Genomic DNA, 72089 nt, shown 5'->3' on the forward strand with positions numbered 1-72089 from the left:
TTAACAATCAATAAATGGGAACTCATGAAACTGAAAAGCTTCTGTAAAGGACACTGTCATCAGAACAAAATACAGACTACAGATTGGCAAAGGATCTTACCACCTTATATCTGACAGAGGGATAATATCCAGACTCTATAAAAATGAAGAAAAAAAAACAGCAACAAATCAAGTAATCCAATTTAAAAATGGGGTGCAGAGCTAAGAAGAGAATTCTCAATAGAAGAATATCAAATGGCAGAGAAACAATTAAAGAAATGCTCAACATCCTTTGTCATCAAAGGGATATGCAAATCAAAAAGACTATGAGATTTCTTTCACCTTAGCCATCAGAATGGCTAAGATCAAAAACTCGAGTGACACTGCATGCTGGAAAGGATGTGGTAAAGGGGAACCCTTCTCCATTGGTGGGAATGTAAACTTGTTCAGCCACTTTGAAAATCAATCTGGTGATTTCTCAGAAAATTAAGAATAGTGCTACATCAAAATGCAACTATATCACTCTTAAGAATAAATCTGAACGATGCTCAACAATACAAGAACATTTGCTCAACTATGTTCATAGCAGCTTTATTTGTAATAGCCAGAATCTGGAAACAACTTAGATGACCTTCAACTGAGGAATGAATACAGAAATTGTAGTACATTTACACAATGGAATACTACTCAGCAATTATAAATGAGGAAATCATGAAAATGTATGGAACTAGAAAAGATCATATTGAGACAGGTAAGACAGAAGGAGAAAAACACACATAGTATATACTCACTTATAAGTGGATATTACCCATATAATATAGGATAAACATACTAAAATCAATAGTCCTAAAGACGCTAAACAACAAGGAGGAACTCAGAAAGGATACTTAATTCTCATTCAGAAAGGCAAACAAGATAGACATCAGAAGTGGGAGAAGACAGTGAATACAACAGGAGCCTATCACATAGTGCCTTTGAAAGATTCTACCCTCCTTGGTATGGAAGCAGATTCTGAGATTCGTAGCCATAGTTTGGACAGATGGCAGGGAAATTTATGGAAGAAAGGGGAGATAGAAAGACCTGAAGGCCCAACTAGGAGAGTAACAGGACCAAAAATCTGATTAATTTTTGATTAATTTGTATTTGAAAAGGTCATCTAGAGTAAGTCTCTACTATAATGAGATGTGAGAGATGAATGCTATTTTTTTCCTTTACAGACTCTTCTCCTTTGTTTTCATTATACAGATATTGCCGGTAACAAATTGTTACAAAGTCTGATTTATGTTTCTTATTATTGAGTGGCTTTGCTCAAGCCAGAGATCTTGGATAATTTTAAGTGTAATTTTGTGGTTTACTTTAACATTCATCACAATATGATGAAAATATAAAATAGCCACCCTTATAGCTATCTCCTTACACAGTTAACATCTAATTAATTATGCAATTACTTTGATGTCTTATATTATTAATGATCCTTTGATATTTAGTATAACAATGTTACATCACAATAAGAAACTAGAGAATTAAGATGTACACCATGTTTGGGTTGACACAGAGCAGCCCTGAAATATGCTCAGGCTCTGGGTTCTCAGGAACTGTCTTTTAGAAAAGTCCAGATTTTTGGTTCTCTTGTTCTCCTGCCCTTGCTCACATTTATCCCATGTTAGCTCAACCTCTAAGTGGGATTCCTTAGTAAGGGGAGCAGGGGCTGTCTCTGACATGAACTCAGTGTCTGGCTCTTTGATCACCTCCCCCTGGGGGTGTGGAGCTGTACCAGGCCACAGAAGAAGACAATGAAGCCAGTCATGATGAGAGCTGATAGGCTAGGACCAGTTAGAAGGGAAGGAGGACCTCCCCTATCAGTGGACTGGCTAGGGGTATAGGATGGGATTGAGAAGAGACAAGGGAGGGGGCTACAGCTGGCATACAAAGTGAATAAATTGTAATAATCAAATATAAATAAATAAAACTAATAATAAAAAAGGAAAACTCCAGGTTATGTCTTCCAGTTCGAGTGTTCAAGAGTAGGTGCTTTTCCTCTGCTAAGAAAGTTATAGGTTTTCTCACAGGTATTCAATCTTTATAATTACATGTTTATATAAATACCTGACAGGGCTCTTACTGCATCACTGATAAAAGAGTGTAAATGTTTCTATTACAATGGAACCCACTTGGATCCTGAACTCGCATGGGCTACATCTGTGCAGAGGTCTTAGGTTATCTCCATGAATGGTTCTTAGTTGGAGTATCAGTCCATGAGCATGGGAGATCTTTCCATCTTCTGCTCTTTAATTACCTCCCCCTGAGGGGGAAGCAGCATTACCAGGCCACAGAAGAAGACAATGCAGCCACTCTTGATGAGACCTAATTGACTAGGATCAGATGGAAGGAAAAGAACTCCTCCCCTATCAGTGGACTTGGGGAGAGGCAAGCATGCAGAGGTTGGAGGAAGGGAGGGATTGGGACTGGAGGAGGAGGGTACCACAGGGGGGATGCAAACTGAATAAAGTGTAATTAATAAAGAATTTTTTTAAAAAGAGTGTAAATGTGATACAGTATCATATTGGTCAATCCTGTACTTATATCTTGCCATACATATGGATGAAAATATCGAGAATGGGTGGCCTGAGAAGTTTTAATTATCATATCTTCATTACTAATTTTATAAAAATGGCCTTGCTGGCTAGGCTCAGTACCAAATAACCAACAACACATTTTTTTTCAGAATGATCAGAGAAGACAAATTTCTCCACTAGCAAATTGTTGAAGCAGAAGGTCAAGAGGCAACAATGTGAGAAGAAAATCAACTGAAAAACATTTTATTGGATAACTGTTTGAAACCCTTCCTTCTTGAAATTGAAACCACTCAGCAAAAAGGAAGTACAGGTCAATAAAACAGCATTTTTATTTTTTATTTTTTGGTACTTGAGATGACAGCACAGTCACATACTAATCAGAGCACAATGTATACTGGAAAGAAAGCTGAGCAACACACAATTATCAATACTTACTGTGTCCATCATTCTTTAAATGAGTAATTTGAGACCAAATGTAATAGGAAGACACTCTGAAAAGTGTGGTTGTCCTCTACATCTTCATGAAAATTGTAATAGATAATTCAAACCTTACTATACTACAGAACACCAGAAAGCACTTTTCATTGTTTTCTGTCTTTCCTGAATGCAATTAAGTTTCAGAATGCAAGGTTTAAAAACAGGGCAATGTCTTGCCATCAATCATCACCAATGCTTGCATAACTAGATACATTTTGGGAAAATATGTCATTGTTCCACTACATAGTATTTGTTTTCTTCATACATATACCTGATATTTAGCTATAACATATACGTGTAATATGTTATATTTAGCTTTAAATGTGTTTACATATGAGTATCCATGTAACAATGATTTTATATATCTTGAAAATTAGAAATTTAAAAGTGTAGTGTTTGCTTTTAATATTTATTAGTGGACTTCTAAAAAAACTGAGATATCCTTGTGAAAAAAAGTTTCACCACCTTAGTAATTTCATATTTTCCATTACTAAGTAGTATATAATATGTATCGTGTAAATATTAATAATATTCAATAGTTGACAAAAACATATTTAGATTTATTAGCCATAAAATAAAATAAAAATGAAAAGTTACACTGAAAATCTAACTATATGTCATATACTAGACTAGTTGCTTGTGTATCTTATTTCATTTAGTCTGTGCAAGAATAGGTTAGTTATAGTTTACCTTGTTAAAAATTAGTTATATCAAAGAAAAAATAACATAATTGATTTATTTAGAATTCAATATTCAGTTATTTTTTATATATCTTCTGTTCGGTTCCATTGATCCACCATTCTGTTTCCATGCAGTTTTTATAGCTGTTGCTCTACAGTACAGCTTAAGATCAGGGTTGGAAGGAACTCAATGACTGGCTCTTTGGCCTCCCCACCCCCCAAGGGAGGAGCAGTCCTGTTAGGCCACAGAGGAGGGCTTTGCAGCCAGTCCTGAAGATACCTGATAAAATAGGATCAGATGAATGGGGAGGAGGTCCCCCCATCAGTGAACTTGGAAAGGGGCACGGTGGAGATGTGGAAGGGAGGGAGGGGTTGGGAGGGAATGAGGGATCAGGACACGGCTGGGATACAGAGTTAATAAAATGTAACTGATAAGAAAAAAAAAAAAAAAAGATCAGGGTTGGAGATACCTCCAGAAGATCTTTTATTGTAGAGGATTGTTTTCGCAATTCTGGGTTTCTTGTTACTCTATACGAAGTTGAGAATTTTTCTTTCTAGGTCTATAAAGAATTGTGTTGGTAATTTGATGGGAATTGCATTGTATCTGTAGATTGCTTTTGGTAAGATGGCCATTTTTACTCTGTTAATCCTGCCAAGCCATGACCATGGGAGATCTTTCCATCTTCTGATATATTTTTCTATTTCTTTCTTCAGAGACTTGAAATTTTTTTTTTTCCTACAAGTCTTTGAGTTGCTTGGTTAGGATTACACCAAGGTACTTTATGTCATTTGTAGCTATTGTGAAGTGTGTTGTTTCTCTAATTTTTTGGAGTTAATCAGCAAACCAAGTAATCTAATTGAAAAATGGGGAACAGAGCTAAACAGAGAACTCTCTATAGAGGAATATCGAATGGCAGCAAAAACATAAAGAAATGCTCCTCATAATTAGCCATTAGGGAAAGGCAAATCAAAACGACCCTGAGATATCACCTTACACCCATCAGAATGGGCAAGATGAAAAACTCAAGTGACAGCACATGCTGGAGAGGTTGTGGGGAATGGGGATCCCTCCTCCACTGCTGATGGGAATGCAAACTCATACAAACACTTTGGAAATCAATCTGGCACTTTCTCAGACAATTAGGAAGAGCCCTTCCTCAAGATCCAGCCATACCACTCCTAGGCATATATCCAAAAGAGGCTCAAGTACACAATAAGGATATTTGTTCAATCATGTTTGTAGCAGCTTTATTTGTAATAACCAGAAGCTGGAAACAGCCCAGATGCCCCTCAACTGAAGAATGGATGCAGAAATTGGGGTACATCTACACAATGAAGTACTACTCTGCAATGAAAAATAAGGAAATCATGAAATTTGAAGGTAAATGGTGGGACCTGGAAAGGATCATCCTGAGTGAGCTGTCCTAGAAGCAGAAAGACACACATGGTGTATAGTCACTCATATAGACATATAACATAGGATAAACCTACTAAAATCTGTACATCTAAAGAAACTAATCAAGAGAGAGGACCCTGACTAAAACACTCAATTCCCATCCCGAAAGTCAAAGAGGATGGACATCAGAAGAAGAAAACAGGAAACAAACTAGGAACCCGCCATGAAGGACCTCTGAAAGCCTCTGCCCTACAGACTATCAAAGCAGACACTGAAATTTATGTCCAACTGTTGGGCAGAGTTCATGAAATCTTATGTAAGAAGTGGGAAATAGTAAAAGCTGGAGAGGACAGTAACCCCACAAGGAGAACAACAGAACCAGAAAATTTGAACACAGTGGTCTTCCCAGAGACTCATACTCCAAACAAGTACCAGGCATGGAGATAACCTAGAACCCCTGCACAGATGTAGACCATGGCAGTTCAGTGTCCAAGTGGGTTACATGGTAATGGGAAGAGGGACTGCCTCCGACATAATCTTATTAGCCTGCTCTTTGATCACCTCCCCCTGAGGGGGGAGCAGCCTTACCAGGCCACAGAAGATGACAATGCAGCCATTCCTGATGTGATCTGGTAGACTAGGATCAGAAGGAAGGAGAGGAGGACCACCTCTATCAGTGGACTTCGGGAGCGGCATGCCTGAAGAAAGGGGAGGGAGGGTAGGACTGGGAGGGGAGGATAGAGGGGTTTATGGGGGGATACAAAGTGAATAAAGCATAATTAATAAAATAAAATTAATTTAAAAAAAATTAAGTTTACATTCCCTCCAGCAATGGTAGAGGGTTCCCCTTTCTCCACAACCTCTCCAGCATGTGTTGTCTCTTGAGTTTTTGATCTTACCCATTCAGATGGGTGTAAAGTGAAATCTTAAGGTCCTTTTGATTTGCATCTCCCTTATTGCTAATGAGGTTGAACATTTCTTTAAGTGTTTCTCTGCCATTCGATATTCCTCTACAGAGAATTCTCTGTTTAGCTGTGTACCCCAATTTTTAATTGGATTACTTGATTTTTTGCTGTTTAACTTCTTTAGTTATTTATATATACTGGATATTAGCCCTCTGTCAGATATATGGTTGGTGAAGATCCTTTCCCAATCTGTAGGCTGTCATTTTGTTCTGAGGACATTGTCCTTTGCTTTACAGAAGCTTTTCAGTTTCCTGAGGTCCCATTTATTGATTGTGCTCTTAGAGCCTGTGCTGTTGGTGTTCTGTTCAGGAAATTGTCTTCTGTGCCAATGAGTTCAAGGCTCTTCCCCATATTTTCTCCTAAGCGGTTTAGTGTGTCTGGTTTTATGTTGAGGTCTTTGATCCACTTGGACTTTAGTTTTGTGCAGCTGGATAAGTATGGATCTATTTTCCTTTTTTCTACATGTAAACATCCAGTTAGACCAGCATCATATGTTGAAGATGCTGTCTTTTTTCCATTGAATGGATTTGGCATCTTTGTCAAAATCAGGTGTCCATAATTGTGTGGATTTATGTCAGGGTCTTTTATTCGTTTCCATTGATCCACCAGTCTGTTTCTATGCCAGTACCATGCAGTTTTTATAGCTGTTTCTCTATAGTACAGCTTGAGGTCAGGAATGGAGATACCTCCTGAAGATCTTTTACTGTAGAGAATTGTTATTCCATATGAAGTTGAGAATTTTTGTAAAGAATTGTGCTTGTAATTTGATGAAAGTTGCATTGAATCTGTAGATTGCTTTTGGTATGGTGGCCATTTTTACTTTATTAATCCTGCTAAGCCATGAGCATGGGAGATCTTTCCATTTTCTGATATCTTCTTCTAATTCTTTCTTCAGAGACTTGTAATTTTTTTCATACAAGTCTTTGACTTGCTTGGTTAGGTTCACCCCAAGGTACTTTATGTCCTTTGTGGCTATTGTGAAGGGTGTTGTTTCCCTAATTTCTTTCTCAGCCTTTTTGTCTTTTGTATACAGAAGGGCTACTGATTTTTTTTTTGAGTTAATTTTGTATCCAGCCAGTTTCCTGAAGGTGTTAATCAGCTGTAGGAGTTCCTGGGTAGAATTTTTGGGGTCACTCAGGTATACTATCATATCATCTGCAAACAGTGATACTTTTACTTCTTCCTTTCCAATTTGTATCCCAAAAGACTCTCACGCACACAATAAGGACATTTGCTCAACTATGTTTGTAGCAGCCTTATTTGTAATAGACAGAAGCTGAAAACAGTCCATTTGCCCCTCAGTGGAGGAATGGATGCACAAATTGTGGTTTGTCTACTCAATGGAATATTACTCAGCAATAAAAAAACAAGGAAATCATGAAATTTGCAGGTAAATGGTGGGACCTGGAAAAGATCATCCTGAGTGAACTATCCCAGAAGCAGAAAGACACACATGGTATATATTCACTCATATAGATATATAATATAGGATAAACCTACGAATATCTGTACACCTAAAGAAACTAATCAAGAGGGAAGACTCTTGCTAAAATGCTCAATTCCTATCCAGAAACGCAAAGAAGATAGACATCAGAAGAAGGAGAAAAGAGGGAACAAGTCAGGAGCCTGACACAGAGGACCTCTGAAAAGCTCTGTCCTTCAGACTATCAATGCAGACGCTGAGACTTAAGGGCAACTTTTGGGCAGAGTGGAGGGAATCTTATGAAAGAAGTGGGAAACAGTAAGATCTGGAGAGGACAGGAACTCCACAAGGAGAGCAACAGAACTAAAAAATATGAGCACAGGTGTCTTTCCTGAGATTGATTCTCCAACCAAGGACTATGCCTGGAGATAACCTAAGACCCCTGCACTGATGTAGCCCATGGCAGTTCAGGATCCAAGTGGGTTCCATTGTAATAGGAACAGAGACTGTCTCTGACATGAACTGATTGGCCTGCTCTTTAATTACCTCCCCTGAGGGGGAAACAACCTTACCAGACCACAGAAGAAGACAATGCAGCCACTCCTGATGAGACCTAATTGACTAGGATCAAAAGGAAGGAAAAGAACTCCTCCCCTTTCAGTAGGGTGGGTGGGATTAGGAGGGAATAAGGAAGCAGGATACAGCTGGGATACAGAGTTAATAAAATGTAACTAATAATAAAATTAAAAAATACTGAATTAAAAAAAAAAGTACATGACCTGACTTTGGAGAGTCTGTCCATGGATCAACATCAAATGGCTGGCTCGGAGATGGTGCAGAGGAATGTGATTGGTCATCCAAAGCCATATAACCTGCTATCTCTTCCTAAATAAATGAGTCTGCAGCCTCTTAACGACAGTTTTCTTTTACCCCTTGTGCTCCCTGTGACTGATGTCCCTGTGGTGACTTCTAACAGCTCATCCCTGGGCTGGACCTTAGGGAGCTGGTGCTACATAACTTTCCAGAATCTTTAGGCTTTAAATATTTCTGTTAAATAATTAGAGAAATATATCTACTGCATGACTTAACTAGTTCACAATGGAAAATACATTCAACAAAATTTATATTCTACTGTAGACATAAATAATCATCCATCACTCTTGCTGCTCTAATCTAGTCAGGATTGTCGTACAATCACATAATGGTACTTTTACATAATTTCTTAAAAGTGCTTAAGAAAAACAAAAATATAAAATTTGCAGATAAGGGAATAGAAATGGAAAAAGGCATTTTGAGTAATGTAACACAAACCCTGTGAAAGACAAATGTGATTCTTATTACTGAGTCAAGGGGGTGTATTTAATGATAAGTGAAATAAAATGAAGTACTATAAAAGAAACAAATATAAACATTAAGTGGAGTTCGGGCAGACATTCATAACAAAGGAGGATACACAGAGGGGAATAACTAATATTATAAACAATTTGATAGATAGAAAAGAGAGAAAGCAGAGGAGAGCGTAAGTTGAGGTATCCTGTAAAGAATAATCCCAATAGTAACTACAGGCTAACAAATAAAACACCTAGCCTTTTTTGAGTTATTGATTACTGAGGTGTTATAACTCCCCCAAATTGCAGTCTATTGACAATGATTTTGATTATCCCCAGAACTTGACAGTAACACTCCATTTACTGAAAACACCATGTACTGGGAGGTGCTTTGAATACTGTATTAAAGTAATCATCAAATTTGTCTACCTAAAAATCCTGTCAGCTGCAATAAAAACCCACCTGTTCAGAACAGCATGAATGCCATGAGAAGAGTCAATCAGCTTCTAATTGGATTTAAAGCCTACTCCATGAGTCAAGACCCCTACATGTCACCATTATCAAGATAAAGAGCCAGTGGCCAGAGAGCCCAAGAGTAGTAGGATATTAATCTGCTAAATGGGCATAATATTCACTCACTCTTAATGAATTATCTATGTAATAACTTTCTCAGCCATTATCAGAGAAGATTATGTTTGTTGTTAATGGCAATGAATACAGAGGCCCAGGGCTAGGCAAGGTGCAGAAAATGAGAGACTGTATAATACTCAGACATGATGGAAAGTCTACATACCCTAAAAGACTGATGGATAATCGAGGAAGTGGAAACAGATTCTATGAACCTGAAGCATCAGGTAACTATGAGAAAATTTTGTTTTACAAGTCAAAGGAAGCAGTTGTACATATAAACTCTTAACAATTTTGATAACATGCATAAGACCTGTGCAAGTTGCTGAGAGATATCTGATAGGGATAGATGGATTAGATTGGATAGATAGGTAAGGATAGATAGATAGATGGATAGATAGATAGATAGATAGATAGATAGATGATAGAAAGAGATAGTTGAAATAAATGGTTGATAGATGGTAGAATTGCTTATTGTGATTACCCTTTATAGTTAATCTGATTAGCTAGTGATTACATTCTGAAACATATATCTTGCTATATTTATTTATTTTATCATGATGGCTGAACAACAATACACCCAAAATCCTGATGTAGTGCTTGCCTATTAACCCAGTGCTTAGTAAAAGCCTGGAAGAGAAGGGTTGTAAGGTTAGCAAGACATACACAGTGAGACCCTCTTTCAAAACAAACAAACAAACAACAACAACAACAACAAGAATAGGGACTGAATGTAGGTAATGGCCACAAATTATGAAAGAGGGTATAAAGCTAATTTTTTAAAGTTTTAATTCTAATATGAATTTTGTTGCTGTTAAGGAGGTAGATATGCAGAAAATATTTTTAATGTGAAGTTACACATCCAAGAATCTGGAGGTAACACACATTGTAAAATATTTTTTTTTCAAAAAAGTATAATATGAATATGAACATTAATGAACCTGATCTGTTTGGGTGTGGTGTTTTAGTTGAAGATTTATTTCTTTGTTTGTTTGGTTGTTTAGTTGTCCACTTGACATAAATTGGAGTCATCAGAGAAGAGGAAGCCTTCATTGAGAAAATAACCCCATAACATTAGGATGTGGAATAAAGCCTATGGAGCATTTTCTTAATTAGTGATGAATGTGGGAGGGTCCTGGCTGGTATCGTGGCCTGGCCTGGGTTCTATAAAAGAGCAGGCAAGTGGGGCTTGGTGGCACATGTTGTAATTCCAGCACTCAAGGAGGCAGAAACAGGCATACTCTCCGAGTTCAAAGCTGGCCTGATCTGCAAATCGAGTCCAAGACAGCCAGGGGTACAAGTAGAAACCTTGTCTCCAAAAAAAAAAAAAAAAAAAAACAAAACACACAAGCAAACAAACAAAAAACAAACAAACAAACAAAAGACGAAGGCTGAGGAAACTATTAGGAACAAGCAAACAAGCAGCATCTATTTCTGGCCTCTGTATCAGTTCCTGCTTTCTGGTTTTTGTTGTTTGACGTCCTGTTCTGACTTCGTTCTGTAATTGACTATAGATGTGGAAAATAATCTCTTGTCTCCACAACTTGCTTTTGATTATGGTGGTTAATTTAAAAAAAAATTAAAATCATAACTAAGACAGTGGGAAACTAGGAAGTGATGATTTAGTTGTGTATGGGGGTCAGGAGACTAGAAAAGGTGAGTTAGGAGATCGATTAATCTAAGAATCTTTGAAGTATAATTATGAAAACCTACTAATTTGGAACGTAATTAAAGCATAAATAGAAAATCTCAATAAAAAACAGACAAAACATATAATGAAAACAAAACCAACAAACAAAAATGAGAGTTTGAACAGCATTTTCCTGCACCTGTTAATAAGTTACTCCCAGAAGTTATGGCTATTAAATGAAAACTTTCAGAGTCAGGAATAGGTTACTTTCCTATAAGTTACTATTCAGGAAGCACCAGTGTTTTCAGTGTTTCTGGTTGCCCAACAGAGGTAGATAGTAAGACCTTATGTCAGCAGACATTACACTCTTTGTTTACAGAACATAAAGAACTAGACCTTGAACAGATTGGGAAAGCCTCTTCCTTCAGGCTAGCTTTCATATTTCTGAAAATACTACCCAGTCTGTTGGAAAAGGCCCCAGTGTGCTAAGCCATGCTGGACTCTGCTCCTGCAATAGTAACTTTGCCAGATACAATGTGTGTGCTTGTACAATGGTGGCAAGATTAGAGGAGTAACCAGTCTCAGTCTGGCTTAGCTTTCAGGACTGCTTCATAAAATAAAATTCAAGCCAGATACTGTAAACATTGTTAAAATCTATGGTTGAGAGAAGTTATAGCCTCTAGGAAAGAACATTTTGATGTTGTTTTGCTAAATGGCCATATTACCAAATGCCTTTCGAAACATTTTCATTGATTTTCTGTTATTTATTCCACTAACAATCTTGATCAAAGACACTTCTTATTGCACAGGGTAATAGTTAATTCTGAGATTCATTACTTTTTGAAATGCAGTAAATACCTGCTTGTGAGTGCGCAGAGTTATATTTAGAATTTACACTAACACCATATCCAGGATCAGGCAATATCTTCTGAGACATTCCTTGAGAAAGAATGTGAGAGCAGGACGTGTAGCAGTGATATGAAAGTTACACACATGAACACACAGCAGCTGAGCTGAGTAGTATCAGACCTTCAAATAAATTTTAAGAGAATTAAAATTTCAAACACAGATTTGAAAGGGCTCTCTGATATCCTATCACTTTCTTAGAAGTTAATGGCAACTGATGGTTATTGAAAAAGGAATCAGTGATGAGAGAAAATACCAGAGGGACATGGGTTTTCTACTCACCATTACTAAAGAGCAAAACCAGCCTGACCAATATTTGAAATTAAAGGTAAAAAAAGTCTTGTAGGTCAGGCATAAGCAAATATTTCCAGGTTTTAGTATGCCTACAAACTGAAGGAGTAAGTCACTAACTCAGATTTACAACAGGACTGAGAAGTTTAATAAAATTTAGGCACATTGTGCATTGTTCATAGAAAAACACAGGAAGAAAAGACAAAGGAGTTGGTTCAGTATTTGTTACTCTGGCTACATCTGGTTTCAGTTTGCTGGATTCATCAGCATAACATATATTTGTGGGGGAAGAACTAAAACTAAAACAATAAACAGTTTAGAGGCAAAAATCTAAAGAAAGACTGAGTTTGATATAGGACTAAATGATTGCATTCATTTGTGGAAACCTGAGCCAAAAATATTATAATAAATAAGAATGCATGCTTACACCATATATAAAGATATTTGTGGGGGCGGAGCCAAGATGGCAACTAGCACACACAGTTTCTGAGCAGTGGAATGCCTAGGCTTCTGAGTTGGTGAAAGGAGGGACCTCTAACCCAGGAGAATGGCGGTGAGGCTTTCTAAACAATGGGAGCATCACAGGAGGTAAAAACTTTGGTCTCCGGTCACCTGGGGACTTGTTTGGGGAAGGAGAGAAACGATCCTTTGATCTCGCAACACTCCCCTTCCCCAGACCTCCTTCCTCCTTGGCACAGCAGCACAGTGGACTCCTCTTTCTCAGTGCAGACCTAACTGCCTGGGGACTACAGCCACTGAGGCAGAGCTCCAAGCCCATTAGGGGCAGGCAAAAGCCAGCAGTACGTGTCCCTGGGTCCCAGATTCTTTTCAGCACCTCATGGAACCTTCTCCAAAATAGACCATATAGTGGGTCACAAAGCAAGCCTCAACAGATACAAAAGGATTGAAATAATCCCTTGTATACTATCTGATCACTATGGACTAAAGCTAGACCTCAACAACAACAGAAAAAACAAAAAGCTGACATGCACATGGAAAAATGAACAACTTAATACTCAATGACAGCTGGGTTAAGGAAGAAATAAAGAAATTAAAGACTTCCTAGAATTCAATGAAAATGAAGGCACAACATACCCAAATTTATGGGACACATTGAAAGCAGTGCTCAGAGGAAAACTTATAGCACTAAGTGCTTGCAAGAAGAAATTTGTAACATCACATACAAGCACCTTAATGGCCCAAATGAACAACCTAGAAAAAAAAAAAAGAAAGAAACAGATACACCCAAGAGGAGCAGACAGCTGGAAATAATCAAACTAAGGGCTGAAATCAATCAATTAGAAACAAATAAAACTATCCAAAGAATCAATGAAACAAAAAGCTGGTTCTTTGAGAAAATCAACAAGATAGACAAACCCCTGACCAAACTAACTAAAAAGCAAAGAGAAACTATCCAAATCAGCAAAATCAGAAATGAAAATAGGGACATAACCACAGACACTAAGGAAATCCAAACAATTATTAGGTCATACTACAAAAGCCTATATGCCACAAAATTTGAAAATCTAAATGAAATGGATAATTTTCTTGACAGATTCCATGTACCAAAACTAAGTCAATATCAGGTAGAAAGACTGAATAGCCCTATATCTCCTAAGGAAATTGAAGCAGTCATTAACAGTCTCCCCTCCAAAAAAAGCCCTGGTCCAGATGGCTTCAGCGCAGAATTCTACCAGACCTTCAAAGAAGTGCTAACTCTATTCCACAAAATAGAAACAGAAGGAACACTACCAAACTCATTCTATGAAGCCACAGTCACCTTGATACCTAAACCACACAAAGATCCAACAAAAAAAGAGAACTTCAGGCCTATCTCTCTTATGAACATTGACGCAAAAATACTCAATAAAATACTTACAAACCAAATCCAAGAACATATCAAAGATATCATCCACCATGACCAAGTAGGCTTCATCCCAGGCATGCAAAGCTGGTTCAACGAACAGAAATCCATCAATGTAATCCACCATATAAAGAAACTGAAGGAGAAAAACCACATGATCATCTCCTTAGATCCGGAAAAAGCATTTGACAAAGTCCAACACCCATTCATGTTTAAAGTCTTGGAGAGATCAGGGATACAAGGCAAATACCTAAAGATAGTCAAGGCAATACACAGCAAGCCTATAGCTAACATCGAACTCAATGGAGAGAAACTTAAATCAATCCCACTGAAATCAGGGACAAGACAAGGCTGCCCACTCTCTCCATACCTCTTCAACATAGTACTTGAAGTCCTAGCCAGAGCAATAAGACAACTAAAGGAGATCAAGGGGATACAAATCGGAAAGGAAGAGGTCAAAGTGTCACTATTTGCAGATGATATGATAGTATACATGAGCGACCCCAAAAATTCAACCAGAGAACTCTTTCAGCTGATAAACACCTTCAGCAAAGTGGCAGGATACAAAATCAACTCAAAAAAATCAGAAGCCCTCCTGTATACCAAAGACAAAAAGGCTGAGAAAGAAATTAGGGAAACAACACTCTTCACAATAGCCACTAATAACATAAAGTACCTTGGGGTGATTCTAACCAAGCAAGTGAAAGACCTGTTTGAGAAAAACTTCAAGTCTCTGAAGAAAGAAATCGAAGAAGATATAAGAAGATGGAAAGATCTCCCATGCTCATGGATTGGTAGGATTAACATAGTGAAAATGGCCATCCTGCCAAAAGCAATCTACAGATTCAATGCAATTCCCATCAAAATACCAACTCAATTCTTTACAGGTCTTGAAAAAAATATTCTCAGCTTCATATGGAGAAATAAAAAACCCAGAATCTCCAAGATGATCCTGTACAACAACAGATCATCTAGAGGTATCTCCATCCCTGATGTCAAGCTATACTACAGGGCAACAGTAATAAAAACTGCATGGTATTGGCATAGAAACAGAAAGGAGGATCAATGGAACTGCATAGAAGACCCAGAAATAAGCCCACACACCTATGAATACTGGATATTTGATAAAGAAGCCAAATCCATTCAATGGAAAAAAGACAGCATCTTCAACAAATGGTGCTGAACCAACTGGATGTCTACATGCAGAAAAATGAAAATAGATCCATATTTATCACCCTGCACAAAACCAAAATCAAAGTGGATCAAGGACCTCAACATAAAACCAGATACTCTAAATCAATTGGAAAAAAAAGTGGGGAACAGCCTAGAACTCATTGGCACAGGAGACAACTTCCTGAACAGAACACCAACAGTACAGGCTCTAAGAGCAACAATTAATAAATGGGACCTCATGAAACTGAAAAGCTTTTGTAAAGCAAAGGACACCGTCATCAAAACAAAATGACTGCTACAGATTGGGAAAGAATCTTTACTAACCCTTTATCCGACAGAGGACTAATATCCAGTATATACAAAGAACTAAAGAAGCTGAAAAGCAGCAAACCAAGTAATCCAATTAAAAAATGGGAACAGAGCTAAACAGAGAATTCTCATCAGAGGAATATTGAATGGCAGAGAAACACCTAAAGAAATGCTCATCCTCATTAGCCATCAGGGAAATGCAAATCAAAACAACCCTGAGATATCACCTTACACCCATCAGAATGGCCAAGATGAAAAACTCAAGCGACAACACATGCTGGAGAGGTTGTGAAGAAAGGGGAACCCTCCTCCACTGCTGGTGGGAATGTAAACTGGTACAACCACTCTGGAAAGCTATCTGGCGCTTTCTAAGACAATTAGGAATAGTGCTTCCTCAAGACCCAGCTATACCACTGCTAGGTATATACCGAAACTTTGCTCAAGTACACAAAAGGGATACTTGCTCAACCATGTTTATAGCAGCTTTATTTGTAATAGCCAGAACCTGGAAACAACCCAGATGTCCATCAACAGAAGAATGGGTACAGAAATTGTGGTATTTCTACACAATGGAATATTACTCAGCAATCAAAAAGGAGGAAATCATGAAATTTGCAGGCAAATGGTGGGATCTAGAAAAGATCATTCTGAGTGAAATATCCCAGAAGGAGAAAGACAAACACGGTATATACTCACTTATATAGACCTATAAGATATGATAAACATAAGGAAATCTATACACCTAAAAAAGATACTCAAGAGAGCAGACATGGGGTAAGATAATCAATCCTTGTTTAGAAAGACAGATGGGATGTGCATTGAACGTATGACAGGAGTCTACTGAGTGCATCTGAAAGACTCTAACTAGCAGTGTTTTCAAAGGAAAGACTCATGACCAAATCTTTGGCAGAGTACAGGAAATCATAAGAAAGATTGGAAGTTAGTCTGATACAGTAAGGATAAGAGCTCCACAAGGACCAAATATATCTAGGCACAGGGTCTTTTCTGAGACTGACATTCAACCAAGGACCATGTATGGTTATAACCTAGAACCTCTGCTCAGATGTAGCCTGTGGTAGCTCAGTAACCAATTGGTTTCCCAAAGTGAGGGGAACAAGGACTATTTCTAATAGGAACTCAATGACTGGCTCTTTGGTCTCCCCACCCACCAAGGGAAGAGCAGTCCTGTTAGGCCACAGAGGAGGGCTTTGCAGCCAGTCCTGAAGATACCTGATAAAACAGGATCAGTTGAATGGGGAGGAGGTCCCCCCCTATCAGTGGACTTGGAAAGGGGCATGGTGGAGATGAGGGAGGGAGGGATGGGCTGGGAGGGAATGAGGGATCAGGACACGGCTGGGATACAGAGTTAATAAAATGTAACTGATAAGAAAAAATAAAATAAAATAAAAGATATTTGTAACAATTTAAAATATTTCATAATGTATTTTTAATTATAGATTAATTTTTGCTGTTAAATTTTATTGATGTTTTCTTAATATTGTATTAAATAATTATCTTTAAAACTCTCTAAATGTATAAGGCCTTAACCTATCTGGCCTTCACACATAGAAGAACAAAGGATGAAATAATTTAAAAAATAATTTAAAAGCATATTCTAAAATTGATATTTTTCCATTCCTGGTATATTACATAAAAGATAAAAAAGGAAAAGGAACGGAAAGAGGGAGGGGGAAGAAAGAAAACAATCAAGGAAATGGATGTGAGGGTAAAGTAGGATGAAACAAAATAGAGGATGTAGAGGAATTTTAATGGAGCTACATGGTTGCCCTGTCAAGGGATCACATCTAAAGACCTAGGTTTATGTAATCTGGCTGGAATGCAGACACACCTTTAGTATACACCTTTAATCTTAATCAATGACATCTAATTGAGGGGCAGACAAAGCAATGGATCAGAGAAGGATTTGACAGAATGAGTTAAAAGTGCGATGCAACCAACTCTAATGAGAGCATATTAGCAAGAATGGCTACTTAAAAACAGTGAGGACACACACGCACAGAGAAAAAGGGGGAGAGAGAGAATGAGAGATGAGTAGTGGAGTTCAGTTGAGCTTGTAGTTCCATTCAGTTCTGTTCATGCAGTCAGTGCTGTCAGTGCAATCAGTTCATTTCAGTCTGCGGATTTTAGAGGCGGTTTGCAGAGAAAGCTGAGAGAAGCCAGTTTGAATTAGTCACCTAAGAGGGGAGATTTGAGCCAGAACAGCTGAATTGAACCAGCCAACCAGAGTTCAGAAAGAACCAGAAAGGGTGAGCTTGTTTAGCAGTAAGTCTCAGAGACTGAAAACATTCTAGGCCTTGTTAGGAGACAGAGGCTGAAAACCAAAACCTTCAAGATGTGGGTTTATAGATTAGATTACTCTGAGGCTAGAAGCTTCCAGTCGTAGGCCGGGTGATAAATAGAACAGAGATAGAAATTATCTGAGCTCAGGCCAAGCTATGTATTCATAAAGCTTGGATATAACTCATCTCATCTCCTATTCTAAGGAAATAAAAACTATATTTTCAAGAGAGATGGAAAGTAAGTTTGGAAACCTATAAACTCTCCTGAGCACTGTGGAAGATGAGGCTTTTTGGGGGGGTAAGGTTTTGTTTAACATATGACTTTAGGTATTTAAATTATTGGAAGGAATCCCCTAGTCATAAGCTTAGCAAAGATGGTCTACAAATATTTGGAAAAGTTATTTGGATGACTACAGTGCTTATGTCTAGGTACAATAGAGAAGCCATGACATCCTAGATAATTCTATTATGAAACCCTATATGCAAACACAGACTGGAATGCCTGAAAAAAACCTAGATTGGGTTTTTAATCATTGGAGGAAAGAATCCTTCTTTTCTGAAGTCTACAGAATATAACATTTAAAAATGAAGGAGGATATTCCTGACAACCATAGGAAGATAGAGCAGATAATGGTTGGCCCCTTTAATTCATCATTGCTTTTAATTCATCATTTATTTTCACTGTTGACATTTCAAGGCGTTTAGAAATCCTCCTTACTAACAGTTTTAGAAACCTTTTCAAATATTTTGACCTCATTAATAAATACCATTCATACTTACTCATTTCCATCCAGAATCTAAAGAAAGACCAGAAACTAATGGTTCACCAAACAGTCACAGAAAATAGCTAAACCTGAAATAAATTATGATGAATTCACCTTCTTTCTATTCTTTTCACCTCTCTTTAAGACCTTATGTTTGTCAGTACCTTGCTGTTCTTCTGATTTTATAGGTGTAAGGCCTTTGTTTGTTTTTTTGTTTTTTCTTTTTTAAACCCTGGAGTACTCAGCATGATTCTGAGGCCTCAAGCTCTTATCATGGCAAGCAAAACTGTCAGTTCTGAAACACTGCTGGGAAAGAGACAGGGGTGAGAGGAATGCAAACCCAGCAGTTCACAGGGAGAAGAGTAGAACTAAGCAGAAACTCATTAGTGAGGGATTAAATGTATAAAAATAATGCTTTCAGACCTTAACATTTATTTATACTCAGAAATATAGGATTAAAAGTAATCATGTTAGCACAGTTTGAAAAGTTTTCAGGGGTGTTCTGCATGAGCTCAGCAAGAAAGCATTTTATTTTGCTCAATTTTCCTTATTCATTTCAGAATTAGGTAAGGAAATAAAAATTTCTAGCACACCTAAGCACATGTGTAGATATGGAAATATAATAAAATATAAAATTTTCAATGTCGAGTAAAAACTTTTTAAATTGAATATTGAGTTAATTTAGATAAGTAATAATTTTGTTCATACAGGATATACTTTACAAAAAGAAGATAATTACCAACTATTTTTAAACTTTTATCCCACCTGTATTTTTCATATCACATTAAGTAAAAGAAAATTATATACTACATAAAATATATGTGCTTAGTCCTGATGTGACTTAATGTGCTGTGGTGGGTTTGTGGAGGGTTCTCCCCTTTTCTGAAGAGTAGGGGAAGGGGAATAGAGAAAGAAGGAGGATGGTTGGGACAGAGAGGAGAGGAGAGGAGAGCAGAGAGGATGTTGCGATTGGAATGTAAAGTGAATAAAAATATTAATTAAAAACTTGCCAAATGTTCTACAGTAATCAAAAGAAGATTAAATTTAAGATTAAATATAAAGATGCATAATACATTTTCTGTTAAAATAGACAGCTACAGGTCCTAAACACACAATGTCAAATTTAGTTATTTCAGTTGAAGCATATCCTATGATCCAGGTAAAATCTCAATTAAAAATAATTTTTAAACTAAACAAACATGATGCAATTTGTAAGCAAATGGATGAAACGGAGCGAGAAAAGATAACCCTGAGTGAGGTAATTCAGACCTAGGAAAACACACACGGTATGTACTCACTTATATATAATTGGATATTAGGCATAAAGGACAGGACAGCCATCCTATAATCGATAGACCCCCAAAAGCTACATATCAAGGAGGCTCCAGTGGAAAATTCTTGAATCTTCCTCAGAAGGGGAAATAAATTAGACATCAGATAGTGGGAGAAGGAGAAAACTGGGTGAGAGAGGATGTGTGGAGAGAACCGGGATAGCGTTCAGGTGTCGGGAGGGGGTGGGAGAGAAAATGAAAGTTGGTGGTGGGGGCTTCTCTGGGACTCTACAGAGGAAGAGGACCCAGGCAGTCTCAATAAGACTTGACAGGCTAAGGTCACATGCTGGAGAAGGGCTTCTCCTTTCAATGTACTAGGGGAGGAGGATGGCGAGGAGGAGAAGGAGGAACAGTGAAACTGGAAGGAGATGAGAGAGGAGTTACAGCTGAGTAAAGAAACCATTCACATCAAACCACAAAACAAAATAGACCTTTTTTATGTAAGTTCATTATTTCCAATATTGTCTAATAGTGACAGAAAGTAAACATGTCTATTCAATATATAGGGCAAAGATCACATGACAAATGACAGTGGACTATCACTGAATTTGATATACTATACATATTTCAACAACAACAAAACAGGAAAAAATTAACACCATCAACATATTCTAGATTGTAGACAATGACTGCTGACTATAATTATTATTAATTTATTTTATTTTTTTCATGGGAAAAGACATTTCATTCTACTTTTCTAGTACTAAAAGAGAACAAAATATTTTTCATATGAAAGTATTACTGAAATAAAATTGTATAGAAAGTAACATGAACTTTTGGGTACTAGTGTCTCTCTCTCTCTCTCTCTTTTCCTTTACCATCCTTGATATTCTGTTCATTATCTAATATCACATCCTTTTACTAAGTTATGCATTGAAATGTAATTCGAAAATTTATATTTCATAATTTTATATAAGTGCTATCATATTGTTTCGATCCTACATTTTTGTGTGAGATTATAGTCATTGGTGATACTATGTGTGACTCTAGATCATCTGTCTTTAATTTTTATTTTTCGTCACAATTTATTCCTTATATATCCTGATTGAAGTCCCCTCCCTCAGCTCCCCACAGTTCAACCCTCCTTTCATCTACCCCCATCCCCTTCCCCTAGTCCACTGAAAGACAGAGTTCTCCGCTATTGCCATCTGCCCATAGCTTGTTAAGTCTCATCAGGACTGCCTGGATCCTTGTCTTCCCTGTGGCCTGGCAAAGCTGCATCATCAGGGGAGAGTGATCAGAGAGCAGTCAACTGAGTTCGTGATAGAGGCAGACCCTGCTCCCCTCACTCAGAGATCCACGTGGAGACTGAGCTGCCAATTGGCCACATCCGAGCAGAGGGTCTAGGTCCTCTCTATGAATGGTGCTAAATCAGTGCATGACTCTGCAGGTCTTTTAGTTTTGTTCATCTCCTTTGGGGCTAGCGAGATGGCTCAGTGGTTAAGAGCGCTCTCTCACTTCTTTTCTAAACGTCCAAGTTCAATTCCCAGCACACACATGGCAGCTCACAGCTGTCTGATGCCATCTTCTGGCATGCAGATGGAGTACATGCAGACAAAGTCACTATACATAAAATAATTAAATATAAAATCTTTATTATGCATTCATTTCATAAATGCACTCTGTGATTAACTATATAAAATGAGAATGTATCCTACAAAATTCTGTCATTCTCAATGACACAATCCTATTACTGCATGAAATCAACAGCAAATTCAAAAAATTCATTTTAAACATTTAAAACATATAATCTAAGATGTTAAACATTTTGCCTAGAAATCATAGTATAATTATAAGTATGGTTAACAGGAGAAAGTGAACATTACACTTTAAAAGAAATGCTTAGCATTTTACCTAAAAAGTTAAAAGAAATTTTAAATTATTTATTTTTGTGTTTTACATAGATATTATTATTTACAATTTATTCAGTTTGTATCCCAGTACCAGTTTGTAGCCCCATACCTCATCTCCTCCTAGTCCCCCCTCCTCTTCTTCGCCTATCCATCTTCCCTAGTCCACTGATAAGGGAAGTCTTCCACCCCTACTGTCTGATCCTAGCCTATCTTGTCCCATTAGGACTGCCTGAAACCCCTTCCTCTGTGGGCCGGCTAGGTTACCCCAGCAGGGAGAAGGAACAAGGAGCAGACAACCAAGTTCATGCCAGAGACTCTCTTCTCCTCTTTTTAGGGAACCCACATGTAGACTGCATGATCTACGGGCTACATCTGAGCAGGGGATCATTCAGAAGGGAAAACAGGATAGACACCTGTTTGTAGAAGAGAGGAAACAGAACTGGAGCCTATCAGAGATGTCCTCTAAAAGACTCCAACCAGCAGCAGATGGAAGCAGATGCAGAGACTCACAGCCAAACTTTCGATAGAGCACACAGAATCTTATGGAAGAAGGGAGATAAAAGATGACCTAGAGGGGACAGGGTCCACACAAGGAGTCCAACAAAAATGAAAAAAAAAAAAGAAGTAGGGCCAGGGAGGACCACAGACACTGATGCATCAAATAAATTTTTAGGTTACAATGCAACTAAATCATTTCTCCCTCTTCACTTTCCTCCCTTAAAACTCTCCCTTAAAGCCCTTCTTGCTTTCTTCAATTTTATGCCCTTCTTAAAAAATCTATAAACACACTTTAACCATATATAGATTTATCAGTCTATTAAATATATATATTTTCAAGGATGACCATTTGTTACTGTCTGTGTTCTTCTGTCAGGAAGATGAATATCATGCTTGTTTTAATGATTAGGATTAATTTTCATTCAAAGACAGTAATTCTGATTTTAAATATGTAAATTAGTAAGCATGATTACAACTCAGTTTTTGAAAATTTGTAGCATTAACTTTTTGCTTGTTGACCATATACATAATTATAAAAAGCTGAACTATTTTATATATCATTATTAACATTAACTCTCTCTGTTTATACAGTAATCAAAATTATACATCAACAGTTTGGACAAGAGAGAGAAATAAAACTTATCAAAATATGTTAAGTAAATATAACCTCTTAGTGGGCATTTATCCACTTATGACTATTATCATTGAACCGTTTGATAATAACACTTAATACAGCATTTAATTTAAGAAGAAATTTATCTAATACTAATATTTTTTTAACCCTCAAGCTCAAGAGAAGCATCAGATAGGCCACTTACTGCCCATTCATGACACTTGGATGTGAATATTTGGTTTTCTCAAGCACTGTAATCTTACATTTTAATTGAACTATAAACGTACCATTTTTATTTGCTTTTTTTTTGTGGTGTTTTTTTCTAAGACTCTGTTTTCGGAAATTTACTTTTTGCTTTTGTTAGGTTGCCAAGCAACTTACAATGGCCTGATTCTCATTTCTATGTGAACTGCTTGTTGTTAGTTCCTTTACATTATTAAAATGTCAACTGTTTTTGAAGGAAAATAAATCCTACAATATTAGTCCTAGCCTATCTTAACATTAATTACACTTAATAGTAATTAAAATTAATACATATTTTATCATATATGCTCACATTTATATCAGAATTTATAAAAAGAACTGAAATTTTACCATCTGGTAATGCACTATTATAATAAAAGTAGATTGAGGTGGTTACATTTAGAGTACTAATAATGCAAACCAGGGTGAAATTAAGTTTATTTATTAATGATTATTTCTTTAGTTTTCTTTATAAGATATACTTTTTCTAGAGGTCTTTTAATAGTATAGTTAAATTGATGAAAATTTTTGCATTTTTATTATTTTGGACTGATACTTTAAGGGGCATCAAAATACTTATCTCCTGACCATTTAGATTTAAATGCTTACTGAGAAGAAAAAGGAGAAAATGTGTGAAAGAATGCAATGGAAGGTCTGTATTTATTAGCCTGTCAGAAATATTTGTGTGTATTTATGTGTGTGTATGTATGTGTGTTTGTGTGTGTGTGTGTGTGTGTGTGTGTGTGTGTGCTGTACATGGAGGTAGTCATTTATGTCAGGTATGTCAGGTATCTTCCTCCATCATTACACACCATTTATTGACATAGAATATCTCACTGAACCCTCAGCTTACTGAAACAATTGGGCAGGATGGGTAAGAAACCAGGGGTCCTTCAGTCCCCGCCTCTCTAGTGCCCAGTAGGACAAGCTTAGGTAGTGGGTTCTGGGGTTGGAACTGAGGTCCTCAACCTTATACAACAAGCACTTTATTTAAAGTCATTTCTCAAGTTCCCTTCTTGAGACAATTTATGTAATCTTGACCATAGGAGTATGCTCTTTAGATCATACTTAGGTTGTCAATGTAATGCTGTTATTCAGCATTTTATATCATCATATAGCAATAATACATATAACACTTTTTTAACCGAAAACAGCTCTGAATAGGCCAGTCATCAATGCTAAAGTCTTGAAAGGTAGAGAGTTTTTTAGGTAGCAAAGGGGAAAAGAACAAATGTATTTATCCATATATAGAAAGGAATAAACATTGAGGAATGGTCAAATGTCTGGATTTTGATAATGTAGTCAAGGCTGTTTATAAATGTGTCAAACTTGGATCCCAATGACCAATTCTCACTGTTAGTTGTATTCTACATTAGAATGGGCCAAGAAGTAGTTGAAATACGTGCTTATGTTCTCAGAACTTAAGAAGCTTCCTTCTTGGTTAATCTGAGCATGCTTTGTCAACAAACAAACAAACAAACAAAAACATTCTTCCTGAGCATTTAGTTCAAACATTATTCTTGCTGGAATTATGATTAAGACTGACAGCCAAAGACATTGGGCTTTGAGAAATCCATGCCACTAAAGGAAAAAAAAATAAAGGGTGTCAAATTAACTTTTGAATGTTATTGTACTTTTCCTTCTGGTGCTCTTTAGGCTTTTAGTTCTTTTTCTTTTATTATTAAAATAATATTTAATGACATATATTAATGATATCGAAGACTATTTTAAATAAAATAACATAAAAATAAATAAATGCATTAGATAAATAAAATGAAATTAAATAAACCTTCATGCATCCCATCTTTTCAACATTTAGTAATTTCCAGGGACTATATAAAATGGTAGTTGAGAAATAAAAATAATCTTTCATAAGGTAATGCTACCATCACTTTTGTTATATATAAATATAACAATATATAACAAAATGTATATAGTCATATATAAATATAACAAAAGTGTTGAGTATACACACACACACACATATATATATATATATATATATATTTGTTCTTTATATTACATTATAGAGAATGTTCTATGTTAGTCATATTTGTGGTTTTGGATGACATTTTTTTCAGTACATACCAAAGCAAAATAAATGAGTAAAGAGGAAGTGAGAGGTGGAGGGCTGGTTGAACTGATAGATAAATGATACAGAGATAGATAGGTGAGAGATAAATGATACATAAGTAGATAGATAGATAGATGCATAGATACATATAGATAGAGACAGTTATTAAAAACAGATGATAGATAAATAGATACATAGAAATATTTATATTACATAGATATATGTACATAGACAGATACATAGATAGATAAAGATAGATGATAGATAAATATGTATAGATAAAGATAGAGAGACAGATAGAGATTAATAGATCATGGATAGATAGATGAACAGTAGACAGACAGATAGACAATAGAGAACAAACATTATCAAAGCAGGTGCCAAAATTATCGTAGTAACTTACTTGGGAAGTGAGCTGGAGTTTCTGACACCAAGAATTGTCCTGAAAAGAGGACTATCACCTTGGGTGAGGCTTCTGGCAAAAAGAACAAATATCAATAGAAAAATAGCCCCGTTAAATAACAGAGACTGAGGCAGTCTCTGGGTTCCCAGTGGGATCAATGGGATCCCAATGCAAAGAGGAGAGGACACAAGACCTTATCCCTAACCCAGAAGCTGTCTGTAATTGGTAACCACTTGCAAATGAGAAGTTATTTTGTTTTTGTTTTGTTTTGTTTTTTGATTTTTTTTCCCTCCCAGCAGAACCTCACTGAGAATACAAACTACTCTTAGGGATAGGCACCCAGTAATAGATGGCCAATACGAAACGAACTCAATGGCATCCTTGAAGCTTCTTTGTCTCATAGCTTTGTCAGGGATTCATTTTGTTTTGCTTTAGCTTACAAGCACTTTGCAAATTATGGCTTCAGGATCTGTGTATTTATGGGATTCTTGTGTGTACAAACATATGTGCCTCTGCTTCTCCATCTCTATGTGTTTTTGGTGCTTTTAGTTTTGGCTATCTTCATTCTGTTTGTTGTGTCCTTTTCTAGTTGGTTTGATATTATTGTTATTGTTATCGTTATTATTATTCAGAATCATGTTTGCTTCCTTAAGAGAGAAAGAAAGGGTATGGTTTCAGATGGGAAGGAAGGTGGAGAGGATCTTGGAGGAGTAAGGAGAGTGTAAATCATTAATCAGAATACATGAAAAATGTCTATTTTCAGTTAAAAGAAAAATAAGGGGCTCACAAACATCTGCAGAAACTGACTCAGAAGTTGAGGTAACCAGTTACAGTTCCCCATTACAAGGAAACTCTTCTGCTTCTCTGTGGCTCAAAACCCAGGGCTGAATTTGAATATTCTTTTGTATTGTTGGTATCATGGGATCAACAACAATAAAGTCCGTTAGAGACAATGTACATTCAACATCTTGACAAAGGATACCCCCTATCCTTGTACAAGCTAAGATTGCTGTTTTTTTATTCCTCCCTGTCAAAGAGATAATAGGGCATCTTCCCCCCAAACAAGTGATCTTCAAGGATGGTCTGAAACTGGCTGGAGGACCATCTTCCTTGCGGAGCCATCTCCTTGATGTGCTCAAATGATGTAGAAGCATTTAACGGTATAGTGCACATTGTAGTTTCCTTTTGTTTTCTGACTTCAATGATACGTTACCTATCAATGAAGTCACTTTTGCTCTGGAAGATCTGCTTACATAAGTGCTTCCTCTAAGGAGCAATCCTCTCAACAACTAGGCTGAAACCATCATATTTTACTATTTTTACCATAGTCTGTGTTTTATGATAACAAGAAGAGATATATACTGAGCCCCAAAAGAAGAGTGTGATTCATGTGCTAGTTAAAAAAAAAAAAAATGGGAGGAACAGGTCTCTATCTTCTTCTGAGCATATTTTTAAGCCAAACTTAGAAAAAGAATATGGCAAGCAATCTTTCTTCACTTGAAGCAGGTTGGTGATAAAGAAATAAGCAGAATTTTTTTTAATCCAAACCAGAAGCCAAACAATTATGCTTTCTGAAATCAAAAGTGTTTCTCTTTCTTTGTTTTCATTTATTTAAAAATGGAATACTGTCTTGTATTTAGCTAGCAAATTTCTAATTAATTTGTATTTTCTTCCAGAAAACAACTCAAAGTTGGTACTGGAATCAAGAAATCTGAAATGAGATACCATTTCATGTAATAAGTTACGTTTTTGGCAGCTTAACGTGAGTATTGAATATGCTAGAAAAAATTAATTGCCTTGAACTGATATGAAAGCTGTGTTTATATTTAAAAATCTTTAAAAAAATGTATTTCCCAGTGAGAAACATTCCAGTAAATTCTCTGATATGCAAATACACATAATTAAGAAAATGGGCACTAATTAAGCAAAGCTCATATATAAGCAGGATAATTTGTCCTCACTATATGTTATGAACAGAATTCTAACTATAGATTTTATTAGATATCCACATAAGGACTGATTTAAATGTAAATGTAGTCAGTTCTCGGCAATCCTGAACAAAAGATAATGTGTTAACTTTATCATAAAAATAAGCTTATTCATTTGTTTGTTTTAAGGAAACGATTTTACATTTCAAGGAGAATTCTTTTTCCTACTAAACAAGCAACGTAATAATCTAGGAAGAACAATATTACTCCTAGGACCTAGAATTTTTTCTGAATTGCCTCATATGCAAGAAGAAATAAGATGACCACCAGGAAAAGGCTACAGCCATCTAATCAGATGAACAACAGTGTGAAGAGTGAAGTGATATTTAGAGTGCTTTCAATATAATAACTGAACTGATCTCATCCTGACCACCTTTAATCAATATATTAAAGTGAAAAAATGAAATGAGCAAGGATGTGAAAAATATACAGTCAATGAGGTTACTAAAACCGTTGTAGCCTGCTGTTTTAGACAAAGCTGCAGCCATCTTTGTATTCAGCTTCCATTCTGTTTCTAAGGTGGAATTAAGTTCAAAATTTTTAACGTTTCAACCCTGCTTCCTGGAAGTAATTGTTTATAGAAGAACTTACGATTCAACAGTGTCATAACTCATGCTTTGTTATCGATTCACTTGGTACATGTGGCTTGGATCCTTCTTATCTACACACCCGGCAACACTTTGGATGTACTCTAGAAGACCATCACTCTTGAACATGTATTTATCAAATTAGTATTTTTTATTGTGTTAAGTGACAGTGTTTCAACTTAATGTTGATAAATAGTTTATTAAATGTTGCTGCATAGAAACATTTTGATGGATTTTGGCTTGTGATTCAGACATTAATGTCTGAAATGGGCTTAAATAGACTTCTAACCTTTTGTAATATATATTTATGAGATGGAGCATTCTCAGCACTGATAATTATAAAATAAAAATAATAATAAACCCTAAAAAGCATTGAAGAGGCTCTGTATCCCGAAGTAGTAAATATTCATTCAAAGTTCATTTTTTTTACCTAAAAGTACATTTATCTCATAAGTTTCAATATTTACTTTAATCATAAGTAAATAGGAAAATCATAATTGTATCAAAGATGTGGTTTATGAGCCAGCCATTGAGTTCATGTCAGAAACAGTCCCTGTTCCTCTTACTAGAGAACCCACTTGGATACTGAGTTGCTATGGGCTACATGTGAGCAGGGATCTAGTTTATATCCATTCATGGTCCTTGCTTGGAGAAACAGTCTCAAAAATGACCCCTTTGCCCAGATATATTTGGTCTTTGTGGAGCGGAGGAGCAACCTTGCTAAGCCACAGAGGAGGACATTGCAGGCAGTCCTAGAGAGACTTGATAAGCTAGGGTCAGATGGAAGGGGAGGAGGAACTCTACTATCAAAGGACTTAGAGAGGGACAGGGAGAAGATGAGGGAGGAAGGGTAAGATTGGGAGGGAATGAGAGAGGGGGCTACAGCTGGGATACAAAGTAAATGCATTGTAATTAATATAAGAAATAAAAATTTTATTAAAAAAAGAAGAAAAAGATGTGGTTTAAAAAATTCGTTGATTCAGTTCTCCATGATCAACAAATGCTTGTTTTTTGTGCTGTTTATATGCACTTTTATAACAGGAATTGTGCTAACTTTTCTCGATGAAAGGATGACAGTGGTAACAGTTTAAAAAGCCATGGTCTATAGTAGTTTCTCATCACATCAGATACTTTACTAAAAGTGAAGTCTCCTCCTGTCTTCTGAACTGTGAAGCACACTAAACGATTAGGTGTTCCAGCTGTTTCTCTCTTTATTTTCATCCATTGCACGTGCTTCTCTGAAACTTAACTTCTTCTACTATGGCTCTTTGTATTTTCTGGAGAATTCTGTTGATGCCAAGTATTAAAAGTTGCATTCCACGGGAAAAAGAGGGGGCTTATTTTGTCAACAGCATGTGTCAGAACTGTGCGGTAGGACAGACCAGCAGATTACAGGTTTTCACGGTGTAACTGGCATTACCTGTAGACACTGCACAAGGACAATGCAAGTGGGTGTTCACCCATCAGCAAAAGCAAACAACCTCCTGCAGAGATTTTCACTTTTTCTATACATAGCTTTGCTGTTTGACATATAATTGTTTCTTTTTCTTTATCTCTGTTGTTCACAGTGACAAATCAAATTCTCTGGCATGAATTGCTATCAAAAACTGAAGTATAATAGTACATTCAGATAGTATAAAACTAAAATCAATAAAATAGATTTAAACCCAGCTTTAGAGTTAGGAATAATTTATCAAAACTTTGCAGGGGAGGGCTGGTTAGGGGAGTAGTTAGTTTAGGCCCTTACTCTTGACAACCTTTTTCATATATGGAACCCATAATATGGAAGGAAAGAAACAGCTCCAGTGAGTTGTCCACTAAATTCTACTTATGTATCAAGAAAGCGGTAGACAAACACACACAGAGAGTCACTTACACACACACACACACACATATATATATACATATTATACACACATATGTACATATATATTCATATATGTGTGTTATGTGTGTGTCTCTGTGTGTATTTGTGTGTAAAAAGCACACTGTATTTGAATTAGTTATTTTCCTTTTTTATATTAGGTAAACATACTTACCATATTTACCATAATGAATTTTAATTGTATACTAAGTAATAACTCTATTTCAGTAACTGACCCTTTGTTTTATTAGTTATTGTGATGAGGTTAGTTCATGTCTTACAGAGAAATGAATGACATTTAAAGGCAAAAGGCAGGGGTTGGGGATTTAGCTCAACCCCTAAATGGTAGAGAGTTTGCTTAGCAAACACAGGCTGTGGGATCCATCCTTAGCTCTGAAAAAAATAACTAAAAGCAAAATAGAAAATTTTTACTAATATTATTCTAAAAGTAACTCAAATTAGGGACTAAAAGCCTATAAAATAGTTTAATCAGGAACATGGTGTAATATTTTATATTATTCTTGTAATCACTGCTTCTATTATGTGCACAAATTACACTGTGGATTTATCTTTTCTCTAAATTAATAGAAAAGTGTGCTCTTTATTATAAACCATTAGTTTTAGAGAATAGGTATAGATTCAAAACAGCTAGCCCGAGAACAGTATCCTTTCAACTTCTTTGAACTGTCAGATTACATTTCTTTTCTCAAAAGAGATTTTATTGATGAGTAATTTATATATTTGCAAGTTGAAATGCAATTACTTCATGTGTGCTTTGACTAATGATCAAATTAAGGTAATTTTCATAACGAGCTTAAACTTACCAGTTCTTTAAGTGAGCATGTTCATATCCTTCTTTCAAGCTATTAGATTCGCAATACATTATTTTTTTTTATGTAATCACTGTACAGCCTGATCCCAGCTCAATCCTTCCTCTACTTCCAGTCCCACTATCATGCCCCCTTCCTTCATTCCCCACTTTCCTTCCCCTCAAAGAAGGAGAGGTCCCCAAGGGATGCCAACCCACCCTGGCACTTCAAGTCACAGCAGGACTAAATGCATCCTCTCCTTCTGAGGCCAGACAATGCAGCCCAGATAGGGAAAAATAATCCAAATGCAGGTTACAGAGTCAGAGAAAGCCCCTACTCCCACTGTTATGGGACGCAGTGATGACCAAAGTGCACATATACATGGGGGGTCTCTGTGAGCCCCCATTATTTCAGGTAAGTTTCCTCTGTAGGTCTTCTTGTGGAGTCCTTGATCCTTCTGCTCCCTCAATCCTTTTCCCCACTTTCCCAGAAAGTTCTCCAAGATCAGCTTGTTGTTTTGCTGTGGGTCTCTACATCTGTTTCTATCAACTCCTGGATGAAGCCTCTTGGGAGACAGTTCTCCTAAGCTCCTGTCTGCAAGCATGGCAGAGTATCATTAATGTCAGTGATTGGCTCTCTTCCGTGGGGTGGGTCTCAAGTTGGGCCAGTCACTGGTTTGCTTTTCCCTCAATCTCTGCTTGTGGGGGCTTAGCACTGGGAGAAAGAATGGAGATTACTGGGATTGGAGTCACACCTGGGACAGAGGAGTCTGGGAGTCTCTGGGGGTGACCACAGTGGATATGGAGCTTGAAGTCACTATCTCCTATACCCAGGTGGAACTTCCAGGGGATGGAGAGGGACACCAACCCATCCATAAAATGTTAGACCCCACTATGTCTAGCCTACAGGAAGTGTAGGGGTAAAGATGGGGACAAGGCATTATTGTTGACTCCACTCACCCAAGGTGCTGTAGAGCCTGTTCACTCCAAAACTAACACTGTATGGCTGACCAATCCTTCTCTGTCCTACCAGTTCCTCTTCAGGAGACTCTAGTGTCCCCATACTCTTTCCACTTGTATGAAACCATATTTTTCTTAAGTTTATGTGTGAGGATATCCATCCCTTTTCACTGTGTGCATAGATTAATTCACGTAAGATAATGCTCTCTGCTTTCTACCATGTCCCTACAAATGACAGGTTTCCACACTTTTTGGTGGCTTCACTGTTGTTTGCATTTTGTGATATTATATTCATCTGTCTCCTTTTGGATACTTAAATTTCTTCTATTTTTTAGGTATTGTGGCTAATGGTTCAAGAAACAGGAGAAAACAACATTCATTTTTCCATTCTACAATAAGCTAGACTTGTGACTGACCAACCACATCTATTTTTTTTTTTCTTTTTTGTCTAATAACCAGACTGTCGAAATTCAGGCATCCTCCCTTGAACCCTCCTTGTTATTTAGATTCTTTGAGCCTATGGACTGTAACCTGAATATCCTGTACTTTACAGGTAATATCCATGTATAAGTGAGTACATGCCATGTGTGTCATTCTGGGTCTGGGTTCCCTCACTCAGGATGATCTTTTCTAGTTCCATATCTTTGCCAACAAATTTCATCATGTCATTGTCTTTAATAAGTGAGTATTATTCCATTGTGTAAATGTACAACAGTTTCTATATTCATTCCTCGGTTGAGAGACATCTAGGTTTTTGTCCAGATTCTGGCAATCAGGGTATCAAAGCAGATGCTAAGACTCATAGCCAAACTTAGGGCAGAGTGCAGGAAACCTTATGGAAGAAGGGGGAGATAGAAAGACCTGGAGAGGACAGGAGCTCCACAAGGAGACCAGCAGAGCCAAATACCCTGAGCAAGGGGGCCCTGCAGAGACCAATACTCCAACCAGCAACCATGAATGGAGAGGACCTAGACCCCTTTCTCAGATGAAGCCCATAGGCTGCTCATTTTACAAGTGGGTTCCCTGGTAAGATGATCAGAAACTGTCTCTGACATGAACTCAGTGGCTGATCATCTCTCCTTGGGGGGTGCAGCCTTCCTAGGCTACAGAGGAAAGTGATGCATCCAGTCCTGATGAGACCTGATAGGCTAGGGTCAGATAGAAAAGGAGGACCTCCCCTATCAATGGGAGGGGCATGGGGGGAGAAGAGGGAGGGTGGGTAGCACTGGGAGGAGAAGAGAGGGACAGCTTCAGCTGGGTTACAAAATGAATAAACTGTAACAATAATAAATAGATAAATAAATAAATAAATAAATAAAATTTAAAAGGAAAAAAAAGATGAGGTACAGAGCTAAACAGAGAATTCTCAGCAGTGGAATATCAAATGGCCTAGAAGCACAATATTTTTATGAACTAAGTTCCCATTTTCTCAGAGAGCTCTTTGATGTTTTTCTTATTGTTTCAGTTTTAGTGTTTTGTATTGGTAAGTAATATTAGCATATACATGCTTTCATATGATCAGAAAATATAGTTTTAAATCACTTTTATGAATGTATAAAGTCTTTATCCTGAAATATTCTGTGATCTGTCCTTGGTGGTATTCTAACAATATATGCCTGTTAGAATGCAGAATGAGGTGGAAATCCTATAAACTTCCCCTGTGGAAGTTGGGCAGAAACTAATATAATTGACCTGATAGCTAAACAATAAAGTTTTTCTTCCCTTTCTTTTGTATCTAATTAGTTTTTTGTGAATACTCTCAATTTAACTGTAACTATATGTCTATCTTCTATTTCAAAGAATAGATAATCAGTATAAAGATAAAAAACATCAGATTTTGAGAGTAAGCATTGAAATAACAGACCAACATCAATCTGGAATATTTTATCAGTATTTATTATCCTCTATTTTACCTAAATTTTTATGTGATTGTGTTTATTGATGCCATTTTTTCATAATAAAAGAATAAATGGTCCTGATTTATATATTAGTTTTACAGGGAAAACATTTTCTTCATGTCTTATAATATTTGAATAACTCAGGGAGCAGATTCAGTATGCTCAATTTTTATTTTATCAACATTATATAGCTGGATGGTTAAACAGCAGACACAATTAAATTTTATATAGTCTATAGTTCAGTGGATACTTTTGCAAAAATCAAGAAGATAAGTTATGTAAACATTACATTTAGTGATTATGCCTTGAATATATAATTTTCATGAAGTATAATTTATACACATTTAATATAGTATCACTATTTGTCTACATATATCTTTAGGGTTTTTTTATGAATATGTCACTGTGGTTATTTTATTATAATGATTATGGGAACCATGTATGCTATTTTTCAGAATGTTTAATTAAAATGAAATTGTGAAAGGTGCTTGCAGGCAACTGAGAAGTGGTGTATTCATGGTAATGATCTGAGTCTTAATGGATCTGTGGTAAAGAGGTAGATAAGACTTATCAATAGTTTCATAACAAAGCTTGGAATTATTCATTGTAGCTTCAGATTTCAAATTCCCCCTCCGTTGCTATTAAAATCCTTTGGCTTCTAATTTCAAATTTATTTTTCTATTTCTATTATTTTTTATTTTTATTAATTACAGTTTATTCACTTTGTATCCCAGCTGTATCCCCTTCCACATCCCCTCCCAATCCCATCCACCCTCTCTCTTATTCCCCCATGACCCTCCCCCAGTCCAATGAAAGGGGAGGTCTTTCTCCCTTTCCATCTGACCCTAGTCTATCAGGTCTCATCAGGACTAGCTTCATTATCTTCCTCTGTGGACTGTTAAGGCTGTTCCCCCCTCAGGTGGAGGCAATCAAAGAGCCAGCAACTGAGTTCATGTCAGAGAGAGTTCCTGTTTGTAATTCTGAGAAATTTTCTTGGACAGTGAGCTGCCATGGGCTACATCTGTGTCTGTACTGCCCTTAGTATTGCTAGGGCAATATTTTTCAAACTTCTTTTAGACTTATTAGGAGAATAAAAATTTTACAAGGTTTTGTAAAATTCTTCTATTTCTGTGATATGTGTCTAACATCTGTTTATCCAACTAATTAATTAATGATCTATCATTTATAATCTATCCATTTATTGAGAAGGAACCATAGGTTGTATATAAATAAAGCCAGCATGATACTAAAAGTATTTATATGACAGTTGGTAAGGTTATTGCATTATATCTTTGAGAAGAGCAATAGAAATTTGAACTTTCACAAATTAAAAATGGTCTAGGTTTCAACCACTGACCACTGCCATTATTTAACTGTTGAGAAAACACTACTTATTTTCCTTCAGTTTCTACTTCTCTAAAAGTCTGAAAAGAAGCAATGATAACAATTAGTGTATTTTATCATTTCGGTAGTACTTACATGAATAGTATACAGTAATAATTTATGAACAAAATAAATTCAACAAACTTTGCACTGATTTCTCTCTTGTAATCAATCATGTCATCATCTTTTTCTATTAGGTTCTTAAAAGGACAGTGTAGAATTGAATATAATATTACTCCTCAGGTAGTTATCTAATCATGATGGCTATCCTCTCTATGGTTTCTTTTAAGATAATGTAAATAACAAACTACTCGTCTACTACAGAATCAGAACAATTTTACCTAACATTGTTCAGTGGCATACTTGGCAAAGAATTGTGGCTATTTTAACATCATTACTAATAGGATTCTAAACCATCTCCATGACATCTATCCCTGGAAACACTCACTATCATTTTAAGTCCACTTGGATCTTTTTTCTAAAATAAATTTACTCATTTCACATGGCTTCCTAGAAACTAGTAGGATAAGAATCTGAAATGTACATAACTAACAAAATGCACTGACTTTATGCTAGGTAGTATACCAATCCCTAATTTAGTCTGTGCCACAATTTTTTTCCAGTAATGTTAGCGGTTCTCCCTGTTTGGCTACTGAAAAATCTAAAAGAAGATACATAATATTCTTTTCTCACAGCATCATTCCTTTCTTGCTTATTGAGACTATGACCAATCCTTAATTCCTGTATTGTTCCTTTAAGCTCATTACTCATATGGTTTTAAAAGCCAAAAACAGTGCTTAGCCTCGCATCCTGAGCGTAACATTTTAGCTTTTTATGGTATCCAACCATGCTTGGGGAGAATGTCCTGCTTCAATGGCTGTAAAGGCCTGAATGGTCATGGCTGCATTACGCTGTTGTGAGACTCTAATCTTGCATATATACCACAGGCAAACCAAGGAGACCAACACCAGAAGGCCTGCTAACACTCCCATGCCCGCCCATTCCTTCAGATGATTCATGGCTGCAGCAATCCATGATGATAATCCTGTGGCTAGTCCTGCGTCCACTCTGGTAGAATTTACTGTGACAATGGCCACTCTCAGCTGCTCCATCATAGTATCGAATTCTCCAGTCCAGTTACCTAAAATATAGCTCGACAAGGGTCAGCCGCTTTGGACCCAGAGAAGAGCATGTCTGATTGCATGCGGGTTGATACCCCAGGTCCCGCCTCTGAGAAAAAGGTATTGGACGGGTCTGATGCTCTTTGGGTGGATGACACCTAAATGAACATCTGTACAAAGTCCCAATTTATTTCTAATATCAGAGATCAGACCTCTACTCTTGCCTGATGCGTCTAAAACAAAAAGGGGGAACTATAGAGAGCTGCGGAATGCTGTGCCTTAAAGATGGAGCTGGTTTCTGCCTTCCACCTTCCCGATGGTGAGTGCTCTCTGTCATGAACAACTCCACATCTGGCTAAGGCTGAGGATCTGGCTTGCTTCCATGTATGTGGACCTATCTGCATTGCCCCCGTGGCACGCCTGGGTTGACTACCCAGAAGCTATTTAAGCTGTGGGCTGGCTTTCCCCAGGGTCAGATGATTGTTCAAGGTTCCTGAATAAACTGCATTGAAAAAAAAAAAGCCAAAAACAAATTATTTAAAGATATTAGAAACAATTTTAATTTCACAAGGAGTTAGAAACTTTTAAACAACAAATTATCAACAGCCCGACTTAAAACGTCAATTAATTTCAGTGACTACGCCAATATATATCATGATATTTTTTTGCCAATGTAAAGTCTTTATAAACTGTTATTAATATAAGCAAAAAAATTAATTAAAAGAGAAAGTCTTCCTTCCATCAGCCTGGATCTTACCTAAGTGTTTGGACAACTGATACCCTCAGGTGTCAGAACTGGGTGTTTTTAAAGGCAGGAACCATGACTTGGTATCTCACTTGGGACTTCACAGAAGTAAGAGATTCGAAAGAAATCAGGTTAACAGAAGTGAAAATGAGTTAGCTAGGACTTTCTGACCGTTGGTTACTAGAACAGGATTCATCAAGGAGATCAGATTCTAGTTAAGCCTGAAATGTTCTCAGGAAGAATAAATGATGGAGGAACCTCTGCCCTGTCTTGTCCTGTCACACTTCTTGACAGATTATAAGTATTCACTGGTGCTCCTGGATCTTGATTTAACTGTGTAGAAGTCATACCATGATAGTGTTTATTAAGTTACTTTTTTACTTATTACAATTTATTCACTTTTTAATATTTTTATTAATTACAGTTTATTCACTTTGTCCCTCCCAATTCTGCTACCCCTCCCTTTTCTCCTTCCATGCCTCTCCACCAGTCCACAGTCCCCTTCCATCTGACCCTAGCCTGTCAGGTCTCATCAGGACTGGCTGCATTGTCTTCCTCTGTGGCCTGGTAAGGCTCCCACTCCCTACCCCTTAGGGGGAGGTGATCAAAGAGCCAGCCACTGAGTGCATGTCAGAGACAACCACTGTTCCCCTTGGAACCCACTTGGATACTGAGCTCTGTCTTACATATTTCTTTTGAAAATTTTGCTGATAGTCTCATGGAATCTACATGGTGTATAATGAGTTGTCTATTTACTCTTAAATTTTTGTCTTGATTTCCAGTTTTATCATTATTTGTCTACATTTGGGGATTGTAAATTAACTATCTAGGCTTTTATCTAGGTATTCAGATATCCATTTGCTCCTTCAGATTCAGAAGGTATCAGTTATTTCTTTGAATGAGATCTGTCTTTCCATTCTCTTCCCCTGCCTGTTTCCTTTTCTGGCTTATACACATGCATATGATGGTCAACTTGATGGTGTTCTATAAATTTATTTTTTTATTCTGATAAAATGGATTTATATATTTAATCATTTATTTAATACATTTACTAACTTAATAAATTCATTAATTTCTTTTTGGCGTGCTCATTCTTTTTTAAGGTTTTAAAATTTTTATTTATTTATTATTACTTATTACAATTTATTCACTTTGTATCCTGGCTGTAGCCCCCCCCACATCCTCTCAGTCCCACCTACCCTCCCTATTTTCTCCTCATACCCCTCCCCTACTCCATTAGTAGAGAAGGACATCCTACCCTTCTATCTAGCCTATCAGCTCTCCTCAGGGCTGGGTACTTCATTTTTCTCTGTGGCCTGGAAAGGCTATAACCCCCAGGGAGGGGTGATGAAAGAGCCAGCCACTGAGTACATGTCAGATACATTCCTTGATCCCCTTACTAGGATACCCAGTTGGAAACTGAGCAGCCTATGGACTTCATCTGAGCAGAGAGTCTAGGTTGTCTCCATGCATGGTCCTTGATTGGAGCATCAGTCTCTGCAGGACCCCCTGAGCCCAGGTTTTTTTGGCTCTGTTGATATCTTTGTGGAGCTCCTGTCCTCTCCAGGTCTTTTTAACTCCCCCTTCTTCCTGAAGGTTCCCTGCACTCACTTGGCTGTGAGTCTCATCATCTCCTTCGATATCCTAATGAGTAGTCTTTCAGAGGCTCCCTGTGGAAGGCTCCTGTCCTGTTCCCTGTCTTCTACTTCTGGTGTATATTCTGTTTGTCCTTCTGAATGAGGTTTCTGCCTCTTTACTAGGGTCCTCTTTGTTATTTAGCTTCTTTAGGACTATAGATTTTAGTATGTTTATCCTAAATTACATGTCTAATATCCACTTATAAGTGAGTATATACCATATGTCTTTCTGCTTCTGAGTTACCTTACTCACGATGATCTTTTCTTGTTCTATCCATTTGCCTGCAATTCTTTTTTTTTGTGCTTCTTAATCATTTTATTTATTTAATCACTTTACACTCTAATCCCTGGCTCCTCCCTCCTCTCCTCCCAATCTCTCCTTCATGCCACCCTCTCCCCATTCTACCATATCCTTCTTCTCAGAAAAGGGAGGCTGCAAAGGAGTACCAACCTACCTTGCCACCTCAAGCCCAGCAGGAGTAATAGCATCCTCTCTGACTGAGGCCAGACAAGACAGCCCAGCTAAGAGAAAGAAATCCAAAGGCAGTCAACAGAGGCAGAGACAGTCCCTAACCACTTTGTTAGGGGACCACAAAATGATTAAGCTTCACATGTGCTAATATGTGTAGGGGTCTAGGTCCAGACCATCCATGCTGATTGGTTGGTGCTTCAGTCTTTGTGGGCCCATATAGGCTCAGGGTAGTTTACTCTATAAGCTTTCTTGTGGTTTTATTGACCCCTCCAGTTTCCTCAGTCCTTTCTCCCCTTCTTCCACAAAATCAATGAGCTTGACCTATTGTTTGGCTGCTGGTCTCTGTATCATTTTTCCATCAGCTTCTGGATGAAGCCTCATATGATGCAATTAGGCTAGGCTCTTGTCTGCAAAATTAGTAGAGTATCATCTATAGTGTCAGAAGTTGGCTCTCTTCCATGGGGTGGGTCTCAAGCTGGGGAAGTCATTGGTTCTCCATTTTCTCAATCTCTGCTTTATTTTTATCACTACACTTTGCTTAGACAAGACAAATTTTGGGTTAAAGTTTTCGTGGGTGGGTTGGTATTTCCCTCCTTTCACTGGAAGTCTCACCTGGCCATAGAAACATGTGACTTCAGCTCCATAACCTCCAGTGCTAGGAGTCTTAGCTAGTGTCAACTCAGACACCCAGGAGCCTCCCCAGTCCCAGTGATGCCTTCCACCTGATTTCTATTTTGTTTTCTTGTCTTCTGTCCACCACCTTCACTCTCCTCATACCTGATCTCTCTGGTTGCCCTCAACATCCACTCTCCCACCGAGTTCTTTCCCATTATCTACTTCATATGTTTGTTTATTTCCTCTTCTGAGTGAGATTAAAGCATCCTTCCTTGGTTCCTTCTTGGCTTCTTTTGATCTATTTATTGTAGCATGGTTCTCCAGTTCTTTATGGATAATATCTATTTCTAAGTGAGTACATACCATATATGTCTTTCTGGGTTTGGATTACCTCACTTAGGATTATATTTTCTAGTTCCATCCATTTGCCTGCAAATATCATGATGTTCTTGTTTTTAACACCTGAGTAATATTCTATTCTGTAGATCTACTCCTTTTTCTTAATCCATTCTTTGGTTGAGGGACATCTAGGTTGTTTCCAGATGCTGTCTATTAGTAATAAAGCTGTTATGAACATAGTTGATGAACTGTCTTTGTGGTATGGTAGAGCATCTTTTGGATATATGCCCAGGAGTAGTAAATCTGGGTCATGGGGTACAGTTATTCCTAATTTTCTGAGAAAGCATAGTGGTTTTATTAATTTTAACTCCTACGAGCAATGGAAGAAGGTTTTCCTTGTTCTAATTCTTCACGAGTATGTGCAGTCAGTTGAGTTTTTGATTTTAGCCTTTCTGAAATGTCTAACATGGAATCTCACAGTAGTTTGATTTGTATTTCCCTGATGACTAAGGAAGTTGAACATTTCTTTGAGTGCTTCCTGTCCATTACATAGTCCTCTGTTGATAATTTTCTGTAAACAGAGCTTAAGATCTGTATAGCATTTTTAATTAGGTTATTTGTTTAGTCAGTATTTAATTTCTTGCATTCTTTATACATTTTGTATATTAGCCTTCTGTTGTATTTAAAGTTGGTCAAGATATAGTCCCATTCTATAGGCTGCCTTTTTTGTCATAAAGGCAGTATAATTTGCTTTACCAAAGGTTTTCAGTTTCATGAGGTTCCATTTATTAATTGTTGATCTTAGTGTCTCAGCTGTTAGTGTTCTGTTCAGGAAGTTGTCTCCTGTACCAAAGAGTTCAAGGCTATTCCCCAGTTTCTCTTCTATTAAACTTAGTGAATCTGCTTTAATGTTGTGGTCTTTGATCCAACTGGACTTCAGTTTTGTGCAGGGTGATAATACATATAGATCTATAGGCTTAGATTTTTTTCAAACACCTACTTTACTTAAAGTTCTTAAACTCCTTTACCTCGCTTCCAGCCCACTGACCTTAGGTAGAAGATTAGCAGGGAAAAGGACTTCAGACATCTTTTATCCAATTCCTGCTCATCTGGGTAGATGTGTTCTTTGGAAATTACCAAACTCACACATGGATACAAGCAGTCCAGCAAAGAAACAGCAACAACATGAATCAGCAGAAGTGGAATGATTCAGTAGAAGTGGCTAGACTTTTCCCAAATGTCACAAGCCTTCTGAAGTGATGAAATTCCACCAAAGCAGTATGATGAGAATTTCCTTCTGCGAAGACCAGCAAAGGATGTAAACAGTAGCTATGCAAAATCATAGAGATACAGAAAGCATCATGACACTGTGTGTGGCTTCTGTTTAGCCCTTCTCAAAATCCACACAAGAATGTTTTTCTTACAAAAGACCATGCCCCTCATATGAGGTAGCTTTCAGCTGACCAACATCACATGCTCTTTCACAGGGGCTGTTTTCTGCAGGGGAATAACCCTCCCACATCCCACACTAGGACCCCCCCCCAAAAAAAAACAAAACTTATGACACAACTGAGTTTTCCAAAGAAACCAGAAACTTCTGCTTCATAGCTCTATTTGTATTTTTCTACATACAGACATCCAGTTAAACCAGAACAATTTGTTGAAGATGCTTTCTTTTTTTCCATTATATGGCTTTGGCTTCTTTGTCAAAATTCAACTGTCTGTAGGTGTGAGTGTTTATTTCTGGTTCTTTAGTTCAATTCCATTGACAAACCTGTCTGTTTTTATGCTAATATGATTTGGATTATTACTATTGCACTGCAGGACAGCTTGAAATCAGGGATGGAGATAGCCACAGGGATTCTTTTATTGTACAGAATTGTTTTAGCTCTTCTGCATTTTAAATTTTCCATAAGAAGTTAAGCATGTCTCTTTCAAGGTCAGTAAAGAATTGTGTTTGAATTTTGAAGGGAATTGCATTGAATGTGTTGATTGCTTTTGATAAGATGTCTATTTTTACTGTTAATCTTACTGATCCATATGCATGGGAGAGCTTTCCATCTTCTGATATCTTCTTCAGTTTCTTTCAAGTATTTAAAGTTCTAGCCATACAAGTCTTTCACTTGCTTTGTTTGAGTTACACTGAGATATTAACTATTTAATAAATTTATTAATCCATTTAATAAATTCATTAACTCCTTATAATTACTTTCATTTGAGTTTAATCCCCTATTCTATAGAATCATATTTGGTTTTAACCTCATCTAGTAACATTTTTATTTTACTCATTGTATCCTTCAGCTTAAAAAAATTCTCACTCTGGTTTAGTCCATTAGTTGATATTTTATATAATAAATGTATCATTTCTTGTTCAAATTAAGCTGTATTATTTAATTCTCTTATTGTACATTTAGCTTCTGCAATTTTTACTTTGTTATTTTGATAAAATACTGTGACCAGAAACAACTTATAAAAGAAAACATTTATTTGTTTTGTGATTCCTGAGGGAAAGTTTGTAATAGCTGGGGAGCCAGGACAACAGGAGCCTAGAAAATCAAGCTCACAAAGAGGAAACACAGTGAGTGACATGGAAGTGGTTCAGGACATGAACTTTCAGAGTCTATTCCCATTGCTATACTTTCTCTAGCAAGGCAGAACTTCCTGAATAGTGCATAATTCCCAAAATAATATAGCCAACTGTGTTATGCTTTTCAAATACATGTTAGCATTATGTACTCAGATATATAAGCCTAAGGAAAACAGCTCTCATTCAAACCACCAGAGACCTTAATGAATATCTTACAATATGTTTCATATTTACGTAAATCTTCACTCCTTCACAATTGGATTTGGAAATTGGAATTTATTTTTATTCTTTTATTAACTAGAATATTTCTAATTCTTGGGGTTTTTTGTTTGTTTGTTTGTTTTTTCTTATTTTGTAATTTTGAATTTCAAAAAGGGGACTTTCATCACAGGCTTTGTTTAGCATTTTCATATAAGATTTTTTTTTTTTTTTTCCCATAAGCAAGTCAGGTAGAAATCTAGAAACGTGAAAAACCTATCATGGGAATGCTTCCTCTTTGGACTTGGAAAGTAATACCTTAATAAGGTAACCGTTCAGGTTTCTTTAGGGAATCCTACAGTATTTTCCTTCCTGTAGTATCTGATTACAGTATTAGGAAAAAAATTCTCCAATATGGCTACCCCGAAATGACTGTTAATCTCAGTTAACAAAAAATTCACGAAATGCCACTTTCCCATCATTTCTCTGAGTAAAATAAAATAGCTGGGCTTCAGATTACAAATAAACACCTTATCACCAACCTCTGAACTGGATTATTATAAGTACACAGCTCAGTCTGCAAGTGGGTTCCCTAGTAATGAAAACAGGAACTGTCTCTGACATGAACTCAGTGGCTGGCTCTTTGATAATTTAACCCTGAGGGAGGAGCAGCCTTACCAGGCCACAGAGGAAAACAATGTAGCCAATCCTGATGAGACCTCATAGGCTAGAGTCAGATGGAAGGGGAGGAGGACCTCCCCTATCAGTGGACTTGGGGAGGGGAATGTGAAGAGATGAGGGAGAGAGGGTAGGATTGGAAGGGTATGAAGGAATGGGTTACAGAGGGCATAAAAAGTGAATAAACTAATTTATAAGAATATAAATAAATGTTTAAAAAGTGAAAGATAAGATTATTTCACTGTTTCCTTTTTGAAAAGAATTGATATAAATTCTTTTTTTTTTTTTTTGCCTTCTGATTAAAGCTGAAATGAAATGGATGCTTTGACTACTTTACGTGAGTCTTTGAATTTATCTATACCTTAGTAACCTCACAAGTTCTTTTTGGAGGGCATGTTAAAGCTTTGGGGTCCATAGATTTTTTAATGTATTAGTGTATCTGTGAGGAACTTAGGTCTGGAGCTTCTATTCTGCCTAATTTATGACATCACTCTTAAAAAAAAAATAAAAAATTAATCCAAAGAAATGATTAGCCATGCAAATAATGAGATTTATTTTTTTATTCAAAGACATATTTTAAGATCAGACTTACCACGACATGACATCATTTTATCAAGAATATGTTTCTTCTCATTTTAATTAGTTATTAGAATTTCATAGAATGTATATTGACCATATTCACCATTTTGAACATATTCCTTTCAACTCTCCTTTAATTATTTAAGCTAAACTATTTTGTCTCTCTTTTTGAACCCATGAAACCCAATTTAGGTTGCCCATATACTCTTGGATGTGTAGCCATGACAGGACATGTCCAATTCAAGTAGGACTTTACTTTTAATGAAACTGACTCTCCTCTTAGCAGCTATCAACTGCCAAAGATAGCTAGCAAGGGGCTGGAATTAAATACTTACTTCCCATCTCCATGCTGGAATTTCATTTAGCTTGAGGTTGCACAATTCTTTTACATGCAGTTTCTCTCTCTGTGTATCTTTCTCTCTTTCTCGCTCATACTGAAAATATATTATTCTCTGTAGAGGACATTTAATCCAACAACAAGACTGCTTTGGCAAGGGATCTGATCTAAAGACCTCTGTGATCTGGCTAGTATACAGACACAGCACAAGTGAAGATAAGGTTAGTTTGTACAAGAAAGCATCCATATTTAAAGTGATATCTAATTAAGAGACAGACAAAGTGACAAACCAGATAAAGATGTGAAAGAAGAAATCAATAATAGAATATGCCCAACTCTCACAAGAACAGATAGGAAAGAGACACATAAGAGCAGTGGAGAGACAGAAAGAAAGAGAAGAGACAACAACAGAGAAAGAGAGAGAGAGAGAAATTCAATGAGCAATTCAATAAAAGTAGTTCAGTGGGATTCAGGCAATTCACTGGAGTTCACTTGAATTCAGTTCAGTGCAGTTGAGTTCAGTCAGTCAGTTCAGGAAGCAACCGGTTGGGAGTCAATCAGCTGAGAAGCAGAGCAATGGAGTTGAGTTTGCTGCAGTTCAGTTTTTCGTTTGGTAGCCATTCAGTTCATGGAGAGCTGAGAGTTTTACAGCGACAGGTTGATGGCAGAACAAGCTAGGCACTGGTGAAGACAGAATGAGCCAGATATTGAAAAAGAGCTAGATAGAGTGAGCTTATTCAGTGTTAAGTCTCAGAGACTGAAAATATTCTAGATCTCTAATATATTGTATGGCAGATAGAAGCTTCCAGGTCTAGACCTAGGTTAGCAGATGGAGGCAGTAAGCCTCCAAGGGGACAATTATATCAGGTGAATAAAAGTTGCTTTTACAATTTTCTTATGCAGTACATCCTAGCAAAGATTTAAATTTGACTCCTCTTAGCTCTCCCTCATCTGCCCGCAACACTCCTCTCAAATTCACTCCCGTCTTCAGAAAAGAGCAGGCCTCTAAGAAACAACAGCCAAAGAGGTCTCAATTACTGTGAATTCATATGTCCAAACTCTCCTGCAATGCATAAAAAAACACTGTTTTTGTATCATCTACAACCTCTGACTTGTACAGTCTCTTCATTCCCTCTTTGAGATCTTATCAAAAATTTCAAGCACACTTCTGTGTACTTACTTTGTGATCAGTGAGTTACAGTAAAAAATAATATAGACACTAGCTACTTATGATAGTGATTAAATTCATAAAACTTGTTCATTTTCAAATTCTATGTTCACAAAATTTGAATCTCATAAAATAATTTTCAGTGACAAACACAAAAGGTCACCTAATGGAAAATAATAACAGCCTTGAAATTACTAAGATATTTTCTCAAAATAAATTAGTTTAATCAAACAGTATTTCCCCTTAGCCATTGGGTTTCAGCATAAGATGAGCACACTAAAATTTTATATATTCCAGTGCTTTGTATCATAAACCAAGGTAAATTTCCAAAAAATAGAGTTCAGTCATTTTGGAGAAATATATGGTGACATTTTCCATGAAATGAAGAGATGTATCTTTTAAAGATTCTTGGAACATAAGTTCTAAGATGATTCTTCTCTTAGAGGCTACAAATACTTTTCTGAACCAGTAGGAGCTCCCCATCAATTTTGTCGTCTTATACCCTACCTCCTTTAAGAATTACGATGTCTAACCACTTTCTATTAATTTCTAGCCCCAAAACATCCCATAATTTATGCATAAATTGTGTTTTTAAATAACACCATTGTAGTATCATGCAATGATTCTGTAAAGTTTAACATTTTACCTTCTTTATCCATATTATACAACACAGGTTATTATTAAACATAATGTGGACTTACATTTTCAAATTCCAGTTTTCTAAATGTTCTTGCTTGAATGTGAGAACAAAGACATTGCCTCTCATTTCCTTAGTAGTAGGCAGGTTCCTATTAAATGGATTAATACAATTTCACCACATATAACATAGTTCCATTAATAAATAATTTTTCTTATCTGACACCTGCTGTGGTGATAATGTATTTTAGACTGAAGAAAATTTTAAATTATTGTCTCATAGTTTTGAATATAATTTTTATCATGCAATCTGTTGTATGAATGCTGAAGTCATACTTTAAAAAGTGGCCACAGAGGGAGACAATGCAACCCTTCCTGATGAGACCTGATAGATAGAAGAGGAGGAACTCCCCTATCAGTGGACTAGGGGAGGGGCATAGAGGAAGAAGAGGGAGGGAGGGTGGAATTGGGAGAAGACCAAGGAGAGGGTGGGGGCCACAAATGGGACACAAATCAAATAAATTTCAATAAGTGATAACAATAAAAAGCTTTATTAGTAAAATATTTACTAGAATAGCTGTGTGAAGTAATGTGATATGTACATCCAAGTGCAGATTTGAATTGCACCTTGATTTTCAAGTTTATAAACCACTTTTTAAATTTATTTATTTATTACTTATTAAAATTTATTCACCTATTGCCCCCTTGTAGTCCCCTCCCTCATCTCCTCCTAGTCCCACCCACCCTCCTTCTTCTCCCTCTGTGTAATTTCCCTAGTCCCTGTTAGGAGAGGATCTCCTCCCCTTCTAACTGACCCTAGCCTATCAGGTCTAATCAAGGCTGGCTACATCATTTTCCTCTATGACTTGGCAAGGCTACACTCCCCCAGGGGAAGGTGATTAAAGAGCCTGCCAATGAGTTCATGTCAGAGTTAGCCCCTGATTCCCTTACCAGGGAAGCTACTGAGGGAAACTGAGCTGCCTAGAGGCTTCATCAGAGCAGGGGGTCTAGGTTCTCTTGGTGTATGGTCCTGGGTTGTAGTATCAGTCTCTGCAGGACCCCGGGCTCAGGATTTTTGGTTCTGTTGTTCTTCTTGTGTAGCTGCTGTCCCAGTCCCCTAAAGGTCTTTCTATCTCTCCCTTCTTCCATAAGGTTCCCTACACTGTCCAAAGTTTTGCTATGAGTCTCAGTATATCCTTCCATACCCCAATGCGTAGAGTCTGTCAGAGGTCTAAGGAAGGTTCTTGTCCTGTTCCTTGTCTTCTACTTCTGATGTATATTCTGATGTTTACCCTTCTGAAAGAAGTTGCAGTCTCTTTCCTAGGGTCCTCCTTGTTGTTTATCTTCTTTAGGACTATAGATGTTACTATGTTTATCTTATGTTATATGGCTAATATCCACTTATAAGCAAGTATATACCATATGTGTCTTTAAACTTTGGGATAACTCACTCAGGATGATCTTTTCTAGTTCCATCCATTTGCCTGCAGGTTTCATTATTTCCTTATTTCTAATGGTTGAGTAGTATTCCATTGTGTAAATGTACCACAATTTCTGTATACATTCCTTGGTTGAAGGACATCCAGATTGTTTCCAGATTCTGGATATTATGAATTAAGCTGCTTATGAGCATAGTTGAGCAAATGTCCTCATTATATGATTGAGAATCTTTCAGATATATGCCCAGGAATGGTATAGCCGCCACTTAATGCATGTCAGAGACAGCCCCAATCTTGAGGTATCACTATTTCTAATTTTCTGAAAAAGCGCCAGATTCTAAACTATTTTTATATTCAGAAGCCTTATTTAAACTTGTTCCACCATTCCTGATTCTTTGAGGGTATGTAAAATGCTTACAAGGCATTGTTCCCATCCATAAATAACAAAAAGTATATATGAACTAAAAATGTGCAGCACTTTTCAGGCAATTTGGCATCTATGGTGAATTGATGTTCCTAACACTGGAGAGTTTGTCAACCAAAGAGAACTGCAGTTTTTCAGGAACAGACAATGCTGCGCAAAAATGTCAGGATGTTTCACAAACTTATGATAGCTTTCAGTTCATTAGCAGAGAGTGAATAACTCCTTCCCTCCAAGAACTCTCCCAATTCCAAACACAAAGTTCTGAAAATTCTTCTCATTCTTCTAGCAAGAAACAGACATATTTACCATTATTAATAATGGGTAAGTAAGCATTTTGATATGTCCTGAGATTAAGTGGTCTTGTGCTTCCCTACAAAAAATTAAAAAAAAAATTATCTTGTTATGTTACTACGAGACACTGAACTCTTACACAACTTAATCAAAAACAAATGCTACTTAGCATTATTTTCACCTTATCAGCATAAATCCTCATCATAGTTGCTGTTTGCTAGCAGATGATGCCTCTCTTTCAAAAGAAAATACAAGGTATATTACAACAACAACAAGAAAAATACACCTTGATAATCAGCCACAACTAAGGTTCAGGAAGCACTGAAAAGGGGTTGTGGGAAAGCTGTAAGAACCAGAGGACCAGGAAGTGTGCTGTAAGATTGTGTCTATAAGAAATGACAGGGAAGTTACACTCATGATTCCTCAACAATACACATTGAAACCACAAACAACTAGGACATAAATAGGCATGTTAACACAAAAGGGTGAAATCTCCTGTAGCTCCCAGCCTAGGCAAAGAACTGCAGGCAAATAAGGACTTCTGAAACTGGGAGAACTAGTTGTCTCTTCTCCGGATATAATATACTTTTATAAGTAGCTAATTACATATATTGTATTATATATAATACATATACATTATGTAATATACAAAATATATAGACATTTATGTATATATACACACCCACGGACACACAAATACACATATAAAACCCCATATATATATATGCTATATATAATATATGCATATTATACATGTAATTCCTTATTCTGTACCAAGTGGTCATCTTTGAAATCACATGCAAACAATCAAACCAAATGAACCCAACAGGTTATGCTTATATATTTGTGTATATATACTTACACACATACAAGTGTGTGTTTATTTGTGAAAAAAATAATCAATTAAAAGGAAATTAATTATGGATAAAATAAGGAGAGACCAGGAAAGAGAGTAAGATACAAGGGATTTGTGGATGTTTGGAAGACTGAAGAGGAGAGAAAAGTTATCAAAGTAATGTAAGGTTAGATGTACTTCTGAGGATATATTGTTTTTAAACTTTTAGCAGTCATGGATATATAGACAGGTAAGCACATAAAAAGAGACAGTTATTTGAACTCAGTATGAAGTTATGGAAGAAAACTCTGTTTAAGCTATGTTATGGCCCTTTACTGCTTTCTGAGTTTTACCACCTTTTTCCTTTTCAGAATTTTTAGAACCTGTCGATTGTTATGTCTATCACAGATATATTTGCCTGGAAATTAGGAACTTCAGTGTTTCTCTGTTTTATTTTGTTTTGTTTTTCAGCCTTGAACTTATATTGTTCTCCTTGATACTGTTATTTGTATCATTTGTTTTCATGCTAACATAGGGTGGATTAACACAAATATCACTAATCTTTTTTTTTCTTTCCAATTCTTTTATTCTTTTTTATTTTAATTATACTTTATTTACTTTGTATTCCCCCTCTAGTTCCTTCCTTCCTCCCCTCCCAATCCTTCCCTTCCTCTCTCTTCTCTACACACTCCCCTCCCCTGGTAGGAAAGGGTTTCTTTTTATTACTTCTGATCCTAGTCTATTAGGTCTCATCAGGAGTGGCTGCATTGTCTTCCTCTGTGGCCTGGTAAGGCTGCTCCCCCCTCAGGGGGAGGCGATCAAAGAGCAGGCCAATCAGTTTATGTCAGAGGCAGTCCTTCTTCCCATCACTATGTAACCCACTTGGACACTAAACTGCCATGGGCTACATTTGTGCAGGGGTTCTAGGTTATCTCCATGAATAGTCCTTGGTTGGAGTATGAGTCTCTGGGAAGTTCCCTGTGTTCAAATTTTCTGGTTCTGTTGCTCTCCTTGTGGAGTTCCTGTCCTCTCCAGCTCTTGCTATTTCCCACTTCTTACATAAAATTCCATTCACTCTGCCTGTCAGTTGGCCATCAGGCTCAGCATCTGCTTTGATAGTCTGCAGGGCAGAAGCGTTCAGAGGCCCTCTGTGGCAGGTTCCTAGATTGTTCCCCCATTTCTTCTTCTGGCTTTCAGAAGCCCTCTGTAGTAGGTTCCTAGGTTGTTTCCTGTTTTCTTCTTCTTCTGATGTCCATCCTCTTTGCCTTTCAGGATGGAGATTGAGCATTTTAGTTAGGGTCCTCTCTTTTGCTTAGTTTGTTTAGATGTACCGATTTTAGTGGGTTGATTCTATGTTGTATGTTTATATGAGTAAGTATATACTATCTGTGTCTTTTTGCTTCTGGGACAACTCACTCAGGATGATCCTTTCCAGGTCCCACCATTTACCTGCAAATTTCATGATTTCCTTATTTTTCATTGCTGAGTAATACTCCATTGTATAGATGTACCACAATTTCTGCATCCATTCTTCAGTTGAGGGGCATCTGGGCTGTTTCCAGCTTCTGGCAATTACAAATAAAGCTGCTACAAACATGGTTGAGCAAATGTCCTTTTTGTGTACTTGAGCCTCTTTTGGATATATGCCTAGGAGCCATATGGTGGGATCTTGAGGAAGCGCTATTCCTAGTTGTCTGAGAAAGTGCCAGATTGATTTCCAGAGTGGTTGTACAAGTTTACATTCCCACCAGTAGTGGAGGAGGGTTCCCTATTCTCCACAACCTCTCCAGCATGTATTGTCACTTCAGTTTTTCATCTTGGCCATTCTCATGGGTGTAAGGTGAAATCTCAGGGTTGTTTTGATTTGCATTTCCCTAATGGCTAATGAGGTTGAGCATTTCTTTAAATGCTTCTCTGCCATTCTATATTCCTCTACAGAGAATTCTCTGTTTAGCTCTGTTCCCCATTTTTTAAGTGGATTACTTGGTTTGCTGCTTTTCAGCTTCTTTAGTTCTTTATATATACTGGATATGAGTCCTCTGTCAGATAAAGGGTTGGTGAAGATTCTTTCCCAATCTGTAGACCATCATTTTGTTTTGATGACAGTATCCTTTGATTTACAAAAGCTTTTCAGTTTCAGGAGGTCCCATTTATTGATTGTTGCTCTCAGAGCCTGTGCTGTTGGTGTTCTGTTCAGTAATTTCTCTCCTGTACCAATGTGTTCTAGAGTATTCCCCACTTTTTTTTTCTAGTCGATTTAATGTGTCTCGTTTTATGTTGAGATCTTTGATCCACTTGGACTTCAGTTTTGTGCAGGGTGATAAGTATGGATCTATTTTCATTTTTCTACATGTAGACATCCAGTTAGACCAGCACAATTTGTCGAAGATGCTATCTTTTTTCCATTGTATGATTTTGGCAACTTTGTCAAAAATCAGGTGTCCGTAAGTGTGTGGGTTTATTTCTGGGTCCTCTGTTCGGTTCCATTGATCCACTATTCTGTTTCTATGCCAGTACCATGCAGTTTTTAAAACTGTTGCTCTATAGTACAACTTAAGATCAGGGATGGAGATACCTCCAGAAGATCTTTTATTGTAGAGGATTGTTTTAGCAATTCTGGGTTTCTTGTTATTCCATACGAAGTTGAGAATTTTTCTTTCCAGGTCTGTAAAGAATTGTGTTGGCAATTTGATGGGAATTGCATTAAATCTGTAGATTGCTTTTGGTAAGATGGCCATTTTTACTATGTTAATCCTGCCAAGCCATGAGCATGGGAGATCTTTCTATCTTCTCATATCTTCTTCTAATTCTATCTTCAGAGACTTGAAATTTTTTTTCATACAAGTCTTTGACTTGCTTGGTTAGGGTTACACCAAGGTACTTTATGTCATTTGTGGCTATTGTGAAGGGTGTTGTTTCCCTAATTTCTTTCTCAGCCCTTTTGTCTTTTGTATTCAGGAGTGCTACTGTTTTTTTGAGTTAATTTTGTATCTGGCCAGTTTGCTGAAGTTGTTTAGCAGCTGTAGGAGTTCCCTGGTAGAGTTTTTAGGGTCACTCATGTATACTATCATATCATCTGCAAATAGTGATAATTTGATTTCTTCTTTTCCCATCTGTATCCCCTTGATCTCCTTTAACTGTCTTATTACTCTAGCAAGGACTTCCAGCACTATGGTGAAGAGATATGGAGAGAGTGGGCAGCCTTGTCTTGTCCCTGATTTTAGTGGGATTGCTTTAAGTTTCTCTCCGTTTAGTTTGATGTTGGCTATAGGCTTGCTGTATATCACCTTAATATGTTTAGATAGGTGCCTTGTATCCCTGATCTCTCCAATACTTTAAACATGAATGGACATTGGATTTTGTCAAAAGCTTTTTCAGCAACTAGGTAGATTATCATGTGGTTTTTTTCTTTCAGTTTGTTAATATGGTGGATCACATTGATGGATTTCCATAAATTGAACAACCCCTGCATACCTGGGATGAAGCCTACTTGGTCATAGTGGATAATACCTTTGATGTGTTCTTGGATTCGGTTTGCAAGTATTTTGTTAAGTATTTTTGCATCAATGTTCATAAGGGAGATTGGCCTGAAATTCTCTTTCTTTGTTGAGTCTTTGTGAGGTTTAGGTACCAAGGTGACTGTGGCTTCATAGAATGAGTTTGGTAATGTTCCTTCTGTTTCTATTTTGTGAAAAAGTTTGAAAAGAATTGGAGTTATCTCTTCTTTGAAGGTCTGGTAGAATCCTGTGCTGAAGCCATCTGGTCCTGGGCTTTTTTTTTGGATGGGAGACTTTTGATGACTGCTTCTATTTTTTGGGGGAGATATAGGACTATTTAGTTGATTTACCTGGTCCTGATTCAGCTTTGGTAAGTCAAATCGATCAAGAAAATTGTCCATTTCATTTAGATTTTCAAATTTTGTGGCATATAGACTTTTGAAGTAAGTCCTAATGATTGTTTGGATTTCCTCAGTGTCTGTAGTTATGTCCCCCTTTTCATTTCTGATTTTGTTGAGTTGGGTGCTGTCTCTCTGCCTTTTAGTTAGCTTGGCTAAGGGTTTGTCGATATTGTTGATTTTCTCAAAGAACCAGCTCTTGGTTTCATTGATTCTTTGAATTGTTTTATTTGTTTCCAATTGATTGATTTCAGCCCTGAGTTTGATTATTTCCAGCCATCTACTCCTTCTTGGTGTGTCTGCTTCTTCTTTTTCCAGGGTTTTTAAGTGAGCCATTAAGTTGCTTGAATGTGCTTTCTCGAATTTCTTCTTGAAGGCACTTAGTGCTATGAACTTTCCTCTTAGCACTGCTTTCATTGTGTCCCACAAGTTCGGGTATGTTGTGTCTTCATTTTCATTGATTTTTAGAAAGACTTTAAGTTCTTTCTTTATTTCTTCCCTAACCCAGCTGTCATTTAGCAACAAGTTGTTCAGTTTCCATGTGTGTGTAGGCTTTTTGCTATGTCTGTTATTGTTGAGGCCCAGCTTTATTCCATGGTGATCAGACAAGATACAAGGGATTATTTCAATCTTCTTGTATCTGTTGAGGCTTGCTTTGTGACCAACTAAATGGTCTATTTTGGAGAAGGTTCTATGAGGTGCTGAGAAGAAGGTAAATTCTTTTGTGTTTGGGTGTAAAGTTCTGTAAATGTGTGTTAGGTACATTTGATATTTGACCTATGTCAGAGACATTGTTTCTTTGCTTAATTTCTGTTTTGTTGACCTGTTCTTTGTTAAGAGTGGGGTGTTGAAGTCTCCCACTATTAATGTGTGGGGATCTATATGTAGTTTAAATTTTTTCAATGTTTCTTTAACAAATGTGGGTGCTCTTGTATTTGGGGCATAGATGTTAAGGATTGTGATGTCTTCCTGGTGGAATTTTCCCTTGATGAGTATGAAGTGTCCTTCCCCATCTCTTTTGATTAATTTTGGTTGAAAGTCTATTTTATCAGATATTAGAATGGCTACTCCTGCTTCCTTCTTGGGTCCGTTTGCTTGGAAAGTCGTCTTCCAACCCTTTACCCTCAGATAATGTCTATCTTTGTGCCTTAGGTGTGTTTCTTGTATGCAACAGATTGCTGGGTTTTGTTTATTTATCCATTCTGTTAGTCTGTGTCTTTTATTGGAGAGTTGAAGCCATTGATGTTGAGAGAGATTAATGACCAGTGCTGTTAGATCCGTTGATTTTGATGTTGGCTGTGGTCATCAGGTTGTATGCTTGGTTGCTTTTTGTTTTACTGTAGTAAGGTTAATTATTTCCTGTGTTTTCTTGAAAGAAGCTAATTTTTGGGGGTTGTATTTTCCCTTCCAGTGTCTTCTGTAATGCTGGATTTGTGTGTAGGTATTGTTGAAATTTGTTTTTGTCATTGAATATCTTGTTTTTTCCGTCTATGAGGACTGATAGCTTTGCAGGGTATAGTAGCCTGGGCTGACATCTGTGTTCTCTTAGGGTCTGCATGATATCCGTCCAGGCCCTTCTGGCTTTCATAGTCTCTGTTGAAAAGTCAGGTGTGATTCTAATGGGTTTGCCATTATATGTTACTTGGCCTTTGTCCCTTGCGGCTTTTAGTTTTTTTTTTTTTTTTTTTTTTTTTTTTTGTTCTGTATACTTACTGTTTTGATTATTATGTGGCAGGAGGATTTTCTTTTCTGGTCAAATTTGTTGGGTGTTCTGTAGCCCTCATGTATTCTTATTGGCCTCTCCTTTAGCTTGGGGAAATTTTCTTCAATGATTTTGTTGAAAATATTTTCTGGGCCTTGGAGAAGGGAGTCTTCTTTTTCCTCTATACCTATCATTCTTAGGTTTTGTCCTTTCATATTGTCTTGGATTTCGTGGACGGTCTGTGTCAGGAATTTTTTGGATTTAACATTTTCTTTGATGGATACATAGATTTCTTCCATTGTATCTTCTACACCTGAGATTCTTTCTTCCATCTCTTGTAGTCTGTTGGTTATGCTTATCTCTGTAGTTCCTGTTTTCTTCCCTAGGTTCTTCCTCTCCATTATTTCCTCCACTTGTGTTTTCTTTAATTTTTCCAATTCTATCTTCAGGTCTTGAGTCGTTTTGTTTACTTCCTTCACCTGTCTGATTGTACTTTCCTGTTTTTCTTTTAGTTCCTTCAACTCTGTTTCTTTTATTTCATTCAGTGCTTTAAGCATTTCCTTTCTAAAGGCCATAAACTGTTTGGCTGCAGCTTCCTCTATTTCTTTACGGATGGCAATATTCTGTTTGAGGTTATCTTCCTCTATGTCTTTACATATCTTATGTGTTTTCTCTGTTATCATGTTCTTGAGCATAGTTGTTAGGTCATCTTTTTGGATTTCAGTTATGCTGGGGTGTCCAGGGCTACTTGCCCCTGGGTATCTGGGATCTGTAGATGCCATATTGCTCTGTCTTTTGTTGCTTGAGCTTTTACGCTGTCCTCTACCCAGTGGGCTATCTTAGGTGTTTGGGGTTATTTTCTGGTGGTTCCAGGGATCCTGTGGTGGAAAGAATCCCCTTTGCAGAAAGCTGGTTTTTCCTGAAGGATGCTTTCTCAGCTTTTTGGGTATAGTCCCTGGATGGCTGGTGTTTTTTCAGGAGTTGCTGCTGCTCACCTCAGGGATAGACTCCTGAGTGGTAACTGTGGTCTTTGTTAGTTGAGAGGGTTCTCCTCTCACCCATGGAAGTCATGAGGACAGCTACCCTGTTTCTGGGTTTCTTGCTGTAAATTTAATGGTCAGCTGCTGTGACTCAGTTGGACATCTGGCACGCAGCAACTGTTTGTGCCTGTGTCTGGAGCACAGCTGAGTGATGGTGGCTTGGCCACGCTGGTCTGCTAGGCTTTTTCCAGGGAAGGATTGGGTGATTTAAGTCAGTACAGTTTCTTTCCTTCCCTGTGGATTCTCTGGAGACAGGGACTCCCAGTCTCTTTTTTTGCCCTGGTGGGCACTGCTCACTCTCCACCAGCTGGCTGGTGCACAGAAACTGCCTGTGTCTGCCTTTCCGGCCTCTTGGATCCTGGGTGTCTGCCTAAATTGGGTAATTTTCCAGAGACCTTTTCGGGGTAGGGGTGTTGGCTGAGTGCTCTGAGATCAGACTGGCTGTTTCCCTCCCTGTGTGTTTGCATGGGACAGTGAAACTCATTCGCTGGTGCCCTGGTGCCCACAATTCTATCTCAGTCCGCGAATCAGACGCGCAAGCAGGTCTCTGTGCCTGAGCCGGGATCCCCGGCTCTGGCTCCGGGCTTGCTCCTGGGGCACCAGTGGAACCTGGGTCTTTTCCAGGGGATGTCTGGGTGACCTAAGGTAGGTCCCATTCATTTCCTGCACCGTGGGGTTATATCTCCACTGAAAATTCCAGTCTCTAATAGTATGGTGCACATGGTTCTGTCTGGGACCATGACAAGTGACACTGGCTTATGGCTCTGGGCTGGGGCTGGGGGTGGTGGCCAGCAGCCAAGTGTCTGGCGGAACCGGATCTCTTCCACGGGTTAGCCAGGTGAGTTAAAAGCTGATTGAATCCCCAAAAGTGGGGTATCCTCTCACCTGGGAAACACAATCACTGTGTTTTATGGCCGTGAGTTCTGATTGCTGGTCACTGTGCTGATCCTGCTGTGCTGCTGGTCAGAATGAGAGTCCTCCCAGCGCTGCCATCTTGCCCCCTTCCCAAATTCTACATTTTAAGAGTAAACACCATATTGATTTCTGTAGTGGGTATACAATGCTGCTTAACATGAACTGTCACTTGCCTTGTTAATCTTAGCCATACTAACAGGTAATACAGAATCTCAATGTAATTTTGATTTGGATTTCACTGATGGCTAAGGAGGCAAAAAGTATCTCAAGTGTTTCTCAGACACTTGAGATTCTTCTACTGAGAATTCTTTGTTTAGCTCTGAACAGAGAATTTTTAATTTGATTGTTTGGTTTTTTGGTGATTAGTATGGATCTACTTGCATTCGGCAACCTGAGGCCATCCAGTTAGACCATTATCTTGTTGAAGATGCTTTCTTTTACATCTGAGTCATTGATTCAATTCCATTGATCAACTTGTCTGTTTTAATGCCACTACCATTTGGATTTTTGTACTATAGCTCTGTATTAAAGATTGAAATCAGACATGGTTATACCTCTGGAAGGGCTTTTATTGTACAAGATTGTTTTATCTATTTGTTTTTCCCTATGAGTACTGTTCTTTTCAGGTTTGCAAAGAACTGTGTTGGTATTTTGAGGGGGTTGCACTAAATCTGTAGGTTGTTTTTTTTTTAATTAAATTTTTATTTTTTACATTCATTACATTTTATTCACTTTGCATCCCAGCTATAGTCCCCTCCCTCATTCCTTCTCAATCCCACCCTCCCTTCCTTATCTCCTCCCATGCCCCTCTCTAAGTCCCTTCAGGACTGGTTGCAATGTCCTCCTCTGTGTCCTGACAAGGCTGCTCCTCCCTTGGAGGGGGTGGTGGTTAAAAAGCCCTCCACTGAGTTCATGTCTGAGATAGTCCATGTTTCCCTTACTAGGGTACTCACTTGGATACTGAGCTGCCATGGCTATGTCCATGCAGAGATTCTAGGTTATATCCATGAATGGTTTTGGTTGGAGAATCAATCTCAGATAAAACCCCTCTGCCCAGATATATTTGGTACTTGTGGAGCTCCTGTCCTCTCCATGTCTTACTAACTCCCCCTTCTTTCAAATGACGCCCTGAACTCTGCCCAAATATTGGTTATGAGTCTCAGCATCTGCTTTGATTCATTGCTAGGTAGAGTCTTTCAGAGGCCCTCTATGGTAGGTTCCTGTCTTGTTTCTTGTTTTTTCCTTCTTCCAATGTCCATCCCATTTGTCTTTCTGTGTGAGCATTGATCATCTTACCATAGGTCCTCCTTCTTGTTTTGCTTCTTTAGGTGAGCAGATTTTAGTATGTTTATCCTACCTTATTGGTCTAATATCCACTTATAAGTGACTATATACTGTGTGTTTCTTTCTCTTTCTGGGATACCTCACTCAGATGTTCTTTTCTAGATCCCACAATTTGCTTCCTCAATTGCTGGTGGGAATGTAAACTTGTACAACCACTTTGGAAATCAATCTGGCATGTTTTCACACGATTAGGAACATCACTTCCTCAATATCCAGGTATACCACTCCTAGACAGATATCCAAAATATGCTCAAGTACACAATGAGAACATTTGTTCAACCATGTTTGTAGCAGCTTTATTCATAATAGCTAAAATGTAGAAACAACTCGATTGTCCCTCCATGGAAGAATGGATACAGAAATTGTGGTATGTTTACACAATGGAATACTACTCAGCAAATAAAAATAAGGAAATCATAAAATTTGTAGGTTTCTTTTTAAGATGACCATTTTATGCTGTGATGATCCTACAGATCCAAGCGATGAGAGATCTTTACATATTCAATATCTTCTGCAATTTCCTTCTTCAAAGACTTAACCTTCTTGTCCTATGGGTCTTTTCCTTTCTTGGTTAGAATTGCACCAAGATAAGTTTATTTTATTTGTGGCCATTATGAAAGGTGCTGTTTCCCTGGTTTCCTTTTTCCTCAACACTCTTGTTATTTGTATATAGAAGGGCTACTGAGTTTTGTTGTTGTTATTGTTGTTGTTACTGCTGTTGTTGTTATTCTTGTATGCAGCCATTTCTCTAAAGACTTTTATGAGCTGTAAGAGTTCACTGGTAAAAATTTTTGGGTCACTTATGTGTATTATCATATCATTTGCAAATAATCATAGTTTGCCTTGTTCCTTTCCAAATTTGTATACCCTTTGTTTTCTTCAGTTGTCTTATTGCTCTAGCAAGAACTTTAAGAACTACATTGAATAGATATGAAGAGAATGGTCAGATGTGTCTTGTTCCTGATTTTAGTGGAACTGTTTTGTGTTTCTCTCAATTTAATTTGACTTTGGCTATAGGCTTGCTGTAAATCACCTTTGTTGCCTTCCTTGTGTTTTGGGTATCTAAATGTAAACTGTATCTCTAACCTCTCCAGACACTTTATCATGAAGGATGTAGGATTTTGCTTTTTTCTTTGTGTTCTTTATGTCATGGATTACATTTATTGAATTTTTCTATTTTGAAACATTCCTGATTGTTGTATGAACATCTGAGATGAAGCCTACTAGATCATGTGGGAAGATCCTTTTGATGTAATTTTGGATTTGTTTTGCAGTTATCTTATGGAGTATTATTGCATCGAGGTAATTGGTCAGTTTTCTTTCTGTTTCTATTTTTGTGGAATAATTTGAGGAGTGTGGGTGTTAACTCGTCCTTGAAAGTCTGGAAAAATTATACTCTGAAACCATCTGGATCTGAAGGCTTTTTGGTTGAGCATCTTTTTTTTTTTGAATTTTATTTTTTTCGTATCAGTTACATTTTATGAACTCTGTATCCCAGCCGTGTTATGATCCCTCATTCCCTCCCAGTCCCTCCCTCCCTCTCTCCCTCCCTCCCTCCCTCATCTCCACCGTGCCCCTTTCCAAGTCCACTGATGGGGGGACTTCCTCCCCATTCATCTGATCCTGTTTTATCAGGTATCTTCAGGACTGGCTGCAAAGCCCTCCTCTGTGGCCTAACAGGACTGCTCCTCCCTTTGGGGGTGGGGAGGCCAAAGAGCCAGTCATTGAGTTCCTGTTAGAAATAGTCCTTGTTCCCCTCACTTTTGGAAATCAATTGGTTACTGAACTATCAAAAAGGAGGAAATCATGAAATTTGCAGGCAAATGGTGTGATCTAGAAAAGACATTCTGAGTGAAATATCCCAGAAGGAGAAAGACAAACACGGTATATACTCACTTATATGGACCTATAAGATATGATAAACATAATGAAATCAATACACTTAAAAAAGATAATCAAGAGAGCGGACATGGGGTAAGATGATCAATCCTCGTTTAGAAAGACAGATGGGATGTGCATTGAACGTATGACAGGAGTCTACTGAAGGCATCTGAAAGACTCTAACTAGCAGTGTTTTCAAAGCAAAGACTAATGACCAAACCTTCGGCAGAGTACAGGGAATCATAAGAAAAAAAGGGGAGTTAGTCTGATGGGGAAAGGATAGGAGCTCCACAAGGACCAAATATATCTGGGCACAGGGTCTTTTCTGAGACTGACATTCAACCAAGGACTATGTAGGGATATAATTTTATTGATTTTATTCAATTTTATTGATTTCAGCCATCAGTTTATTTCTCTCCATTCATTCTTCTTAAGTGTGATGTCGTTTTTATGTTCTACTGTTTTCATGGGTGCTGTGAGTTGCTAGTATAAAATCTCTCAAATTTTTAAATATAATTCCTTAGTGGTATAAACTTTCCTGTTAAAACTGCTTTCATTGTGCCCCATAAAGTTTGGTTATGGTGTATATTCATTTTCATTGAATTCTAGAAAGTATTTAATTTCTTTATTTCTGTCTTAACTTATTTTTTTATTTAGTTGAAAAGTGTTTGGGTTCCATGAATTTGTACCCTCTTTTATTTTTATTGTACTGTTGTTGACATTCAGCTTTAGTCCATGATGGTTTGATAGGATGCACAGTTACATATATATATATATATATATATATATATATATATATATATATTACTTTTTGAGACTTCTATGTGCCAGTTTTGTAGCAAGTTCCATGAGGTGCACAGAAGGTATATTCTTTTATGTTTGGTTAAATATTCCATAAATAATTTCAGGATCATTTGGTTTATAGCATCAGTTACTTGGACTATTTCTCTGTTTAATTTTTGTCTAGATATCCTGTCAGTTGGTAAAAGTGGTATACTGAAATCTTCCACTATTTGAGTGTAGGATAATATATGTTTTTCGCTGTAGTGGTATATTTTTACAAATTTGGGAGTCCTTGTGTTTGGGATATAGATGTTAAGAATTGAAATGTCTATATGAGTGAGTATATACCATGTGTGTCTTTTTGTTTCTGGGACAACTCACTCAGGATGATCCTTTCCAAGTGCCACCATTTACCTGCAAATTTCATGGTTTCTTTATTTTTCCTTGCTGAATAATACTCCATTGTATAGATGTAGCACAGTTTCTGCATCCATTTTTCATTTGAGGGGCATCTGGGCTGTTTCCAGCTTCTGGCTATTACAAATAAAGCTGCTACAAACATGGTTGAGCAAATGTCCTTTTTGTGTACTTGAGCCCCTTTTGGATATATACCTAGGAGTGGTATGGCTGGATCTTGAGGAAGTACTATTCTTAGTTGTTGGAGAAAGCACCAGATTGATTGGTTGGAGTATGAGTCTCAGGAAACACCCCTTTGCTCAAATATTTTGGTTATGTTGCTCTACTTCTGGACCTCCTGTCCTCTCCAGCTCTTACTATTATTTCCCACTTCTTTCATAAGATTCCCTGCATTCGGCCCAAGGTTTGGACATGTCTCAACATCTGCCTTGATAGTCTGCAAGGCAGAGCCTGTCAGAGGCCCTCTGTGGGAGGCTCCTAACTTGTTTCCTGATTTCTTCTTTTTCTGGTGTCCATCCTCTTTGCCTTTCGGAGTGGGGATTGAGCATTTTAGCCAGAGTACTCCCTCTTGATTAATTTCTTTAGGTGTACAGATTTTAGAAGGTTTATTCTATAATATATGTGTATATGAGTGAGTATATACCATGTGTCTTTCTGCCTCTGGGAGAGCTAGCTCAGGATGATCCTTTCCAGATCCCACTATTTACCTGCAAATTTCATGATTTCATTGTTTTTAATTGATAAGTAGTATTCCATTGTTTAAATATACCACAGTTTCTGTATACATTCTTCAGTTGAGGGGCATCTGGGTTGTTTCCAGCTTCTGGCTATTACAAATAAAGCTGCTATAAACATGGTTGAGCAAATGTCCTTATTGTGTACATGAGCCCCTTTTGGATATATGCCTAAGAGTGGTATAGCTGGGTCTTTTTTTTTTTTTTTTGTGGAAGTACCATGTTGTTTTTATTATTATGGCCCTGTAATATCTCCTAAGATATAATGTCTTTTTTTACAGTATTTTTTATTAATTACACTTTATTAACTTTGTATCTCCCCATAAGCCTCTTCCTCCTCCCCTCCTGATCCCACCCTCCCTCCCGTTTCTGCATGCATGACCCTCCCCAATTCCACTGATAGGGGAGGTTTTCCTCTCCTTTCTAATCTTAGTCTATCAGTTCTCGTCAAAAGTGGCTGCATTGTCCTCTTCTGTGGCCTGGTAGGGCTGCTTCCCCCTCAGGGGGAGGTGATCAAAGAGCAGGCCAATAAGATTATGTCAGAGGCAGTCCCTCTTCCCATTACTAGGTAACCCACTTGGACACTGACCTGCCATGGGCCACATCTGTGCAGGGGTTCTAAGTTATCTCTATGAATAGTCCTTGGTTGAAGTATGAGTCTCTGGGAAGTTCCCTGTGTTCAAATTTTCTTGTTCTGTTGCTTTCCTTGTGGAGACCCTGTCCTTTCCAGCTCTTACTATTTCCCACTTCTTACATAAAATTCCATTCACTCTGCCCGAGAGTTGGCCATCAGGCTCAGCATCTGCTTTGATAGTCTGCTGGGCAGAGGCTTTCAGAGGCCCTCTGTGGTATGTTCCTAGTTTGTTTCCTGATTTCTTCTTCTGACTTTCAGAGGCCCTCTGTAGCAGGTTACTAGGTTGTTTCCTATTTTCTTCTTCTTCTGATGTCCATCCTGGGCTGTAGTGCGCTATGCCAATCGGGTGTCCGCACTAAGTTCAGCATCAATATGGTGACCTCCCGGGAGCAGGGGACCACCAGGTTGCCTAAGGAAGGGTGAACCGGCCCAGGTCGGAAACGGAGGAGGTCAAAACTCCCATGCTGATCAGTAGCTGGATCTTAAGGAAGCACTATTCCTTGTTGTCTAAGAAAACACAAAATTGATTTCTAGAGTGGTTGTACAAGTTTACATTCCCACCAGCAGTGGAGGAGGGTTCCCCTTTCTCCACAACCTCTCCAGCAGGTGTTGTCACTTGAGTTTTTTATCTTAGCCATTCTGATGGGTGTAAGGTGAAATCTCAGAGTCGTTTTGATTTGCATTTCCCTAATGACTAATGATGTTGAGCATTTCTTTAAGTGTTTCTTTGCCATTTGATATTCCTCTATTGAGAATTCTCTGTTTAACTCTGTTCTCCATTTTTTAATTAGATTGCTTGGTTTGTTGCTTTTCAGCTTCTTTAATTCTTTATATATATTGGGTATTAGCCCTCTGTAAGATAGAGGGTTGGTGAAGATCCTTTCTCTGTTTGTAGGCAGTCGTTTTGTTCTGATGACAGTGTCCTTTGCTTTACAAAAGCTTTTCAGTTTCATGAGGTCCCATTTATTGATTGTTGCTCTTAGAGCCTGTGCTGTTGGTATTCTTTTCAGGAAGTTGTCTCCTGTGCCAATGATTTCAAGGCTCTTCCCCACTTTTTCTTCTAACTGATTGAATGTGTCTGGTATTATGTTGAGGTCTTTGATCCAGTTAGACTTTAGTTTTGTGCAGGGTGATAAGTATGGATCTATTTCCATTTTTTCTACATGTAGACATCCAGTTAGACCAGCATCATTTGTTGAAGATGCAATCTTTTTTCCATTGTATGGCTTTGGCATCTTTGTCAAAGATCAGGTATCCATAAGTGTGTGGGTTTATTTCTGGGTCTTCTATTAGGTTCCATTGATCCACCAGTCTGTTTCTATGCCTGTACCATGCAGTTTTTATTACTGTTGTTCTATAGTACAGCTTGAGATGAGAATGGAGATACCTCCAGAAGATCTTTTATTGTAGAGGATTGTTTTAGCAATTCTGGGTTTCTTGTTATTCCATATGAAGTGGAGAATTTTTCTTTTCCGGTCTGTAAAGAATTGTGTTCGGAATTGCATTGAATCTGTAGATTGCTTTTGGTAAGGTGGCCATTTTTACTATGTTAATCCTGCCAAGCCATGAGCATGGGAGATATTTCCATCTTCTAATATCTTCTTATAATTCTTTCTTCAGACACTTGAATTTTTTTTTTCACACAAGTCTTTGACTTGCTTGGTTAGGGTTTCATCAAGGTACTTTATGTAATTTGTGGCTATTGTGAAGGGTGTTGTTTCCCTAATTTCTTTCTCAGCCCTTTTGTCTTTTGTATATAGGAGGGCTACTTAAATTTTTAAGTTAATTTTGTATCCTGCCACTTTGCTAAAGGTGTTTATCAGCTGTAGGAGTTCCTTGGTAGAATTTTTGGTGTCACTCAGGTATACTATCATATCATCTGCAAATAATGATACTTTGATTTCTTTCTCTCTGATTTGTATCCCCTTGATCTCCTTCAATTGTCTTAATGCTCTAGGAAGGACTCCCATAAGTATGTTGAAGAGATATGGAGAGAGTGGGCAGCCTTGCCTTGTCCCTGACTTCAGTGGGATTGCTTTAAGTTTCTCTCTGTTTTGTTTGACGTTGGTCATAGGCTTGTATGTTGTTTTGACTATGTTTAGATATGTGCTTTGCTCCCCTGAGAGTGCAGCCATAAGCTTGCCCTAGCGGAGGTGAGGGTCAGAGGGGAAGGACAGTGAGGCAGCCTGCCACAGGACACAGCACCCCCAGTGGCCCCTGGCAGAGAAACCCAAGCTCTGGATGTGAGGACACTCAACCATACATGGTTCTCTTTTGCAATCAGCAAACATAGGTTCTACAGCCAGGCTGCTTCTGGCAGAGAGATCTGGGCCCGGGATCTGGGATTGAGAACACTCCAACCTAACCCTTTCCCGTGCTACCCCGGGGACCAGTCAACATAACCCCTCTTGGCAGAGGGAAAGGACAGAGAGGCAGCACACAGGAAAGGTGGACAATGAGTCCTGCGGCCACAGTGCCACAGAGCTGACTGTTAGACTACCCACGCATTTCCCGAAGCAGGACCAAATCAGAGAGTAGAGAGCAAGGGGAACCCTTGTGCATTCCAACTGGTCCTGCAAGAGAGTGAGTGAGCATTCTAGGGAGAGTTTTCTCCAGACCCAGGGCCTCTCCACAGAAGCAACCTGATGAGATCCTTGATAGCCACACCCCTAGTGTGGGCATCATAGGGATTCTTGGAATAGCGACCCTAACAGTAAAGCCTCTGCCTTGTGGGTCCACCAGTGTAATCCAGGCAAACAATCCCTGGATCTCAGACAGAACTGCTTACTAGTGGCCTGCAGGCCACTGCAATAGTCAGAGAATCCGCGTGTGCACATGGTGCCCTCTAAAAGCATATGCGAATAGGGCCAGCATCACATTCCTTACTTAGGCAAAACTGAAACCACAAAGCACACTCCCAAACCAGTGAACTTCTCTCATCTTCCTGAAAAAACAGACCAGAAAACAGAAAGAGACGATCATAGCCCAAACTACAAACTCGAGAAACAAACAGTGAGGGTTGTAAATAATCAGATGGCTAGAGGCAGACATAAGAACACACCCAACAAAAATCAGGAAAAAAAAACAAAACACCTCACCAGGAACCCCACAAAAAATGGACACTTCAATTCACTAGATATACAAAAAAATGATCTCAAAACTATGTTTCTCCAGCTATTAGAGGCCCATTAAGATGAAATGAACAAAGCCATCAGAGAAATAGCCAAAGAAATTGAGAAACAAATAGAGCTCTCATAGAACTGACCACGAAAATTGAGTCAAACAAAGAAGAAATGCACAAAGCTCTCAAAGAAATGTCCACACAAATGAAGGCAAATAAAGAAGAAATAAACAAAGCTCTCATAGAAATACAGGCAATTATACCCAAAGAAGAAGAGGCACAATTAATGATACATAGAGAGGAAACGGAAAAAATAGAAGCTCTCATTGAAAAGCAGGACTCCACATTCAAACAGATGAAGGAGATGGTGCAAGACATGAAAACAGAATTAGAATCAATAAAGAAAACACAAATAGAGAAAAACCTGGAGCTGGAGAACATAGAGAAAAGATCAGGAACTGCCAAGGTAAGCATCACCAACGGAATACAAGAGAATGAAGAAAGAATCTCAGGAGCCAAAGATACACTTGGGGAAATTAACATGTCTCTCAAAGAAAAAATAAAATCAGAAAAGTTCCAAACACAAAACATACAAGAAATCAAGGATACCATGTACAGACAAAATCTAAGACATCAGGCTCAAAGGTCCAGAAAATATTTTCAAGAAAATTATAGAAAAAATTTTCCTAACTTAAAGAAGGAGATGTCCATAAACATACAAGAGGCCTACAGAACACCAAGTAGACTAGACCAGAAAAGAAATTCTTCACGTCACATCAGAGTCAAAACACTGAACCTACAGAACAAAGAAAAAATTCTAAAAGCAGCGAGGGAAAAAGGCCAAGTAACATATGAAGGCAGACCTATCAGAATCACACCAGATTTCTCAACACAAACTATGGAAGCCAGAAGGGCCTGGACAGAAATGATACAGTCCTTAAGGGACCACAGATTCCAACCCAGACTACTATACCCAGCAAAACTTTCATTCAACATAGACGGAGAATTCAAAATATTCCATGACAAAACCAAATTTAAACAATATCTACATAGTAACCCAGCTCTACAGAAGTTACTAGAAGGGAAACTCCAAACCAAAGAAAACAACTACATCTAAGGAAACAGAGGAAATAGATAACTACACAACAAAAAAATCAAAAGAATACAAGCAATGAAACTCAGTGACACCACCAACCCCACATCTAAAGTAAGTAACAATTGTTGGTCACTAGTATCTATCAACATCAATGGACTCAACTCCCCAACAAAAAGACACAGACTAACAGAATGGTTGCTGAAACAGGATCGAACATTCTGTTGCATCCAAGAAACACACCTATGCAAAAAAGATAAACACTACCTCAGAGTAAAAGGCTGGAAAAAAGTTTTTCAAGCAAATGGTTCCAGAAAACAAGCTGGAGTAGCCATCCTAATATCTAATAAAATAGACTTTCAAACCAAGTTAATAAAAAAAGATAAGGACATCACAATTTTGAATATCTATGCCCCAATTACAAGAGCACCTACTTCGTAAATGAAACAATATTAAAGCTTAAATCACACATTGATCCTAATAGCATAATAATGGGAGACTTCAACACTCCACTCTCACCAAGGGACAGATCAACTAGACAGAAAACAAATAGGGAAATAAAAACACTTACAGAGTCCCGAAATCAAATGGACCTAATAGACGTCTACAGATCTTTTCATCCAAACTCAAAAGAGTATACCTTCTTTTCAGCACCCCATGGAACCTTCTCCAATATAGACCATATAGTTGGTCATAAAGCAAGCCTCAACAGATACAAAAAGATTGAAATAATCCCTTGTATTCTATCTGATCACCATGGACTAAAGCTGGACCTCAATAACAACAGAAATAACAAAAAGCCGACACACACATGGATACTGAACAACTTGTTACTCAATGACAGCTGGGTTAAGGAAGAAATAAAGAAAGAAATTAAAGACTTCCTAGAATTCAATGAAAATGAAGACACAACATACAACAAATTTATGGGACACATTGAAAGCAGCGCTCAGAGGAAAATTTATAGCACTAAGTGCCTACAAGAAGAAATTTGTAACATCACATACAAGCACCTTAATGGCCCAACTGAAAAACCGAGTAAAAAGAGAAGCAGATACACCCAAGAGGAGCAGACGGCTAGAAATAATCAAACTCAGAGCTGAAATCAATCAATTAGAAACAAATAAAACTATTCAAAGAATCAATGAAACAAAAAGCTGGTTCTTTGAGAAAATCAACAAGATAGACAAACCCTTAGCCAAACTAACTAAAGAGCAGAGAGAATCTATCCAAATCAGCAAAATCAGAAATGAAAAGGGTGACATAACTATAGACACTGAGGAAATTCAATCATTAGGTCATACTACAAAAGCCTATATGCCACAAAATTTAAAAACCTAAGTGAAATGGACAATTTTCTTGATAGATTCCATCTTCCAACATTAAGTCAATATCAGGTAGAAAGACTGAATAGACCTATATCTCCTAAGGAAATTGAAGCAGTCATTAACAGTCTCCCCTTCAAAAAAAGCCCTGGGCCAGATGGTTACAGCATGGAATTCTACCAGACCTTCAAAGAAGTGTTAACACCAATTTTCCTCAAACTATTCCACAAAATAGAAACAGAAGGTACATTACCAAACTCATTCTATGAAGCGACAGTCACCCTGATACCTAAACCACACAAAGACCCAACAAAAAAAGAGAACTTCAGACCTATCTCTCTTATGAATATTGACACAAAAATACTCAATAAAATACTTGCAAACCGAATCGAAGAACACATCAAAGATATCATCCACCATGACAAAGTAGGCTTCATCCCAGGCATGCAAGGGTGGTCCAACATATGAAAATCCATCAATGTAATCCACCACATAAACAAACTAAAGGAGAAAAACCACATGATCATCTCCTTAGATGCTGAAAAAACATTTGACAAAGTCTAACACTCATTCATGTTTAAAGTCTTGGAGAGTTCAGGGATACAAGGCACATACTTAAAGATAGTAAAGGCAATATACAGCAAGCCTATAGCTAACATCAAACTCAATGGAGAGAAACTTAAATCAATCCCACTGAAATCAGGGACAAGACAAGGCTGCCCACTCTCTCCATATCTCTTCAACATAGTACTTGAAGTCCTAGCTAGAGCAATAAGACAACTACAGGAGATCACGGGGATACAAATTGGAAAGGAAGAGGTCAAAGTGTCACTATTCGCAAATGATATGATATTATATATAAGTGGCCCCAAAAATTCAACCAGAGACCTCCTCCAGCTGATAAACACCTTCAGCAAAGTGGCAGGATACAAAATCAACTCAAAAAAATCAGAAGCCCTCCTGTATACCAAAGACAAAAGGGCCAAAAAAGAAATTAGGGAAACAACACTCTTCACAATAGCCACTAATAACATAAAATACCTTGGAGTGACACTAACCAAGCAAGTGAAAGACCTGTTTGAGAAAAACTTCAAGTCTCTGAAGAAAGAAATTGAAGAAGATATCAGAAGATGGAAAGATCTCCCATGCTCATGTCTTGGTAGGATTAACATTATGAAAATGGACATCCTGCCAAAAGCAATCTACAGATTCAATGCAATTCCCATCAGAATACCATCTCAATTCTTTATAGACCTTGAAAAAAAGCTTCTCAGCTTCATATGGAGAAACAAAAAACCCAGAATCTCTAAAACAATCCTTTACAACAACAGATCATCTGGAGGTATCTCCATCCCCGATCTCAAGCAGTAATACAGAGCAATAGTAATAAAAACTGCATGGTACTTGCATATAAACAGAATGGTGGATCAGTGAAACCAAATAGAAGACCCAGAAATAAACCCACACACCTATGAATACTTGCTTTTTGACAAAGAAGCCAAAACCATTCAAAGAAAAAATACAGCATCTTCAACAAATGGTGCTGGTCCAACTGGATGTCTACATGCAGAAAAATGAAAATAGATCCATATTTATCACCCTGCACAAAACTAAAATCAAAGTGGATCAAAGACCTCAACATTAAACTAGATACTCTAAATGTGTTAGAAGAAAAAGTGGAGAAAGCCTAGAACGCATTGCACAGGAGAGAACTTCCTGAACAGAACACCAACAGCACAGGCTCTAAGAAGAACAATCAATAAATGAGACCTCATGAAATTGAAAAGCAAAGGACACCGTCATCAAAACAAAATGACTGCCTACAGATTGGGAAAGAATCTTCCCTAATTTATACAAAGAACTAAAGAAGCTGAAAAGCAGCAAACCAAGTAATCCAATTAAAAAATGGGGAACAGAGATAAGCAGAGAATTCTCCAGAGAGGAAAATCAAATGGCAGAGAAACACTTAAAGAAATGCTCAGCCTCTTTAGCCATTAGGGAAATGCAAATCAAAACGACCCTGAGATTTCACCTTACACCCATCAGAATGGCCAAGATGAAAAACTCAAGTGACAACACATGCTGGAGAGGTTGTGGAGAAAGGTGAACCCTCCTCCATTGCTGGTGGGAATGTAAACTGGTACAACCACTTTGGAAATCTATCTGGTGCTTTCTAAGACAATTAGGAATAGTGCTTCCTCAAGACCCAGCCATACCACTGCTAAGTATATACCCAAACTTTGCTCAAGTACACAAAAGGGATACTTGCTCAACTATGTTTATAGCAACTTTATTTGTAATAGCCAGAACCTGGAAACGATCAGTCCTTATTTAGAAAGACAGATGGGATGTGCATTGAACATATGACAGGAGTCTACTGAAGGCATCTGAAAGACTCTAACTAGCAGTGTTTTCAAAGCAGATACAAAGACTCACGACCAAATCTTCGGCAGAGTACAGGGAATCATATGAAAGAAGGGGAGTTAGTATGATGGGGAAATGATAGGAGCTCCACAAGGATCAAATATATTTGGGCACAGGGTCTTTTCTGAGACTGACATTCAACCAAGGACCATGGATATAACCTAGAACCTCCACTCAGATGTAGCCTGTGGTAGCTCAGTAACTAATTTGTTTCCCATAGTAAGAGGAACAAGGACTATTTCTAACAGGAACTCAATGGCTGGCTCTTTGACCTCCCCACACCCCAAGGGAGGAGCAGTCCTGTTTGGCCATAGAGGAGGACTTTGCAGCCAGTCCTGAAGATACCTGATAAAATAGGATCAGATGAATGGGGAGGAGGTCCCCCCCTTTAGTGGACTGGAAAGGGGCACGGTGGAGATGAGGGAGGGAGGGTGGGATTGGGAGGGAATGAGGGAGCTGGATACAGCTGGGATACAGAGTTAATAAAATGTAACTTATAAGAAAAAAATAAAATAAAAAAAGATACGTGCTTTGTATCCCTGATCTCTCCAACATTTTAAACATGAATGGATGTTGGATTTTGTCAAATGCTTTTTCAGTATCTAAGGATATTATCATGTGGTTTTTCTTCTTTCAGTTTGTTAATATGGTGGATCACATTGATAGATTGCTGTATATTGAACCACCCCTGCATATTTGGGATGAAGCCTACTTGGTCATAGTGGATGATATCTTTGATGTGTTCTTGTATTCGGTTTGCAAGTATTTTGTTGAGTATTTTTGTATCAATGTTCATAAGGGAGATTGGCCTGAAATTCTCTTTCTTTGTTGGGTCTTTGTGAGGTTTAGTTTCCAAGGTGACTGTGGCTTCATAGAATGAGTTTGGTTTTGTGGAATTGTTTGAAGAGAATTGGAGTTATTTCTTATTTGAAAGTCTTGTAGAATTCTGTGCTGAAACCATCTGGTCCTGGGCTTTTTTTGTACAGGAGACTTTTGATGACCGTTTCTATTTCCTTAGGGGATATAGGACTATTTAATTGATTTACCTGGTCTTGATTCAGCTTTGGTAACTTGAATCGATCAAGAAATTTGTCAATTTCATTTAGATTTTTAAATTTTGTGGCATGTAGACTTTTGAAGTAAGTCCTAAGGATTGTTTGGATTTCCTCAGTGTTTGTTGTTATGTCCCCCTTTTCATTTCTGATTTTGTTGATTTGGATAGTGTCTCTTTGCCATTTAGTTAGTTTGGCTAAGGGTTTGTCTATCTTGTTGATTTTCTCAAAGAACTAGCTCTTGGTTTCATTGACTTTTTGAATTGTTTTATTTGTTTCTAATTTATTCATTTCAGCCCTGAGTTTGATTATTTCCAGGCATCTACTCCTCTTTGGTGTGTCTGCTTCCTTTTTTCTAGGGCTTTTAGTTGAGTCATTAAGTCGCTGGCATGAGAGGTTTCAAATTTCTTCTTGAAGGCACTTAGTGATATGAACTT

Source organism: Meriones unguiculatus, chromosome 8 (assembly GCF_030254825.1).
Source record: "Meriones unguiculatus strain TT.TT164.6M chromosome 8, Bangor_MerUng_6.1, whole genome shotgun sequence".
Lineage (NCBI taxonomy): Eukaryota > Metazoa > Chordata > Mammalia > Rodentia > Muridae > Meriones > Meriones unguiculatus.